The 71,775-nt window shown below is 41.6% G+C and overlaps 2 protein-coding genes across 6 annotated transcripts; one reads left to right on the top strand and one right to left on the bottom strand.

Annotated features, from left to right (window-relative positions):
• The first annotated feature begins 27,404 nt into the window (after window positions 1–27,404).
• Eif2b2 (eukaryotic translation initiation factor 2B subunit beta) lies at window positions 27,405–46,316 on the top strand. Of its 2 annotated transcripts, none has more exons than XM_076849848.2 (8): window positions 27,405–27,611; window positions 27,712–27,832; window positions 27,982–28,130; window positions 29,001–29,164; window positions 29,745–29,840; window positions 30,426–30,563; window positions 31,552–31,618; window positions 45,852–46,316. In XM_076849848.2, exons 1-8 carry the CDS (start codon window positions 27,449–27,451, stop codon window positions 45,890–45,892), a joined length of 939 nt encoding a protein of 312 aa, XP_076705963.1. In that variant the 5' UTR covers window positions 27,405–27,448; the 3' UTR covers window positions 45,893–46,316. The 2 variants fall into 2 exon arrangements, with proteins under 2 accessions (XP_076705963.1, XP_076705962.1); XM_076849847.2 differs by lacking the exon at window positions 45,852–46,316 and adding an exon at window positions 32,779–33,052.
• Window positions 38,950–71,281, bottom strand: Mlh3 (mutL homolog 3). 4 transcript variants are annotated; one of them, XM_076849843.2, is made up of 13 exons: window positions 71,235–71,281; window positions 66,692–70,038; window positions 64,223–64,321; window positions 63,457–63,542; window positions 62,519–62,623; window positions 60,809–60,881; window positions 54,461–54,532; window positions 52,758–52,869; window positions 51,093–51,252; window positions 46,046–46,069; window positions 45,695–45,773; window positions 43,271–43,422; window positions 38,950–41,706 (listed from the first exon to the last, which is right to left on the bottom strand). In XM_076849843.2, exons 2-13 carry the CDS (start codon window positions 69,975–69,977, stop codon window positions 41,587–41,589), a joined length of 4,368 nt encoding a protein of 1,455 aa, XP_076705958.2. In that variant the 5' UTR covers window positions 69,978–70,038; window positions 71,235–71,281; the 3' UTR covers window positions 38,950–41,586. The 4 variants fall into 4 exon arrangements, with proteins under 4 accessions (XP_076705958.2, XP_076705959.2, XP_076705961.2 ...); XM_076849844.2 differs by lacking the exon at window positions 46,046–46,069; XM_076849846.2 differs by lacking the exon at window positions 62,519–62,623.
• Between the last annotated feature and the right edge of the window lie 494 nt (window positions 71,282–71,775).

Raw genomic sequence — 71,775 nt, 5'->3', positions numbered from 1 at the left:
GCACCCCGTGGCCAGGGCAGCAGGCAGGCCGGCCAGGTGTGCTGTGGGGAGCTGGCAGCAAAGACAATTCAGGGAAGTGACCCTGCCCGGTCTCTGAGCTCCCGCCCCAGCGAGCATTGTAAGCCATCCACTGGCCATAGTCGCAAAAGCTGCTGACGATGGTAGCAGGAAGTGGGGTGCTTACTCAGCCCCCCGAATGCACGTGGCTGTGTTTGCTGCTTCCCTCTGCATGGCCTTCCTCCCAGGCACGGCCTGCCCAGCCAGCAGCTGGGGAAACAACGTGGGGAGGAAACAGGAGGGACCACCCCCTGCATCCCCTGCAAGGCTGCACCTGCACCCGCCGGCCTTGCCACCTGTTGCCTGACTGGGCACGAGGCCGGCCCTGATGCCTCGGCTACAGAACAAGGAGTAGGGCTGGGCATGGGGTGGGCAAACAGGCTTGGAGCAGGACCCTGCTCTGACATCTCCCAAGTGTCCCACCTTGTGAGCTTCATTCCACACAATCCCATGGCCAATGGTGCTCCATATATTATTATATCCCTGTGACAAGCAAGGACATCAAAGCTCAGAAAATAAGAGGGATAATGGCCAACCTAGAGTTGGCAACCTAGAGATACCCGGACCTCTGGTTGAATACCTCACACATGCTGATTGATCTAAGTCTCGCGAGAAGTACAATAGTAGCTCCATTTTCCACAAGAAGAAATGAGGCCCAGAGAAGTGAAGGCACTTGCTCTAGATCCCACAGCCTGTGAGGGGCAATCTCAGGGCACAAAAGACCCTTCTGTGCTCTTCCAAAGCTCGTACCCTTATCTCTCTCCTTCTCTATCAGGTGACCCTTCCTGAGCATCAGGAGAAAGGACCTACTGTCCTCATTAGATTTTCTCAGTTCTGGCCCCCATGGGAGTACCCAAGTTGCCCCTCGTCTGTGCTGCTCAGCAGGAGCCCCTGACCCTGGGCCTCTGTCTTACATCCTCTACTGCCCCCTTCCCTCTGACCAGGTATCCTTGGGGACAGTCTCTCAGATGGACATCTCCATCCAGCTCTCGGCCACTCTGACTCTGGGTTTCACCTGCCCTTGTTTCTGGGAGGTAAAAGGGGCCAAAGAGGACATTTGCACGGAATGTGGCAGGCATCCTGCCACATTGGTGCCTCTCATTGTGGCACCCAGTTGCCATGGACAACTAAAAAGTGTCTTTCAACTGGGAGCTGAGTGGGTAGAGGATAAAATTGAGATGGAGGGAGGAGACTGCCCAGGGCTGGGGGCAGTGGGGTTGGTGTCTGGAGGATGATAGGGGCCTGCTCCCCAGAACTAGGGAGGATGGAGCAGTCCCGGTACCCACCACCTCAGCTTCGTCCCTCCTTCCATTGCCTAGTGGTAGCCTTGGGTTGGCCTTTGGGTTGCAGCAGCTGCTGTTGCTGATACAGCTGCTGGCTGAAGAGGGTGGGAGGGCAGGAGGACGGAAGGAGCTGCTCTCAGAATGAGGGTCTCTATAGCTCAAGTCTGCAAGACAGGGCTCCTGGTTCCCAACCAGATTCCTTCCCTTCTGAACAAGTGGGGCTCCGGCCAGGCCTGCAGGCCTCTGGCAATCAGGGTGGGGTCCAATCCCCAGCTGTCATAGTAACCAGCATCTCTTTAGGACTGCCCAGAAAGGCCTGCAGCCCATGACCCAGAGACCCAGGGGCCCAGAAACGTGTGGCAATGGGCAAGCCCACGGATGTGCCAGGAGGAACCCTATGGGGCAGGCCCCAGAAAGGGGCCCGTCTCTGGCCCGGCCGCCTCCTTCCAGTCCTTGCCTCTTCCCGGCAGTGTCTCCTGGGTCTGGAGACACTAACTAAGTTGGGCTTCAGCCAAGCTGGCTGGCTTCCAGGTGGATTTGGGACAGACAGCTGGGATGTGGTGTTTCCCGCTCTGAAGAGCTGGGGGCTGGAGCCCTGGGTTACTCCACCTCAACAGGCTCACGGGGCCAGGGTGGCTGGAATGTTCTTAATGGAGGGTTCTCAGGGATGGGGCGGGTCAAAGGATCAGGGCCAGGTGAACATACTTCCACCTGTTCTCTACCCCAGTGAGGGAACAAATGTCTGGGGCCACCAGGACCTGAGTGGGTCCCTCTGGCAGACCACCAGCAGCACTTGGAAGCCCCCTGTGACTTCCTGGATGGGTCCTGTTCTCCTTGGGGTCAGGCCAGCAGGACCGAGGATATCATCAGGCACCATTCATGGCTTCTTTTTTGCATCTCCCAGGGGACTTTGTCATAGCTACTTGGACTCCTCCATTCTGACGCAGACGCTGTCTGTGTTCAGCTCCCCAGGACAACCTGTGCTTGGCTCTGTGGGGTACACGGATGAGTAACACACCCCACCCTCACCCCCACTCCGCAGCTGCCAGGTTCAGCTGGGGTCACTCTTCCTGTCCTTCCTTGTCGGGACACCTATGCTCTATCTTCTTAAGCCTATAGTAAACGTGAAGCTCTCCTGATCCTCTTTGTTCCCTCTCTGGGCTCCCTTAGCCCAAAATGTTTGGCAGACACTGAAGCTTCCCAAAGGACACTCTCCTACTCCTAAATCTCCAATGGCTCCTGCTGCAAAAAGACCCTTTTGTACCCTTTGGCTTCCACACTCTGGCTGTGCCAGAGAACCCTCGATTTCCTATGAGGACAGTCCTGCCTCCTGTAGTGACCACCAGGCTTGCCTATTGAAACTCTCCCCTTTGCAAGGACTGGGGTCTCCTGGGCCCCGGGAGGCTGATGGTTTCCAAAAGGCATGGAAGAGACCTCCCTTGGGGGCAGGGGATCTTCTTTCATGCCCCCCAACTAGGATCTCTATAGTCAGTGGCTTTGGATGAGCTCCTTCTGTATACTCCATACGTGAGAATGGAGCAGAAGCTAACAGCCTTCCATGAATGTCCCCAGGAGTGTCCATGGAGTGGATGGATCACAGTGTATGGATGAAAATGTATTTTTGTGTGTGTGTGTGTGTGTGGATACTGGGGATTGAATTTGGGCACCCAACCACTGAGCCAATCCCTAACCCTTTTTTTGTAATTTTTTCTAGACACAGGGTCTGACTGAGTTGCTTAGCACCTGTTTTTGTCGAGGCTGGCTTTGAACTTGCCATCCTCCTGCCTCAGCCTCCTGAGCCACTGGGATTACAAGTATGTGCCACCGCATCTGGCCCAACATGTATACGTTCACATGAAGACATGAGTGAGCACGTGCCTGGGGATGGGACCTCTGCCTATGTTTGGAGGTACCTGTGCCTATGCTCATGTCCCTGTGAACATGTACGTGCAGCTGAGCCTGTGCACACGTGCCAAGGAGTGTGCATGGGTACCCGTGCCTTGAGGGGGCACGCTTGAGTGTGAAGATGGATCTCTATGTGCATGGTGGGGTATGCACATGGGTATGCTTCATTCTGCCCAGCTCAGGGGCACCAGAGAAAGCCAAGGCCAGTCAATCTGCCTCCCACACCCCCATCCGACCTCCAGGGGAGTGAGGGGAAGCTGCACACCACATCCTGACCTTTGACAGAGAAAAATGAAGCATTCCTGAGAGGTTGCTAGGCTGTAGCATTGAGCAGCTGTGAGTGGCAGGGGTCTGGCCCCAGGAAGGCCTGGCCCTTGGCCTCTAGGCCTTAGTACCCCTTGTCCCCTGCTGGATGGGAAACCAGGACTAGGAGGGAGCAGGATGAGTCTAGAAAGAGACGACATCACTGCCCTCATCTCCAGGCAAGAGGATGCCTTCCTGGGTCCATGAAGAGCTGCAGATGTTGTGCCAGTCATTGGAGACAGTGACGGGTCAAAGTACCCAGGAAATGCCAAATCTATGGTGTCTGCTTGGGAGAGAGAACTTTGGAAGAACAAAGCAACAGTTTAATGCCAGGGGGTGGGGATCCATTTGTGCAGGAAACTCTGGTTTAAGGTTTAGCAAGGAAAGCTGGTGGTGGCGGCACATGTCCGTAATCCCAGTGACTCAGGAGGCTGAGGCAGGAGGATGCAAAGTTTGAGACCAGCCTCAGCAACTTAGAGAGACCCTGTCACAAATTAAAGAATATAAAGGACTGGGGATGTAGCTCAGTGATAGAACAGCCAAGGATTAGTCCCCAGTACTACAAAATGAATGAATGAATAAAGTATAGCAAGCAAGGTTGAAGTTAGACCTAAGGAAGACATCCTTCATTGACGAAGTCCACTAGTTCTGGGTCTGCAAAGATCCAAATGACAGGGTTTATATCCACCCAGAGGGCAGGCAGAGGTGGTTGGAGGTCAGAGATGAGCCTTGATGACCTTAAGAAGTGCCCCTCGTGGCATGACTGGCTCTGTCCCTGGGCCTTGCAGCTCTGAGAGGGCCTGGAGCACCTGGGGAGGTCTCTGGCTCCTTCCTGTGCTCCTCCCTTCCAACTTCTTAGCCTCCATTTCCTCTCACCTCTAAGTGACTGGCCCAGCCACCTCCTCCAAGGGGCTTCCTCCCTCCCTCCCTGCTGCTCCAGAGTTGGAGAAAAAAAGCCACAAATTCTCCCAGGAGACCGCCCCCAAAGGCTCAGCCCAGCCCCGCCTGGTCCCTGGAGTGCAGCCTGGGCCTCCCACCCACCAGAGGTGCTCAGAGCCCGGGGCAGGCAGGACATCTCAGTGGACAATCATTCCTCAACTAGGGTGGTCCTCAGGGGACAGGGCCACCTGATGGGGCAGGATCAGAGGGACCTTGGGGACTATACAACCTCGTGCTGGGGCTCCCCTTCCTTCAGGCCTTTGGAGTCTCTCTGCCTTGGCTTTTCTGGTGGCCTGGGGAGAGGACATGCGGAGGTGTTGGGGAAGATGAGGGCACCTCGTGCTCCCTTTCGCCTCCTCCTGGATCCCCTGTGCCTTCCCTGGGAGGTCTGACCCAGCCAGCCCAGGGACGAGGGGAGGAGGTCATTAATCACCGTTATTTATTATTTCTTATGTAACAGGGTGTTATGAAACACGCGATCTTGTACCAGGCACAACTGGGAATGTGGGAAAGATGGTCCCTACCAGTAAAAGCCTCCCATGGGATGAACAGGTAGGCCCGGGACCCATCAGGTGACCAGCCAGAAAAGCGAGGTTCAGATCAGGCTGGGCTCTGATGCTGCTGTGTGTGACCGGAAAAAAGAAAAAAAAAAAAAAAAAAAGAGGACAGTGGGCTGTGGGCTGTGGCTCAGCCTCTCTGGTGGGAAGGAGCTGGGTTTGGGGCCCTCTGCTGCCCCACTCCAGGCCCAGACCAGCTCTGGCTCCAGGGTGGCCTGGGTCACAGCTGGAGTTGTCACAATATTGACCCAGGAGGAGATAACATCCAAAGGGCTTGGAGTCCCAGTCGGACAAGGAGGGGGATGTCGCCGGAAAAGATCCCTGGCCCCCAAGGGGATCAAACTAAATGGGGCTTTAATAGGTCTCTTCCAGCTCAGATTTCATGGATAATTGGAAGCAGGTCCGGGCTGAGCAGAGTGGGAGGCCCTACTGGGAACTGAGGCACACTAGGGATGGTGCCTCCTTGCCCTCCACACGTCCACCCATGGCCCACGGCCACAGCCACAAGTTTCACCTTTACTCTGCTCCGGGAGAGTTGCTGGTGGAATCCCTTCAGGGAAAGAAGGTGGACAGGTGGAGAGAAGTCCTGAGCCAGAGTCAGGCTGCTGGGAAAAGGAGGCGCGTCCTCCCGCCAGGAGAGAACAGGGTGATCCCCCACAGTCTGCCCATCCGCTTACCCTCCAGCCAACAGATGTGTATTAACAATTAGGGTGGCGATAACCCTGTAAAATAAAGTTCTTATTTTATTTTATTTTTTTATTGCAGAAGAGGTATGTAAGCTGCGCGTAGTTGTGCATGCCTGTACTCCCAGCGGCTAGGAAGGCTGAGGCATGAAGATTGAAAGTTCGAAGCCAGCCCCGGCAACTTAGCAAGTGTCTAAGCAACTCCGGAAGACTCTATCTCTAACTGAAATATAAAAAGGGGGTGGGGATATGGCTCAGTGGTTAAGCATCCCTGGGTTCAATCCTCAGAACTCCCCCAAACAACAACAAACCCCACCCCAACCCCTAAAAAAAACCGAAAGAGGTATGCACTTGTTGAAACAAAATTCAATTACATCAAGGTATATGAAGCAAAAAGTGAAAATCCTCCCCCTCCACATCCATTACTCTGTCCCTGTGTCAGTCACCGCCCCATTACTCCAGCGATGACCTCTGTCTCCAATTTATTGGACATCCTTCCACAGTATCTGCTGTTTCACTCTACAATGCATCATTAACATCAGTAAGTACACTGCGAATATTCCTCATCCCCATTTTAAAGATGAGAAAACTGAGGTTCTGAAGGTTTCGGTGGTTATCCCAGGCTGCATGGGCAGGCCTTGTTCTCACCCTGCCACAGCCTCCAGTGCCTTCCTTAGGGAAGGTGGATGCAATGGGGCAGAGGAGCTGGAACCCCCAGAGGGAGGGCTGGGATGGGAGGTAGGGGCAGGGGGCTGGAAGAAAAGGTTGAGCAGTGGGCCAGGGAGGGGTGCAAGGTCTGCTTGTGAGGCTGGGTGCTCCTCTCCAGGGTCGCTCAGGAGCTGGCTGTGCCAAGCACAGGGCCTGGGGCCCTGCAGGCCTAGGCAGGGCAGGAATGGGCAGTTGGCAGTGGAGGGGTTTTCAAGCCAAAGCTGGCAAGAGGACAGGAAGGGCTGCCTTTCAGCCCTGCAGTGCCTGGGACAATCACATTCCTCCCTTGGCTGCCCACTCCCCTGCCCTGCACACGAATACCACCTGATGATAATAAAAACATTCTCATTAGATAAAACAGTGAATCTCCTACTGGAGGATCGGTTCCCTGTTGGGGTCTGCTGCCGCCCCGCTAATGCTCCTGTCCTACACCCCCTGCCCTCTCTGGCCGCCTGGCCTCAGCATATCCAGCAGTGGAGGGGGACACCCTCATCCCAGTCAAGGCCCAGAGCAGCCAGAAACCAGCTCCTATAAACCAAAGACTTGGGGTGTCCCCTCAGGAAAAGAATTGAGGGGACAGGAAAGTGGGAGGCCCACTCAGCCTGTGCCTCAGCCTGAAATGTAAACAAGGCGGACTCTCTAAAGGTCGTGACCCAGGGGCCAAATCTTCACACCAAATCTCTGGCCTTCCTCCTCCCTGCCCAGGACCTCCAAGGGAGGAAGCCCACGAAGCTGAGAGAACCGAGACGATACGCAGGGCAGAAAACACCCAGTGTTCCCACCCACCTGGGCCCACGCATGCACATGTGCACTCAGCACACACACTCTAGTACGGAAGGGAGAAGCCAGAGAAGTACCGCTGCCCAGTAGATGGCGGAAAGGTTGCCTCCCTTAGAGGTGGGCCCGTGGACTGGGTCGTCTTTGGAGCAGTCTCTATTCCTGAGGTTGCCTAACAAAACGCTCCCCCAGGTACCACCCAGAGCTTGGAGGGCATCACAGAGATTCTCCCACAAGGTCTTTAGGCCAACTGGGGGAAAAGACACTGGTTCACTCAGTTGGTCAATGTCCTGCCAAACCCTCTCTGAGCCAGGTGCACTAGGAGTAGAGTCCACTTCCAAGGCTTCACTAGTCCTGGGCACCCCTGGGGACATTGGAAAGAGGCTTCCCTTGGAGAGGGCTCATCCTCCACATAGGCCTTGCAGGACGGTCACTGAGAGATCTGCAGAGTGGTTTTGGGCCCAGTTTGGGCCCCACGGAGGGTGGAGACCTGAACTCCCACCCCAGCTAGTACCCAGCTCATGCGGAGCCTGGGAAGGCTGATGTCTGGTCACAACCCACCCCTGCCCCACAGATCTGGCCCTGGCTGGGGCCCCAGGAAGGAAATCACTAAGGAGGATTGAGTGTCAATTCGCAAACTAATCACATCAGCGCACACAGCGGTGGCAGGGCTGTTCCGTGGCCCCCTCCCCTGCCCTGAGGACCCCGGCGGCCGCCGGCTGTCGAGCCGGCCCCTGCCTGGCTGCGAGGCCAATTACTGCAGCCTTAATCACCATGCTGGCCGCCGTGGCGCGGCGTTAACAACTGTCTGCCCATCAGTCTCCTTCCTGGGGCGTCGTGGAGGGGATGACCCCTCGCGGCTCTCCTCGAAGGAGCATGAAACTGGATCCCAGCAACAGCCCGGTGGCCGCGGTCCAGGGTAACGCCTGGCTCCCTCTTGCTGCCTGCTGATCTCCTGTGTTGGCTGCCTGGCTCCTCCTGCCATGAGGCTGAGCCCAAAAGGACAGGCTGGGGACCGTGCATCCCCTGAGCAGTAATGACATTCTTCCTTCCAGCAGGGGCTGCCAACGACTGAGCTTGGAAGGCGGGTGCTCGCTGCCAGCCAGAGCGAATGAGGTGCTGGCCACTGAGGTCGGCCTGGCATTTCCTGTGTTGGCTTTGGCTGGTGAGGCCAGGCCAGCGGGGTGCCCTCTTGACCTGAGCCCAGCCAAATAGGCACGTCCCAGACTTTCGAGCCCACTGACTTCTGGCCCTTACCCCATAGGGAATCCTGTTCCGGAAAAAAAGGTCACCCGTCCCAGCCTTGGTGCGTACTGAGCAGCCCACCCCTGCCTTGTAGGGTGCTCTGATGGCCTGAGGCCTGGCCAACCCCCATCTGGACAGTCTTGGAGCCTGTTCCTCAGCCTCAGGAATGGAACCCACGGGATTTGCTGATCTCTGATCCACCCCGGGGCTTTCTCGATGTGGTGAGGCACCTCTGTATATAGAATAATTTCCCCATCCAAGACCTGTCCTTTGACTGGACCCCAAGGAACCTTCAGCACCTGAGTTCCAGCTCCAATCCCTGACCTCAGAAGGACTGGCCTCACCTGCAGTCTTCAACATTACTGGCTCGGCTTCCTTAGCCCGTGTTTTCTTTGGCTCTGGGTCTCTGGGACACCAGATTGTCTAAAATAAGACGACTTCATGGTACTTATTTTCCCAAAGAGCAGAGTTTGTAATACAATCGGGCCCTTTGTGTTCGGTGTGCTCCCAGCCCCCCACCCCTGGGTTGCCACCATCCCTGCCCCAGCCAGATCCCTTTGGGGCATAAAGTACTCCTCATTCACCATAGTTGGAGGTCTCTGGCCCAGGATTGGGCAAAACTGGGAAGAAAGTCAGCCAAGTCCCACCCCCATAGACCATCAGTAGTTCACAGCTCTCCCTTCCCGCCTCCTAGACTTGGGATGCCTGCAGAGCTCCTGGGAGAAGCAGCAAGATGCAGGAACAAGCTCTAGAGTCAGAGAGACCAGCTGTGCTGCACCCCAGCTCTGTGCCCTGACCAAGGTACCAAGTAACCAGAACTCAGTAGTCTTGTCAGCAAAATAGGTACTACAGAGGCCCCGAAGGGGTGCTGTGTAAGTAGCCAATGTGTGTAACGTAGGTTAAGCCCTCAACAAATGAGCTGAGGAGGTAGCTCAGTGCTTGAGCACTTGCCTAGCCGAGGACAAAATCCCCAGCACCGGGGTGGGGTGAGACAATGAAGGGTGCTTAACCACTGAGCCCCAGCCCCAGCCCTTTTTATATTTTATTTAGAGACAGGGTTCCACTGAGTTGATTAGGGCCTCACTAAATTGCTGAGGCTGGATTTGAACTCGAATTCCTCCTGCCTCAGACTCCTGAGCCACTAGGATTACAGGTGTGTGCCACCACATCTGGCAAAAATAAATAAATAAATAAATAAATGCACTATTTCTACAGCTACCCCTGTGCATGGGGTTGGCTAAGCAGTGGCTAAGGTGTCTGCAGAGTGGTCCTGGGCCAAGCCTAGGGCACATCTAGGGTGGAGATATGCACTTTCACCTCACTGGTTGCTTCCTTGCCTCCAGGCTGACTGTACTGAGATCTCCCAGAGTAGCTTCCAGGCCCCATCTGGCTCTCTTCTGAGTCACTCTGCCCTAAAGACATCAAAACTTGTCTCCTGACCAGACTGGCCTGCCTCCTGGGACAGAGCAGCCTCAGGAAACACTGCTCTGTCCCAGGAGGCTGGTTTCCCTGAAGCTCTGCTTGTGGTGGTCTCCACCTTTCTCCAGGGAATGGTAAGGTGCAGCGGTTTCCCGGCTCCTGGTTGCCAGGCACCCAGATGATGAAATTTGCTGAGTATGGGGTGAAGGAAGGAAAAGGCTCTGGGTTCTATGAGAGGAGCATGATTAGTCTGGAAAGTTTGGGTGAAGAAATGTTGGTGAAGAGACTGAGGAACGTGAATCACTTTGATTGGCAATTCTGCGTCTGGTACTTTCTCTTGGGAAATAATTTGAAATGGCCACAGGAAGATCCATAAAAAAGTCTAAAAAGATATGCTTCTCAGTGCCATTTATAACAACAATAACAAACAGAAAAAGAAAATATATTGTTATCCAATAGTAAGAGCTTGGTCAAGTGTGTTACCTGATTTCCATCTACACAAGGAATTAAAGAACAAACACTTGCTGGGTGTGGTGGTGCACACCTGTAATCCTGAGGCTCGAGAGACTGAGGCAGGAGGATCCCAAGTCATAAGCCAGCCTCAGCAATTTAGTGAGACCCTAAGCAACTAAGTGAGACCCTGTTTCTAAATAAAAGTATAAAAAAGGGCTGGGTATTTGGCTCAGTGGTTGAATGCCCCTGGGTTCAATTCTTGGTACCAAAAAAGAGAAAACATTAAAAATTTTGTCTAGTGAGGCTGGGGCTGGGGCTTGGGCTCGGTGGTAGCACACTTGCCTGGCATGTATGAGGCACTGGGTTCAATTCTTAGCACCGCATATAAATAAATAGATATAAAGGTTTACCAACAACTAAAAAATATTCTTAAAAAATTATGTCTAGGGAAAAATTATAATGACATGGTAACACCTGAGTAAAGTATAAAGGATCTCTAACTATTGTCAAAGTACAATCTTTATCACATTAAAAAAACAGATTATGAGCTGGGCACAGTGGTATACTCTTGTAATTCCAGCTACCAGGAGGATGAGGCAAGAGAATCACAAATTTGAGGCCTACCTCAACACTTTAGTGATACCCTGCCTTAAAAATAAAAAGGTCTGGGGATGTAGCTTAGTGACAAAGCACCCCTGTGTTTAATTTCCAGTACCAAAAAAATATTATGAATGCATAAACAATAATGTGACACACAATGGAATATTATCCAGTCTTAAAAAGGCAGGAAATTCTGACACATATTACAACACAGATGAATTTTAACGATATGCTAAGTGAAATAAGCCAGACAGAAAATAAGGACAAATATATACACATACATGAGGTCCCTAGAACAGCCAACATTGTAGAGACAGAAAGTAACATGGTAGTTTCCAGATCCTGGGGAGTTACTGTTTAATGGGTTTTGAATATCAGCTGGGGATGATAGAAAGTTCTGGAGATAGCTGTACAGCAATGCGGATACACTGAGCGGTATTCTTCAACATGGATAAAACAGCAACTTTTATGTGATGTATATTTTTCCATAATTAAAAAAAAATAGGTTATGCGGAAGTATGTCAAAAAGTTCTAATGAGGGCTGGGGATGTAGCTCAGTGGTAGAACACTTGCTTAGCGTGCGGACGGCCGTGGGTTCCATCCCCAATATTAAAAAAAAAAAAAAAATAAGTTCATAATGAGTATTTTTGCACAAAGGGTTATGAGTGACCTTTGCTTTGTTCTTTTTATTCCAACATTGCCCCTTTAGTAAATGAGATTTTTTTATTTTGTTTGTTGTTTATTTTAAGGAAGCTAGCTCCAGCATCTCCCAGATGTGTGTGGGGAGGGGGTGGGAGGCTCCAGCTGCAGTTAGAACAGGGAGAACCACAGCCTGCTGGGGGAGGAGGTGGCTCACAGAGGGCCTGGGACTTCCAGGCTCCCCTAATCTCTCTCTGCCCTGCCTGCTGGCCTCCTCTGGCTTCCCTATCATCTCGGGCCTTGCCCATGGTCCTCTCTCCCTAGGATCATCTCAGCACTAGCCTGAAGGGGCTGCCCCTGCCCTAGTGGGAATGCAGGCTCGGGGCTTTCTCAGACGGTCAGTACCCAAGACGCCTTCCCGCTGCTGCTCCGCCCCAGCCCAGCTGCAAAAACAACAGCCCATACCCAAAGCCCTGTTATTGCAGCCGAGAGTGGAGCCTCGGTGTGCAGCGGAAGGAGTTGGGTGGGCCCTGCCAGCCCTAAACAGACCTAGAGGCAGGGGTGCCTCGGGGAGGTAGAGGCTACCCTTCTGCTCCCCCTGGGGAGGCCTGGCTCTGAGGTGTGTGGGGAAGGGACTTAGGGAAGCCTGTGGGACTTGAGGAGGGAGGGCCAAGTGGCCTCTCTGGCTCCCTGGGGACTAGGGAGGGTGGGGGCAGAGGAGGGAGGAAGTCAAGCCACTTGGGAACCCGCTGAGCCAAGCCATGGGTAGGAGGCGGCACCATCGGGGCTCCCTGGCTGGCCAGGGCCAAGGCTTTCCCACGGGGTACAACCGGCCACTGAGCTCTACAGAGCCATTTCCCCCACAGGCAGGGCCTGTGGGTCTGAGAGGTTTCCATACTGCCTCTCCTTCAGGGAGTCAGGATGCAGAGCCCTGCAGGGTCCTCCCCTCTGCGCTCCCCCAGATTCCCCAGACCTATGCTGGGCATCCTAAAGAAGCCAACCATGCCACTCTGCCTCCTCAGCATCCACTCTTCTCATTTACTGGGTCCTTTAGTCATGTGACAGGGACAGGGACACACAGCTTATATCACACATGAAAGGCCTCAGACCCTGGTAGAAGCCTGGTTCCTAAAGTTAATTCCTCGCACTGTAACAGGGTGTGGATGCTATGGAACTTGGAAGCACTGTGGAAGTCTCCAGAGACAGACAAACCTGGGTTAGAAGTGATGCTCTGCCCCCGTTAGCTATATGGCTGGGCACACCACTTAGCCTCTCTGAGCCTTGGCTTCAAATACACAAAATCTCTGGCCAATGCAGGTGTTTCATAAGCAAAGGTACTTTTCTGGGATTCTTATTACACAAGCCCAGAGAAGCAAAATTAGCTAAGATTGAAAAGAACTTTTTAATCTCAATTTGTAGTTCAGGAGCACATTTGAGAAGTCCCCCACCCAGGTCAAGAACGTGTTAATCAAATGACACTCACATTGGACACAGTGATACATACCTGCCATCCCAGCTACACAGGAGACTGAGCCAGGAGGATCATAGGTTTGGGCCAGCCTCAGCAACTTAGTGAGGCCCTAAGCAATTTAGCAAGACCTGGCCTCAAAATAAAAAGGGCTGGGGATGCAGCTCAGTGGTAGAGTGCCCCTGGATTCAATTTCCAGTGTGTGCATTGGGGGGTGTGGGCAGGGAAACTGTGGTCCAAGGTTAGACAATGATTGTCTGTGGTATGTTTCTGGCCACAGGTGTCAAATCAGGGTGGAAACTATTCCTGGGACAGAGAGAAGCTGGATGGGAGAGGTGAGCCTCAGGGCTCTGGGAGCTTCCCCCAACCACCATCTGCAAGTTAGTCACCAAGGATCCTTTGAGCACCAAGAGTGGCAGGAAACTGTTGGGACCAAGGACACAGGTGCCTGGGAAATGCCATCGTGCAGAGTTGGTGGTCCGCACTTTTCCCAGGAGGTTACAGTGACAAACAAGTCCTTGGGAGAGAGAGGAGTTCCTGAAATGAGGGTTGGCATTATTTTTCTGGTCTTTGAAATTACAACCAGGTCCTCATTAAATGCACTAGAATCAACTTTTGTGGAGATTTTTGGGGAAGGAAAAAACCTCTCCTTAAGCAATGCATATCTAGACCTGCTGGCCTCCTCTGGCTTCCCACTGTAAAGATCAATATTAATATTGATCAAGGTCACCATTACTATCAACTCCAGCAGCAGACAAGATCACTCAGTTTGTGAGGGGAAGTCTTGAAGTTATCTGTGTGACTTCTACCCAAGCTATGGTTTCAACACTCAATGTCACAGCTGTCATAGCTGAGAAAACAGCTGGTTGGTTAACCTTGGTCTCCACATGTTTTTGCCCAGAACCACAGACTGTATTTGGTTTGTGTCTGCCTGTGTGCATGGTACAGCCTCACAGACCTATCAGTTGTTGAATAACTGATCTGGTCCCAACCAGTCCACCTCACAGTGCTACTGTTGATACCTAAAGAGATAGGGAATTTAGTCAAAAGGCAAAATCCTCTCAAGCGTAAGGGGCTATACTTTGTACAGGAGTTATTTTCTATATTCAGTGTAGTGTTTGGTATAAAGGTGATCAATATTTATTCTATACTGAACATGTTGATTTATGAAGACCAACTGTTAATACGCAATAGGGAATACCAATAGTGAAAACCACTTTTTTTTTTTTTTCCCTAATCACATGCCCTGGTACTCCTACCAGTGCCTGTCATTAGAATTTCCCTCCAAATTCCTAGCAATTGACGGTGACCAAGTGGCAGGGAATCTCAAGAATAGAGCCAGATTCCATAAAAATGTAAACCCAACATTTAGATCAAGTTGAGCTTCTAGTTTAGTAGAAGCAATCAAATAATGACTCCTACCTCAGCCGAGAACAAGGCTTGTCTTCTAGGAGTATAAATGTGAAGCTTAGCCAAGATTGAAGCAGCTCACAAAGTTAACACTCAAGGGGCATTTGTTAGAAGTCCCAGAGGCCTCTACTTTCAGGCACGGTTGGACCCAAAAGCCTACATCAACACCTTGCTTTCTCTCTCACACTAAGGACTTGGCTCTGCTTGCTTCTTTGGAGTGGTTACTTGACTCTCCTAAGCCAGGCAAGTTCTCTCCATGAGCCAGGAAAAGCAGCACCTGACTATCCAGAACCAACCTCTTTATAGGAGATAAAGTAAAGGAGAGAAACTTCTTTCCTCCCAGAGTCCTCATAGCAAATTGCAGGGAAGTCCCAAATGGCTTTGCACTGTCAATCACTGTAGAAGTTGGATGGTGGACCAGACCTGGGTGGTGTGCTGTGCCTGTTTGTGGCGAGGGGCCACTTGGGGCACCAGGAGGCACTGAGATTGACAGTTCCACCCAAATTGTATGGGACAAGGAGGGGTAGTTCCCAGCGGAAAGGGGGTGTGGGGCAGACAAAAACAACAGGTGTCCATGACAATAGCACTTGTTCTCAGGTTGCGTGGAGACATGACTTATCCACCAAAACAATCTGAGAAGGATAAAAACAGTAGTGCGCTCACATGCCCAAGTGTTGAGTCAAAGCTCTTCAGGAAAAGGAAGTGATCCTATGGTCTGAAGGAGATTCTTTAGAACAGGAGAAAGAGACAAATATTTTGATCAGCCTCCCTCCCTCCTGTTGAAAATTATCTTCATAATCATTTACCTCCAAATTAAGTTCAGGAAACCTACTTGACAAGACAGTGATCCAGAATGTTTGAAATTAGGACCATTGGGGAAAATCTGGAAGGATCCCTGGTTGAGAGAATGAGCCTGATGGATTGCTTCTTTTTCTTTTTTCTTACAAATAACTTTTATTTCTGATTATAAATGGGATACATTTATTGCAGATGTTTTGAAAAATGCAGAACAGTACACAAATAAAAAATGAAAATCACTCGAATTTGTTAGGGTTGGGGGTGTTTGCAAGTGACAGAAACCCCTAAATAGCTATGGCTTTAACAAGGCTGAAGTTTACTTTGCTCTCTCAGCTACATGAAGTCCAAAAGGCAAACAGTCCAGGCTGGTATGGGAACTCTACTCCTCAGAGACCTCTGGGTGCCCACGCTCCTGCCAGCTTACTGCTCTGCCATCCCCACAGCACGGCCTGCGTCAACTCAGCTGGCAGAGCAGGAATGCAGCAAGGAAGAGAACGGGCAAGAAAGGCGGAGGTCTCCACCTCCCAGCTCTCTCCCAGGGAAGATTCTCAGAAGGAGCAGCACCTTTCCACAGGATCCTACTGGAAAAACCTAGTTACATGGCCAGATCTACCTGCTAAGGATACTGGGAAATGCAGTCCTTATTCTAAGTGGCTATTTGCCCAACTAAAATTCTGTGACTATGGAAAAGAGGGAGAGTGGTTTTGGGGGAGACCTGGGGGCCTTTGATAAATCAATAATCATACTACACAGAGATAGTCATTGTTAATAACTTAGTATAGGTCGTGATATAAAATAACGCACAGGCCCAGATATGTACATATAGGAACATACACTCTTATATGTAAGTACATGTAAATATATGTGTGTGCCTGCATGTGTGTACATATGCATGCATGTATATATGTTTGTGTATATGAAGTTACGGTCCCACCATATATACTACTTTTGCATCCTGATTTTTTTTTTTTTTTTTTTTTTTGGTACCACAGATTGAACCCAGTGGTACCTAACCACTGAACCATATCCCCAGCCCTTTAAAATTTTTTTTTTTAGTTGTAGAAGGACACAATACCTTTATTTTATTTATTTGTGTGTATGTGTTTTACAATGTGGTGCTGAAGATTAAACCCCAGCCCTCCCGGTCTCTTTTATTTAGAGACAGGGTCTCCCTGTCTCTAAATAAAAGTTAGTTAGGGCTTTGCCAACTTGCTGAAGCTAGCTTTGAACTCACAATCCCCCTGCTTCAGCCTCCCCAGCTGCTTGGGTTACAAATGTTCACCACGGCCCCCAGCTGCATCCTGCTTTTTAAAAAGATTGCAGACTTTAAATGGTTTCTCTAAAAAATCTATTTTAGGGGGCTGGGGTTGTGGCTCAGTGGTAGTGCACTTACCTGGCATGTGTGAGGCACTGGGTTAAATTCTCAGCACCACACATAAATAAATGAATAAAATAAAGGTCCATCAACAAATAAAAAAATACATTTAAAAAATCTATTTTAGCATTAAATCATTTAACAGTTATAGGTAAAGTTATTAAAAATTGACTACCCCAAATGTAATACTTTATAATTTTCTTTTAAGTTTGTGTTTTTATTTTATAAACTTTGTTTTTAAAAGTTTCTGTAGGCTCTGGGGCTGTAGCTCAGTGGGAGAATGCCTGCCTAGCATGTATGAGGCCCTGATTTTAATCTCCAGCACTGCAATGAAAAATAGGTTTTGTTTAATCATTTGTTATGAAATAATTGTAGGTTCACATGACGCTACGATTCTCTCTCTTAAAGCTTCCCCCTGCCACCAATGGTAACATCTTATACAACAATGGTACAACATCAAAACTAAGAAACTGACATCGGTACAATTGATAGAGCTTATTCAGATTTCACCAGTTATATGTGTTGTGTGTGTGTGTAACTCTATGCAATCATGGGTAGCCTTGCATAACCACCACCACAAACAAGAAATTCAACCACACTATCACAAGACCCCTTTGTGTTATTCCTTTACAGCCACACCCATCTCCTTAACCCCCATCCCCAACTCCTGGCAACCACTAATCTCTATAATTATGTTATTTCATAAATGTTACATAAGTGGAGAATTATGCAACATGTATACTTTTTTCTATTTTTTTACAAAATTTGTTTTAACTAGTATACATGACAGTAGAATGCATTTTTGATACATCATGGTATAATGGAATACAATTTCTCATTCTTCTGGTTGTATATGATGTAGAATCCCATCGGTCATATAGTTATATATGTACCTAGGGTAATAATGTCTAATTCATTCTACTATTTTTCCTACCCACATACCCCCTCCCCTCCTTTCTACCTAAAGTAACTCTATTCCCTAGTCTCCCCTACTTGTTGTGAATTAGCATCCACAAATCAGAGAAAACATTTGGCCTTTGTTTTTTGGAGATTGGCTTATTTTGCTTAGCATGATATTCTCTAGCTCCATTTATTTACCACAGATGCCATAATTTCATTCTTCTTTAAGGCTGAGTAATATTCCATCATATATATGTAAGATATTTATGTATATATATCTTACTTTTTTATCCATTCACCTGTTGAAGGGCACTTAAGTTGGTTCCATAGTTTAGTTATTATGAATTGAGCTGCTATAAACATTGATGTGGCTGCATCACTGTAATATGCTGATTTTAAGTCCTTTGAGTATAAACTGAGATGTGGGATAGCTGGGTCAAATGGTGGTTCCATTCCAAGTTTCCTGAGGTATCTCCATACCACTTTCCATAATGGTTGCACCTATCTACATTCCCACCAGCAATGTATGAGTATACCTTTTCCCCAACATCCTTGCCAACATTTATTGTTTGTATTCTTGTTAATGCCATTCTGACTGGGGTGAGATGAAATCTTAGTTTTGATTTGCATTTCTCTAATTGCTAAAGACATTGAACATTTTTTCATATATTTGTTGAATCGATTGTATTTCTTCTTCTCTCAAGTGTCTGTTCAGTTCCTTAGCCCATTTATTGATTGGGTTCCTTGTTGTTTTAGTGTTGAGTTTTTTGAGTTCTTTATATATCATGGAGATTAATGCTCTATCTCAGGGGCATGTGGTAAAGATTTTCTCCCATTCTGTAGGTTCTCTCTTCACATTCTTGATTGTTTCTTTGCTGAAAAGAAGCTTTTTAGTTTGAATCCATCCCATTTATTGATTCTTGATTTCACTTGTGCTTTAGAAGTCTTGTTAAGGAAGTCAGATCCCAAGCCAACATGGTAAAGATTTGGGCCTATTTTTTCTTCTATTAGGTGCAGAGTCTCTGATCTAGTGCCTAAGACTTTGATCCACTTTGAGTTTCATGCAGAGTGAGAGACAGGGTTTAAATTTTATTTTGTTACATGTGGATTTCCAATTTCCCCAGCACCATTTATTGAGTAGGCTATTTTTTCTCTAGCAAATATTTTTGGTGCCTTTGTCTACTAAGAGGTAACTGTATTTATGTGGGTTTGTCTCTGCAAGCATGTATACTTTTGAAATTAGTTTTTTAATCCAGCATAATTTCCTTGAGGTTCACCTAAGTTGTTGTATATATTAATAGTCTATTCCTTTTTATTGCTGAGTAGTGTTCCATGGTATGGATGTTTGTTTAAATATTTACCAATTGGAGGACATTTGGGTAGTTTCCAGTCTTTATTATTATGAATACAGCTGCTGCGAATGTTCATGTGCAAGTTCCATATGGACATTCCTTCTGTGGGATAAATGACAAAGGTGCCAATGTTGGGTCATATTATAAGTTTGTTTTGGGTTTTGAAATAAATGGCCAAACTATTTTCAAGAGTGGTTATATACTGTCTTTTAAATTTAAAAATCTGATATCAACAATTCTTATCATTAAGCATTTCCCATGTTGTTATTTTAAAATATGCTATTCTATTATATGGCCATATTCTAATGTTCTTAACCAATCTTCTTAATTTTTAATAATTTGGTTTACTAACTTTTGTGTTATAAATGACAGTGAGAAATAATATTGTGGATTTTTTTGTGGATTTTTGATTATTTTCTTAAAATAAATTAATTTAAAATAAATTTCCAAGCATGGACATGATAGTTCTAAAGGTATGAATGAACATTTAAACTCTTTCACTATGTTTTCCCAAATTATCATACTGAAAGGTACTTCAAACACCCCCACAGCAACCTGTGAGAGTTGGGACAAAGTTTCTAAAAGTATTAATATTGCAACACAAATGGCAGCCACAGGATTGGTATCCTTAATATATAAATAGATTTCACAAATCAACTAGAGAGAGAGGGGGAGAGATAGAGACATAGAGAGATAGAGATAGAGATAGAGATAGAGATAGAGATAGAGATAGAGATATATAGAGAGTGGAGCATTAACAGGATTGTTATAGACCAATCAGGATTTACTCATGAGCTAGAGTCACTTTCTCTTTAGATAAACTACAATAAAATTAGTTATATTAATAAGAAAGAAGAGGGCTGGAGTTGTGGCTCAGTGGTACAATGTTCACCTAGCATGCATGAGGCACTCTGTTCGATTCTCAGCACCACATAAAAATAAAATAAAGATATTGTGTCCATCTAACATTAAAAAATAAGTAAACATTAAAAAAAAAAGAAAGAAGAAAGAATGGATATTGGACAGGCAACCAGGATTTCTATCACACATCACATTAGAAAAATAGGGAAACCATTATGACCAGCAGTTCATGAGAAGAAAGGCAAATGATTAATTAAAGGAGTGGTATATTTTTTTCTCTATCAAATTAACAATATGAAAAAGAGTAATAATTCACAATAACAACAAACACATAAGATGGCTAATAATAAATCTTACACAAGATATATAAGACCTATATGGGGAAAGTATAAAATTTTACTGAAGACGTAAATAAATGCAGATATATTCCATGTTCATGAATAGGAAGACTCAATATCTTGAAGATATTGATTCTCCTTAAATTGATTCATAGATTTAATGCAATCCAATAAAAATCTCAATAGATGAATTTTTTTAAAAAAGACTTGTTTCTAGTGTGTGTGTGTGTGTGTGTGTGTGAGAGAGAGAGAGAGAGAGAGAGAGAGAGAGAGAGAGAGAGAAAGCGCAAAGGTGCAAAACAACTTAAGACAATCTAAAACAAATAGGAAATGAATTTTTTTCTTTTTCTTTCTTCTTTTTTTTTTTTTTTTTTTTTTTTTTGTGGTGCTGGGGATTGAAGTCAAGGTCTTATGCATGTGAGGTAAGCAAAGCACTCTACCAACTGAGCTATATTCCTAGCCCTAGGAAATGAAATTTTTAACAGCAAACTTTCTTAAAAAAAAAAGGCAATATTTAAGATAATGTTAGATTGGGGCTGGGTTGTGGATCAGTGGTAGAGTGCTCGCCTAGCATGTGTGAGGCCCTGGGTTCGGTCCCCAGCACCACATAAATAAAATAAAGATATTGTGTCCAACTACAACTAAAAAAATAGATATTAAAAAAAATATAATGTTAGATTAGTTTAGAAATAGGCAAATTTAGAATGGAATAATATACAGGGCCCCAAAACAGACTCACATATTATAGAAACTTGACTTTCAATGATGGTAACATTAGAAATTATGGGACAGAGAATAAAAGAAGAAAATTGGATTATCACTTTTCATACTACATAAAAATTAATTCCAAATTATATATTCAGACAAAGTTTAAAATATTTAGAAGAATCTGGGGATATAGCTTAGTGGTGGAGCACTTACTAGGATGTGTGAAGCTCTTCTTTTGATCCCCAACACCATATACAAAAAAATTAATAATAGGGCTGGGGTATAGTTCAGTGGTACAGCACTTTCCTAAGCAATCCGGAAGTCCCAGGCTTTATCCCCAGCACCACTAAATAAATAACTAAATAAAATATTTAGAAGAAACTAAACTTTTTTTTTAAACTTCGGATTGGGGTATTTTAAATAAGACTCCAAAGTCATTCATTATTAAAAATAAGACCAATATCTTTCAACACATATTAAAATTAAAAAGTCTGTTCAAAGATGTATCACTGTGAATAAGAAGACAGGCCATAAACTGGCAAAAGATATTTATTTATTTAAAAATATTTTAGGTACCAGGGATTGAACCCAGAGGCACTTAGCCCCTGAGCCACATCCCCAGCCCTTTTTATTCATTTTTTAGTTTTTGTTTTTAGTTGTAGATGGGTACAATACCTTTAATTAATTAATTTATTTATTATGTGGTGCTGGGGATCAAACCCAGTGCCTAAAATATGCTAGGCAAGTGCTCTACCACTAAGCCACAATCCCAGACCTTATTTTTTTAAATTTTTTTTATTAGTTACACATGACAGTACAATAATCTTGCCAATTCATACATTTGAATCAAATGGGATATAATTTCTCATTTTTCTGATTGTACAGGTTGCAGAATCACATTGTTCATACAGTCACCTATATACATACAGCAATAATAATGTCTATTTTATTCTGCTGCCCTTCCTATACCCCCTTTCCCTCCCCTCCCCTCCCATCACATCTCTCTACCAGACCTTATTTTTTATTTTGAGACAGGGTCTAAGTTGCTTAGGGTCTTGCTAGTTTGCTGAGTATGGTTTTGTACTTGCCATCCTCCTGCCTGAGCATGCTGAGCTGCTGGGATTACAGGTTTCTGCCACCATCACTGGCTGGCAAAAGATATTTAGAAAACAACTGAAAAAAAGAATGTCAGTATTCAGGGTATATAAAGAATCCCTATAGGGCTCAGTTGGTAGAGTTCTTGCCTCACATGCACAAGGCCCTGGGTTCAAGCCCCAGCACCACAAAAACAAAACCAAAAAAAAGGAAAAATCCAAATTAAACTTTATTTTCAAAGGCACTTATTTAGGTATACTTATTTAGGTAACAATGTGGAGTTTCAAAGACCAAGATCAGGTAGCATAGGTTAACAGGGGAACGTTTAACCTCGAGTGATGACGTAATGGTGAACGGTGTCATAATGGCAGGAGTATATGTGAAAGGAAGAGATCACATCTTTTTTTTTTTAAGTATTTTTTTATTTATCAATGGATTTTTATTTATATATTGATACGTGTGCTGAGAATCGAACCCAGTGCTTCACACATGCTAGGCAAGTGCTCTGCCATTGAGCCACAACCCCAGCCCAAGAGATCACATCTTGAAACAGGAAGCCAGAGAGGGAGAGGGACCACCAGTCTTGCTCCATTGGTAATAATACTTTCAGGAGAACTACCCAAGGGGTTCCATGAGAACTGCCTTAATTCCTTCCAAGGGCAGTATCCTCAGTGACCTAAGAACCTCCCACTACGCTCCACCTTTAAAGTCCACAATATCTAACCTTCACTATCACCTCGCTAAGGTCTAAGCTTCCAATACATTTTGAGGTACACTTCAAATCATATCCAAACCATCACAGTAGGCAAAGGCACAGAAATTTCACAAAGAACACATGGCTAAAAAAAGTGGCAAAAAAAAAAAAAAAAAAAAAAGAATAACAACAACTGTTAATCTACCACTACTGTAAAGTAATAATCAGGAAAATCCAAATTAAAAGAACAATGAAAACCAGCTAGGGCTATGTGCCTATAGTTCCAGCTACTCAGGAGGCTGAGGTGAGAGAATCACTTGAGTTTGAGTTCAAGTCCAACTCGGGCTACATGGAGAAACTCAGTCTCCAAAAAGCAAAACAACAACAACAACAACAACAACAAAAAAAAAACAAAGAAACATGCAATATCCTTTTATGCCTACCCGACTCTCCAAAATGATAACTGAAAATACGGTGTGCTCATAAAGATCTAAATACTGCTGGAGGAGTACGCATTAATTTAACCACTTTAAATACTAGACTTAATTTTCTTTTTCTTTCTTCCTTCCTTCCTTCTCCTTCTAGTATTGGGTATTAAACACACTGATACTTTGTCACTGAACTACATTCCCAACCCTTTTTCTTTCTTTCTTTTTTTGAGACAGTGTCTCACTAATTTATTAAGGCTGGCCTCAAACTTGCAACCCCCTTGCCTTGGTCCTGAGTCACTGGGATTATAGGTCTTCACCTATTTGTGAAGTTAAAAAACATTCATATAGCCTAGGATCCAGCTGTTCCACTTAAAGCTATGCCAAGCTATATATACAAGAATACTCATAGTTTATACTCACTCATCCTCCACAACCACTGGAAGCAACTCAAATCTGTTGAAGAAAAATGAATAAATTGTGATATAATCACACAATGGAATACTATGTAACAGTGCAAAGAAGAGAACTAAAGACACAGGCAATGACATGGATGATTTTTAGAAATGTTATTTTCAATGAAAAAGGGAAGCTGTACAAAATTCCATTATAAATGCTATATATAAACAAGTAAAACTAAACAATAAGTTGTTTGAGGATCCCAAATGTATATTTTTTTAAATCAAGCAATGAAATATCAGTAAGAATTTAGTTTATCAGTTATCCTCATATATGGGAGAAGGCAGAGAAATGGGGTAGAGGAAATACAACATTGAAGTGTTAATATTTATTGTATTTTTAAAAATATTCCACATAATTTTAAAAATTGCAGTAAAATAAACAAAATTTACCACCTTAAACTTTTTGTTTACAGTTCAGCAGCATGCTGTGCAATGTAAATGCACAAACATCATTTACCCTCTATCTCTAGAACTCCTTCCATCCTTAAAAAACAAAACACAATGGGGCTAGGGTTGTGACTCAGCGGTAGAGCACTCATCTAGCAATTTCAAAGCCCTGAGTTCGATCCTCAGCATCACATAAAAAATAAATAAATAAAAGTATTGTGTCCAACTACAACTAATATATATATATATATATATATATATATATATATATATATATATATATATATATATAACACAAAACAACAACAACAAAAACAAAAAACTCCTTCCATCTTGCAAAACTATTAACTTCTGGGGTCTGGGGTTGTGGCTCAGTGGTAGAGTGCTTGCCTAGCATGTGCGAGGCACTGGGTTCAATTCTCAGTACCACATATAAATAAATGAATAAAATAAAGATCCATCAACATCTTAAAAAAACAAAACAAACAAACAAATAAAATGACAACTGTTAACTTCTAACTTTAACTAGAAATTCAACAAAACTTTCACCTTTTACCCAGCCCCTGGCAATTACTGATCTACTTTCTGTATCTATGAGTGAACATTTTAGTTTGAGGGATTGGTGCACACACACACACACACACACACACAATTTTGTATGTATGAAAATATACTTTTTTTCATTTTTGTTGTTTTGAAATTCTGTTCCCCTCCTGTCATGTGAAGTTAAACACTGGCAGAAGATATTTATTTAAAAATATTTTGGTTACCAGGGATTGAACCCAGGGGCACTTAGCCCCTGAGCCACATCCCTAGCCTTTTTATTCATTTGGAGCCCTGTCTCAAGACAGTTCTCACCTCTTTCTGGCCCTGCATGGCCCCAACCATGCCTGTTTCCCAGTGAAGGTCTAAGTTGTCATGTTCAAACTTTTATCCCCTGAGGACTGGAGAGGGAGTCTAGGAGTACTTTACCACTGAGCTACAGCCTCACCTCTTTTTTAAAAAAATTTTTAAAATTTTGAGACAGGGTCTCACTAAGTTGACGAAGCTAGACTCAAACTTGTAATCCTCCTGCCTCAAGCCTCCTGTGTTGCTGGAATTACAGGCATGCATTACCAGACTTGGCTCATACTTTGATTTTTAAAAAATATTTTAGTTATGCATGGACACAATATCTTTTTATTTTTCTTATTTTGCCTTTTCATTTTCATGTAGTACTGAGTATTGAACCCATTGCCTCACACGTGTGAGGCAAGCCCTCTGCCACTGTGCCACAACCCCAGCCCTTCATATTTTGATTTTTAACGGGTTGATATATGGAAAAGAATGACAAAGCCCCAAATTGGCCAGAATGTAGTAAGCGCTAGCAAGTATGTAAAGTAAAACAATTTTAAAGACACTTTTAAGATTTGCACACAACAAAACTGGTATTCTATGACTTTTTATAGCAATTGTTTTCAATTGGTTTCTAATTATTCGCTGCTACTATATAAATATGATTCATTTTTGTGTGCTGACCTTGTATCCTTGCTAAACTTTTTCTATTGCTGTTGTTGATCCTTTAGCATTTTTCTATGTAGACAATGCTGTTTTTTATTTTTCTTGCCTTATTGCAATGGTCAGAATTTTGAGGTAATATTAAATTGGAGTGGTTAGAACAGATATCTTCTTTACTTTGTTCCTGATCTTAGAAGTATTTTACCATAAAGTATGATTTTAGGTGTATGATTTTGTAAACATTCCTTATCAATTGAAGAAGTTCCCTTGTATTCAGAGTTTTCTAGTTTTTAATCATGAAAGGATCTTGAATTTTATCAAATGTTTCTTTTTGCATCTATTGATATAAATTTGTGCTTTTGCTTTTTAGATTGTTAATATGGTGTTTAAATTGATTGATTTTGAAGTGTTGAACCAGCTTTGCATTTCAGGTTTAAATTCTGCTTCACACATATGTATTATTCTTTTTTAAAAAATATTTATTTAGTTGTAGATGAATACACAGTATCTTTATTTATTTTTATGTGGTGCTGAGGATCAAACCCAGTGCCTCACACTAAGAGGCAAAAACTTTACTACTGAGCTACAGCCCCAGCCCCTGTATTATTCATCTTTAGTGTTGTTGGATTTGATGTGCCAACAAATTTGTTGCAGATTTTGGTCTGTAGTTTTTTTGTACTATCTTTGTCTTTTTTTTTTTTTTTTTTTTTGAGCGCGCTGGGTGGGGGGGCGGGGGTACCGGGATTTAACTCAGGGGCACTCACATCCCTAGAAGCCCTATTTTGTATTTTGTTTTAGAGACAGGGTTTATTGAGTTGCTCAGTGTCTCATCTTTGCTGAAGCTGGCTTTGAACTTGTGATCCTCCTGCCTCAGTCTCCCAAGACGCTGGGATTATGGGCTTACGCCACTGCGCTCAGCTCTGGCTGATTTTGATACTGGTAAAATCTTCCTGGAGGATAATTTGTCAATAGTCAAAGCCTTGAAAATGTGTATGCCTAATTTGTCAAAGCCTTGAAAATGTGTATGCCTAAGGACTTGTCTTTGAGGAATTTATCTCAAGGAAATAATTCGAGCTGGGAGCGGCGGCATATGGGTAATACCAGTGACTCAGGAGGCTGAGGCTGGAGGATACTGCAAAAGTACGAGGACAGCCTCAGCAATTTAGCGAGATCCTGGAGATGTAGCTCTATAGTAAAAGGCCCCTGCATTCAATCCCCAGGACAGGGAGGAAAAAAAAAAAAATAGAGATTCCTATTAAGATTTTGGGTTCAGATAGACCTGATACAAGTGTGAACTACTCCCTTTCTTAACTGCTTAAATATTGTGGGTCTGTTTCCCTTGTAAAATGGGGTAAGATATCCATTTCACCGGACTGAAGAAGAGTCAATTCACACACAAGTGCCCATTACATGATAGGCCTGAAGTAAATGGTAGCTGTTAATACTGGGTAGGTCGGCAAGTCTACCAAATCGGAGGCCATCATCTTTGCTCCCCTATTATGAAATTCTTGTAAACGGGCACTCTCTTCACCCCCTATTCCTCTCTCTTCCATCAGACGTGCCAAGCTTCGGGAATACAAAGGCAAAATAGATAACGGTCCCGTCTTCGCGAGATTGAATCCATTAGGGAGACGGGAGCAATCAGTACCATGTAATAATCAACACTATAATGGGGCGTCTTCCCAAGGTGCAGCAGGCCCTGGACGCCCACTTGCAGCGTTTGATTCAGGACACCAGACAGTCTACGAGCTGCGGGGCCAGGAAGGAGGGCGGAGACTTCTCCCGCGCGGCTTCGGGTCGCTGCGAGCCAGCGCAGAGGCTTGCCGTTACCATAGCAGCAGAGTAGCCTTCCCCAGCCACACCGCCTCTTCAGGAGGGACCGGTCACCCCAGCTCAGTTTCAGAGCCCTCAGAAAAGCCACTTCCGGCCGACGCGCACCGTGGAAAGCGAACAACCAGAGCTCCACGTCTCTGATTGGCCCAAGCAGATGAAAGGGGCGTACCTACTTCTCTCAAACTGAAGTTTTCTTCTTGGAGCGGAAGTTGACCTTTCCTGCCCCGGAAGTGCAACCCTGGGTCTTCCAGGTGTGGATTCAGCCTGTCACCGAGATGCCGGGAGCCGCGGCGAAGGGCTCGGAGTTGTCCGAGAGGATCGAGAGCTTTGTAGAGACCCTAAAGCGGGGTGGTGGGCAGCGCAGCTCGGAGCACATGGCTCGGGAGACCCTGGGGCTGCTGCGCCGGATCATCACGGACCACCGCTGGAGTAACGCAGGTGAGGCAGACCTGCCTCGTTCACGACCCCGATCCCTAGGCTAAGTTACCCAGGCAGCATTGTAGCTGCTCTGTCCCACACCCTCTCTCTCGGGCTGTAGGGGAGCTGATGGAGTTGATCCGCAGAGAGGGCCGGAGGATGACGGCCGCGCAGCCCTCAGAGACCACCGTGGGCAACATGGTGCGGAGAGTGCTCAAGATCATCCGGGAGGAGTATGGCAGGTCAGGCTCACGGCCTGGGCTCTGGGTTGGACGCAGTGACACTTTTTGCATGTGCTCTCTGAACACTTAGAGCAACTACTGTTGCTGAGCAGCACCTGTTGCTTACTTGACTATACCTCCTCCCCATTTGGATCTTGTTGCCCCCGTAGACTGCACGGACGCAGTGACGAGAGCGATCAGCAGGAGTCCCTGCACAAACTCTTGACATCCGGAGGCCTGAGCGAGGATTTCAGCGTCCATTATGCCCAACTTCAGTCCAACATAATTGAGGCGATTAATGAGCTGCTCGTGGAGCTGGGTAAGATGTCTGAACACTGGGTGGACCCAACAGGTCGCAAGGGATGAGAAAACAGAAGCAAGCCCCTGGAAGTCGTTCATCAGCAGAGGTGGGAAGGATGACCCGTCTTCTGGTTCCTTGATTAGGAATGGGTGGAATAGGCAGCAGGACTAAAGTAATCTTCCCTACTTTTCCTGACAGACCAATCCTTTATAGGCTGCAAATCCTCTGTCTCAAAGACTCTATTAGGATAGGGCTTTATTTTTATTTCATAAGAAAATAAACTTCCTAAAACCACACTTGCTACACCCTCCCTTACTAAACTTTCTCTTATATATTTTTTTCTTCATACATATATACCTTGTATCTGTGATCCAGGAGACCTACAGATATTCATTACAGAGTTCCTCGTAGGATAAAAAGACTAGGTTCTACCTGTGGCCCAAACTGCTGCTTCCAAATTCCTTCTCCATTTTTCTCTTGCTTCCCTCTCTCAGGTAGAGGTTGTTGTGGCCACCTTTTGGAGAAAGAGTTCTTTTAGGAAGGAGCTGTTTACCTCACAGTCAGCACTTTCATATTCCCCAGATTGCTGTTTCTCACCTGCGCTTACTGTCTTCAGAGCAATTGTAAGAGCCAGCATTGTGGCAGGGAGGAAGTTGATGAGCAGGAATGCTGCTGGAAAAGGGATGCAGGCTAAGATCTTAGGAAGTAGAAAATCCCAGAGGAGGGGAACTTTTAAGAAATTGTGACATTTCATTTTAAGCCCATTAACCTGTGGTACTAGATTCTGTCAGTTTATGTGAAGGGCAAACATCCCTTGTCATACTGTTGTCATATCTGTGATGTGGCATAGTGGTTTCATATTTTCCTTACAAAAAAATGTTTTTGCAGAGGGCACCACGGAGAACATTGCAGCCCAGGCTCTGGAGCACATCCATTCCAATGAGGTGATTATGACCATTGGCTTCTCCAGAACAGTGGAAGCCTTCCTCAAAGAGGCTGCCCGAAAGAGGAAATTCCATGTCATTGTGGCAGAGTGTGCTCCTTTCTGCCAGGTAGGGGGACTGTTAGAGTTGCTAAGAAAAGTGAAAAATGAGGGAATAAAGGAGGAATGGGTGGAAATAAAACATTAACAGAATTTTCAAGTTGTTCATCTGGTGAATATTTTCAATCTATAGTTTAAGAAAGTTGGGTGACACTATTGGGTCCAAGAAGAGATAAATTGTTCTTTTAGGAATCAAAAGAGGGTAATTTACTTTGGGGATGATGGGTGCTTGGACTGATCTCACTTAATCCTTAAGTAAATAATAGGTTTCAAAAAGATAAATATGTAAGGATGCAGGATGTTGTAAAAGAATGAGCCAGGAGCTGTTGTGGCAGCTGTGCTCCATTATGCAAGCAAGTTGTATTTCCAGTTTTGTGGCTACTCTAGTGCTGCTATGGAGTAATATATATTTATTAGCTTTCCTGTGGCTCATAAGAGTATACCCATCGTAGGCAGAAAAGGGAGTTATCTTTTGGAAACTGGCTGCTGGATATGCCTATAGCAAAGCATTCCGCAAGTCCAGGAACATCTGAGAGCTCTTTTTCATTGTTTCTTTCTCTCACAGCATCAGCCTTTCCCTCCTATTGCAGGGTCATGAAATGGCTGTCAATTTGTCCAAAGCAGGTATTGAGACTACTGTCATGACTGATGCTGCCATTTTTGCTGTTATGTCAAGAGTCAACAAGGTTGGTATCTTTCAAGTTACTGTTGAATTCATGAGGATTATATTTTTAAAATACTGATATTTTTTCCTTCTCTTAATATTTATGGTAAGAGAAGAAAGATTCTAGTTAACCCTTTGAAAGTATATACTTAGGCATTTTAAATCTATTAACTTTCTTTCCTTTTTATCTGCATTGCTGTTCTTCACTTGGAGTAGCATCTAAATTTGGTTAAAGAATTGAAAAAATAGAAGTAGAATCAAGCTAGGAGTGTCAGCTGTTAGGGATTGGCTACAGGGTTTCTGCCCTAGGCTCAAAAGAACTTGGCAATAGTAGATGGTAAATACAGAAGACTCCTGGCTTCTCGAGAGGTATGGCAGATAGATTCCAGAAAAGACAGGGCAGAGAGCAGAAGGCATTGCGGTTTCCTGCTCCATGCTCCATTCATTCTTTCTTTGGGAAAGCCAGAACTTTATAGTACTAAGCTTAGGCTCACTTTCCACCTGCTGGTCTGTGATTTCTCAGGGTGCCAAGATGGAGGCCTGAGCATTCACCCTGTGGTGGCCAATGGCCCCCAAGATGGCTTACATTTTTCTTCTTGTCCCAAAGGTGATCATTGGCACAAAGACCATCCTGGCTAATGGTGCGCTGCGAGCTGTGGCAGGAACCCATACTTTGGCACTGGCAGCAAAGCACCATTTCACACCACTCATTGTCTGTGCACCCATGTTCAAGCTTTCCCCACAGGTATGTCTCTAGCTTGTAGGCAATAGAAAGAAGGAAGCCTGAGTGTAGGCTTGAACTTGGCTTTCAACCTACTCATTCTACTCAATGGATTAGACCCAGTAGAGGATAGAAAGAGCCACAGAAGTCTTGATCCAGGAAGCACAATTGATAGTTATATCCTGCCAGTTTTAGAAGTCAAAATTGTAATGTCAGGACAATATGGACTAAGGAAAGGCCTTGTGCATACAATTAACACCCCACCCCCCACCCCATTGCCCCAGTCATTTCTGAAAATGCCTAGCAGGTTAAAGTAGGGTCATAGAATTGGTCCTATTCCTCATTGTCATAAAGGCCTGTCTTTATGGCCTGAATACAAGCAGTTGCTAAGTAAAGAGCCATTTTGTCAGTGATAAAAGCTATTTGCTTTGAAAACAACCTATTTATATGTCTCTGTATTTTTTAATTGAGATAAAATTCACATAGCATACAATTAGCCATTTTAAAATGTACAATTTAGTGGCATTTAGTACATTCACAGCATTGTGCAATTACCATTCTCTAGCTTTACAACATTTTGTCATCCCAGAAAAACACCCTGTACCCATTAAGTCATTGCTCCCTACTCTTCTTTCCCCATCTTTTATTAACCACTAGTCTGCTTTCTGTCTATGGATTTGCCAATTTTGGATATTTTTATATCAAAGGAATCATACAATATGTGATATTTTATTTGACTTCTTTCACTTAGCAGAATGTTTTCAAGATTCATCCGTGTTGTAATGCATGTCAGAATTTCCTTTTTAAGGAAAGATTCCATTGGGTACACCACAATTTATCCATTCATTTGTGGATGGGCATTTGAGATGGTTCCTTTTGGCTTTTTAAATAATGCTACTTTAAGCATCTGTATATAAGTTTTCTGTGTGGGCATATATTTTCATTTCTCTTAGGTACTTATTAAGAGTGGAATTGCTAGGTCTCTTTTTTAAATTTTTTTTTTCCTTCCTAGTTCCCCAATGAAGAAGATTCATTTCACAAGTTTGTGGCTCCTGAAGAAGTCCTGCCTTTCACAGAAGGTACTGAAGAGTGGAGTGTGTGTGTGTGTGTTTTTGGTCTTTTTGTGGTTGGGGTGGTTAGTAGGATTGAGTACTGGAAAGGTGTGTTTTTTTATTATACTTCTTGTGAAGACTTTATATTTAGCAGCTGAGAGTGCTTAGGGACCTGAGCTAGTCCTTTTAATTTGTTCTTAGACTAGTATGTGTTAGCTGAGTTCTTGGGGCTATGGTTGGTTGGAGCACTGGGTTTGGTTTTGCACATGATTTGAAATACAGGCAACAATTGCGTAGGAAACTTTACCTGTGTTCATTTGCCGTAGGGAGTCATTTTGGTGAAGTGACTGCCAAAGGAGCAAGCTCTGGAATGTTCCTACTGGTAAAACTCACCTATAGCCTGGATGCCCTGGTATATCAGGGTCTTTTTCTCTGCTCAATGAACCTGCTGCCTCCTAAGCAGTTAAGCTGGCCCAAAACACTCTAAGCACAAAGCACAATATGTGGTATCCTAATTTTTGGAAGTTGAATAATTTCATCCCTTTATTTAAATACCCACTCTTTAAAAAATATGTATTGAGCACCGTCATGAGGCACGGCAGATATAACAATAATAAGGCTCTGTTTCCACAGAGCTTTTACTCTGTGTGAACAACAGACAAGAAATGTCAGGTCCTGGGATACTTTAGGAAGAAAACAAAAGGATGTCTTAGAAAGTGGCTAAGGTACTAATGAGATTGGGCAAGGATCTTCATGAGATCACGTTGCCACCAGGTACTGAATGAATAGAACCTGCCATGTGAAGATCAGGGCAAGGGTTTTCTAGGCACTGGTACAGGAGCCTGAGATTGGTAATATACTTCCCCATCTGGAAAAAGATGGCCATATGGCTGGAAATTTGTGAGCATCAGGGAGAGTACAAATCATAATGTGGTGGGGTGGAGAGAACAGATTTTGAAGGTTGCAATCTCAAGTTTGAATTTTAATTCAAACTCTCCAATTTGAATTGGGCAGTTTTAAGCGCGGAGAATTATGGTCTGGAATCCTGTCTTCCAGTTTTTACTTTGCCACAACTTCCCTTCCTGGGTATTTACATGCCTGCATTATTGAGCCTAGGCTCCATATGCAACTTAATTCTTAGAGTAGGAGCCTCAGCTTTATCTTTAGCAGTTGTGATTGCCTTTCAGGGGACATTCTGGAGAAGGTCAGCGTTCACTGCCCTGTGTTTGACTACGTTCCCCCTGAGCTCATTACCCTGTTTATCTCCAACATCGGTGGGAACGCACCATCGTACATCTATCGCCTGATGAGTGAGCTCTACCATCCTGATGACCATGTCTTATGACCACCACTTACTCTAAGCAAACTGCTTAGTCACAGCGGAGAGGAGACTCGGTGCTGCTGCTACAATGCATCCTCCTAGCAGTGGGGGAGTGGACAGAGTAAACCTTAAAAACTTGATCCTGTTTCTGCCTTTTTAGTCATCCCAGAACAAGCCACACATCCAGGACTGGCTCTTGCCTTTTAGGTCTTAAAAGAGCAGCAGGGCTTTGCCTATTGATTTTGGAGCCTCTTAGTGCCTGGCTGTGTCTGTTTCAGGGACTTCAACTTTCTGGTTCAGTGGTGTGTTAAACATAACACTGACTACCTTGCTGGGATACAAATTTTTGCTCAGAAATGGCTCCCACACCTTTTCCTAGGCTATGCCAATAAAAGCTACTGGAAGGCTCCCAAGATTGTTGTCCTGAACTCCGACTGAACTGAAATAGCAGCAGCAGAACCATTTTCATGTTATCTTAGAGGGCTGTAGTTAGAGGGGAAAGTCTGAACATAGAAGTACAAATGAAAGTATTTACAGTTTTCATAATTCACTGGAATTGGCCCCCAATAACTCCTCAGTAATCTAATCAGTGGTTCCAAGATTGCTGATTATCAGAATCACCAGGGAGCTTAAAAAAATACACCATTTTGCTCCCTATCAGACCTACTGCATGTGATCTTTGGGGAACCTTGGGAGTTACTGTAAAGCTTCCCAGAAAAGGACCCTCTTAATGTCCTGTTACTAGGACCGTAAATTAGAACATTTTAAAAGGCAGCCTCCACTTCTAGAATTGTGTGTACAAACACTCAAAGATAAGAATGTGCCCCCGGCCAGCGCAGGCAGCCAACTAAGGGTCGCTTGAGTGAATTTCCTAAGGTACCAAATAAAACACAGACACACAATTTACCTTTAATTCAAGCCCTGGGACAGGTCCTCTGCCCTTGGCCTCAAGCCCCCCAAATGGGAGAGCAAGGAATGTTACAAGAGGCTGGCGAGAGGGAGCTAGCATGTTTGGGAGTGGGCTTTTATTAGGGAACTCTCATTTATTTCCATCCAAAAAAAGGTCAAGGGGGGCAGGTTACAAGGACAGGTAAGGTAATTTGACCCCTGGGGGTATAAGAAGGCAGGACTACGCATGAAGGCACATTTTGAAACATTTAACGACTTCCAAGATCTGGGTTGCTATCTAGGGCCACTTTGGTGTGTCCTGATCATGGGAAGTGACCGATAGGGCCTCAACCAATCAGGGAAGGAAAATGCTGGTCACATGGCGTGGCACCTCCTACAAGAATGTTCAGTGTCACATTTGTAATGTCATGGCTAAATGTTCAACAACAGAAGAAATGTTAAATAAGTATGACATTTTCACTGTGTGACATTATGTATACAAGCAATAGAGGTTTCAAAAGGGTGGCTCGAGAGCACTGAAAGCATTTTGGGTGGTTCACCTAGCACTTAATTTTAATTAGTTACCAATACTGAACAATCTGGAGATTGCCCATTTAAGAAATTCAGATTTCGTGTTTTTCTTGAAAACTTAGATTTTGCAACTCCTAACCCACATTCCTAAGTGGCAGGATTAGCATCTGATTCCACTGGATTGAAAACTTCCTGTTGAACCCACTTAGCTTGTGTATGCTCTTGGTCTAGGCCCTGTAGGCAGTTGAGTTGTTACCCTTTAAAGATGGGCTAGAGGGGCTGAGATATAGCTCAGTTGGTAGAGTGCTTCTCACAAGCACAAGGCCCTGGGTTCAATCCCCAGCACTAAAAAAAGATTTAAAAAAGTGTGTGGGGGGAAGATTTGTATGGAAGTTTGTTTTAATATTCTGTAAGTTAAAAACAAGCTGGGGTGGAAGGAACCAAGCTGTAGGACAAAATGCATAATATGACCCTTCTTCCATTAAAACAAAAGAAAATTATATGATTTATAGTTTTAAACTAAGACATCACTCTGAGTGATCCAGATGATCTGCCATCTTTAGGAACTAGTCATTCTGAAATAGGACTACCTCTTGTGGCAGTGATTGGGTGGAGGGAGAGAGCCTAGGAACCCGCCCCTAAGAAATCTGGAAAGGTGGTTTGATAACCACACTTGGGTCAACACTGGTTGGAAGTAGGTTATGAGGGAAAGGCTTCTGCTCTGGTAGACAGGCTCTGCCTTGGGTTACCAAAGCTGTGTGACTCAGAAGTGCTTGACTCACTCAAGCCTCTGTCAATTATTCTTTCAAGCATCTAAGACCCCACGCTTTCTCAGTGAAGTGGCTTATGGCTACTAATTATGAGCAATTGTCTCCTCTAAAGGCACCAATTCTAACGGCAATTCACTTGGGTACAATTGTGTGGTTTGGAGGAAGAGCAGCAATGAGTCAAGGAATTTAAATCTGTTCCTGGCTCCAAAAATGCTTTATGATACTTGTTCTTTGTGCATCTTAGTCTCAGTGTCTAAAATTAGCACTAACATCCTTCCCCAGGCATGACTGAGATGGATGAAGGTTAGAAGCCGTCTCCTCGGGCCAACTCTTCAGTGCCTAGAACAGAACTAAGGAATGCATATTCTTCCGGATCTTTATGCTCTCAATTACATAAATTTCCACAACGCTTTGTTTCCTTATTTCCCTTTCTTCCTTTTTCTATTTGAAGAGGTGAAAATGTTGGAAAGAGAAAAATTAATCTGAACTTTCCACATCAACTCTACCTAGAGCTTGGGCCTGGCCCTCCTCCCAACCCTGCAGAACCCAGGGAAAAAACCCTTGAAGAGAATGAACACAAATAGGGTTCCATGGATGCAAAAGTCTTCCTGAATATGCTAAATAAACCAAGTTAGATAACTAAATGCAGTTTGTAAAGACGCTCTTTCCCACGGTTTCTATCTTCCAAGTTGGGCGGAGGGCAGGAAAGGCACAGTTCTTGGAACTCGAATAAGGAATAGAAATTCCTAAATTTAGCCTCAGAAGAGAAGTCTTTGAAAAATACTCTACCAAGAAAAACTTAAGTGTAAAGTGATACCTCAAAGAAAGATTGCCGGGACCCATAGGATTGTACATTTCAGAAATGTGCTTCAAAACCCTTTCTCAGAGCAATCCATTGTGACAGTCTTTGGTTTAATGAAAGCCACTAGTCACATGGGTCATCACTGTTAAGTGGCTCTGCAACACTATAAATGTAGAACTCAGTACATCGGAACTGCTTAGTACATATAGTACAAGACCATTATTGTAAAGGTCACATACTGTCTACCTGGTCTTTGCAAAAACTCCCTCTATAGACCTACACCTCCCTGACCAAAAAAAAAAAAAAAAAAAGAATATGATATTTGGAAGTGTTTTTTATCTGGCCTACTTCTCTCTTTTTTTTGTGTGTGTGTGTGTGGTACTGAGGATTTGAACACAGGGCCTTCCACACGGTAGGCAAGTACTCTATCATTGAGCTACATCCCCAGCCCTTATTCTTTCATTTGCCAAATTGCTGTTCCAGGATATTGTGCAATGGCTAAGCATTTAGTAAAGAGTCTGAGTGTTCAGTCTCTGCACATCACTCACACAATGGAAGGTAGCCTTTGAACTTTGCTGCACTTGAAATGGCAACCGTATGATGTTGTTATTAAATACTGTGCTAAAGAGAAGGATCCTTTAGGTGGTGACACGTCCCCCTCCCCACCACCCCAGGCATGTTACATTTAGAATTAAGACCTGCCTACAGAAGAAAGAAGCTACTCAGTGGTGAAAACACAAAAACTTGATTCCTACAATTCCTAATTTATATATATTATTCTGCACTAAAAGAAAGCTACTGCAATGTTGATTAACAACAATCTTCCGAACATCAGAGCTAACTCCAAATTGCTTTTGGGGGGCAGGAGTTGGAGGGGCATCACTGGCCATTCCTTGTCTTTGTAGTAAACAGTATGTTGCAAGGCCAAGGTCAGGCAAGGCTGGCCAAGTCTCCTTCAGATTGCTGCTCAAGTCACACTAGCTCACTGGCTCAGTTTGTTCACAGGTAAGACACTTAGATCCCACATCAATGATTAGGTCACCTGAACTTCAGGAGAGGTCTCTGGATGAGACTGAGTACACTGTAACAAATGGGCATGGGATCAAGAAGGTTAGAAAGGGGCTGGGGATGTGGCTCAGGCGGTAGCGCGCTTGCCTGGGCATGCGTGTGGCCTGGGTTCAATCCTCAGTACAACATACAAAGATGTTGTGTCTGCCGAAAACTAAAAAATAGATATTAAAAATTCTCTCTCTCTTTAAAAAAACAAAAAGAAAAAAAAAAGGTTAGAAAAACCCTAAATCATAACCTCTTTTTCTCCATTTAATATTTTTTAGACATTGATGGACCTTTATTTTGTTCATTTATTTGTATGTGGTGCTGAGAATCGGACCCAGTGCCTCACACATGCTAGGCAAGCACTCTTACCACTGAGCTACAATTGCAGCTCCTTGTAACCTCTTCTTTAAATGCCCTATGACTTCTGAAGCAATACACTTTGAAGTGACTTACTACTTGTTTGCTAAATGATGAACCAATGAATAAAAAGAGGGGTAGAAGGAAAGAAGGGTAAGGTGCAGATTATGTGCATTTGATTTTCTCAGACTTCCTTCTTTTCTTCTCTAGCTCCACCTCTTTGCTATCTCACTATTGATGAGCAAATCTGCCAAAAAGGGTGAAAATAGGCATGAAATATGGTGGCAAACATGCCCATGAGTTCTCTCTGTGAGCCTGCATTGGTTAAGTGTTTGATGAGATGGGTGGCACTTCAGGTGGAAAGCAGGCAGTGAGAATATGTTTCTTTGTGCCAGAAACTGCTCTTCCTCTATTCAGTGAGTTGAGCATGGCCAGCACTGGAAGTTTTGCTGCACTGTTCTGGGTTCTCTAGGGGCTGCCCAACCACATCTGCTCTTCTTGGTTTGGCTTCCTCAACTGGCATATATCTCTAGAACTTGAACTTGGGCTCCCTCTGGCTCTGCCCTTTTTGTTTGCCTTGGTTTTGTCAAGTGATGCCCACTTGCTACAGCCTCTCCATTCTTGCTGCTCCTTGAGCTCCAGACCTGAGCTCAGTTCTATCCTTGCCTGAGTCCTTCCCATTCTCCACATTCTAGCCTCCTTTAAAGGGTTCTGATCCTAGCTCCTGCAGCCAGTTACAGTCTTCTGTCCCAATAACAAAGAGCTAGCTGTGATACCTAAATCTGGAGGAAGTCACCATATTCCATTCTGAGTTTCCTTCTCTGTCTCTGACTAAAGCTAAGACTCTTGAAGGCAGAGACAGCTATATGCACCTTTATTTCTCAATAAATTTTGATGAACATTACCGAAAAAGGAACTTTCAATAATGGCCACATTTCACACCTCTTCTCTCAAGTTTTACTCTGAAGTTACTAATGCCTCTACCAACCAGAATATAATCTATGGTCAAACCACTAAGTTGACAAATTAATGAATTTTTAAATTTTTAATTGTAGATGGACGCAATACCTTTATTTTATTTACCTATTTTTATGTGGTGTTAAGGATTGAATCCAGTGCCTCACATGTGCTAGGCAAGCGCTCTACCAATGAGCTACAACCCCAGACCTAATGAATTCTTTTTTTTCTTTTTTAACAAATTATTTTATTTATTTACTTGTGGTGCTGAGGATCGAACCCAGGGCCTTGCAGGTGCGAGGAGAGCGCTCTAATGCTGAACCATAACCCCAGCCCCTAATTTAATTTATTTTTAATAAATTAAAAATGCATTGCATGGGGACACCATGGGGTAATAATGGGTAGGAGTTTGTAATTTGAAGTCACACAGGCCTGGGTCTGCACTTTGGCTTTTTTACTTAGCTAAGTCCTTAGCAAACTGGTCAATGTCTTTGAGCCTCCGAATTTTGCTATAAAAATGGGAGAATAGTCTTCAAGAGGACTATGGTAAGCATTAGAAATAGTGTATGCAGGGCTGGGGGTGTAGCTCAGTAGTAGCACACACAGTGTGCCTGGGGCCCTGGGTTCAACTCCCAGCACTACATACACAAAAAAAATAAAAGAAAAAAGTAGTGTATACAAAGCACTAAGTATGCAAGTCCCAGTAAATGCTAACTATTGTTCTTATTGTTACTAAGGTCAGAAAACTGGGATGCCTCTTTTGGCTTTCTCATTTACTAACTGTGTGATCTTAGACAAATCCCCCTCCGTAAAATGGAAAGAATAATACCACCTTATCTCAAAGGTTATCAATAAATTCAAATGAGATTAAGTATATGAAAAGTTATTTTATAAACCTTAAGTACCATAGTTACTATCATGTGTTAGAAAATTTAATGCATCTCTGTTCCTTTGGCATTTGAGTTAAAACAAAATAGAAAAAAATAAAACCCAACAGGCAATAAAAATAATTTATTGGAATGGTGGTGCCCTAAAATCCCAGGCAGGATGATCCCAAGTTCAAGGTCAGCTGGAGTAACTTACTGAGACCCTGTTTTAACAAATAAAAAGGGCTGAGGATGTGAATTGGTAGTAGAGTGTTTGCTTACAGGTGTGAGGTCCTGGGTTCTAATCCTAATATAAAATAATATTTTTAGTTAATAGGCTGTTTTTATGCCGATGCATGCTACTGAGCTTATAAATTAAAATAGGCTATCTCTTATATTGCTCGAGTCAGGCTAGCCAGGAAGACTAGTTACATAATTTATAGAGAACTTTTTCTAATCCTCTGCTACTATTAAGAAACATACAGCAAAACCTTCTGAACGCCTCCCTCATAATCTTAATAAGAGGTAATTGCTGGGCACGGTGGGGCACGTCTATAATCCCAGTGGCTTGGCGGGCTGAGACAGGATTCCAGGTTCAAAGCCAGCCTCAGCAAAAGTGAGTGCTAAACAACTCAGTGAGACCCTGTCTCTAAATAAAATACAAAATAGGGCTGGGAATGTGGCTCAGTGGGTGAGTTTAATCCCCGGTACCCACCCCCCCAACAAAATAATAAGAGGTAACAGTTTTTCAATCTCACAAATTGCTCTGACCTAAAAAGATTTTTCAAATTCTTGGGACAGGTGGCCTTCACACCGTTCTGGTAAGTGAGGTTGAAGCTCAAGGCCATGTCTCCCCCCTCTGGACCTACAGCCTTGCAAGTCCTCCGAAATACCCTCCTTTCTAAGGTCATAGTTCCAATTTTATGAAACCCCCTCTTATACAGTACAATGAAGGCCATTTGTAGATAGTGGTGTCCATTCTTCAGGGTTTCCAATTATATAACTCTATAAGGAAACCCTTGAAAATGAATAAAAGCTTCCTTGCACCTGCCTTGAGGCCCAAGCCAATGAAGGCAATACTTTCATTACCAGGATTCACCCTAGTGTTGTTGGCAAAATAAACTTTCTTCCATGAACACACATTTGTTTACTGCATTAAAAAATGAGAAAAATTATTTCACTGATATAAAGGCTAATTTGAGCAGGCTGCTCAGGAAATACTGAAGGGAAAATCCTTGTTGCAACATCTTACTAATTGTACAGTGTCCCAGATGCAATAAACTCTAACCAGCTGGTTTTTTGCTTTTTTTACTAGTTGAGTCCTATTAACCACAAATCAAGTCACCTGAAAGGGTAGAGGAAATACAAATTTAAGAGTGGAATAACAAGCATTTGTAGAAAGATTAGTCTTAGTCCCAAGTAAAATCATAAGGCCATTGGATAGGCATAATAATAAAACCAAGACACAATTTAAAAGGGACCAAAAGATCCCTTGTCTCCTGAGGGAAAAAAGTGTGGACTATGTCATGTAAGATTGAAATAATAAATGCTGCATTTGATATAACAATTGCTTTCACATAAAGAAACACTTTATGAAGCACAGAAAAATTATATTTTAAAAAACAAGCTCATAGCATTTTTATAATGTTACTGGTTTAGAATATGAACATTCTCTGAGTTTTCAAAATGCAATTAAAAAAAACTAACAAAAAACCAGGAACAGAACTTCAAACTTTTCTCTATTCTTTTTCCATGTTTCTCTTTATTTTTTAATCCATAAAATAATTTTATTAAAAGCTCCTTTTTTTTTTTTTTTGCCTGTTTTGCCATACTAGGGATTGAAACCAGGGCCTTACACATGCTAAGCAAGCACCTTCCCCTGAGCTACATCCCCAGCCCTTGACTATAGTTCTGATGGATGACTTCAGGAAGGGATTTACTGAGAGTAGAGAAACTGTAAATCTCTGATTTAGAATATTAAAAAGCAGCGAAGGGAAGTGAAGACTGAAGGAAAGGAGGGACTAACGGAGAAACCAGGGGGCAGTGGAGGAAGGCTGAGTAGGACTAGCTGTAGGAGTTTAGCATCAGCTCAATTTCATAAATGCATATTTGGAGACTGAAAATAAATTACACAAAAAGAAAAACCACATCTTTCAAACACAAGCTAACTCACCAGTCAAATAATTAATCACTAAATTTCATCACTTAAGTAAGTTACAAACAGTACTGTGCCTGGATGCAAATCAATGAACTGTTTTTAGGCTTGATTCCACCTGACTCTTCAGCCAGAGGGCCCACCTGCATCACAGGACTGATGTGAGGGTCCTCTCCAGGCACCAGGGGGACTCAGCCATGGTTGCACCGCTAACTACGGCTCATGCTCTCTGCTCAGAGGCAGTTAGCATCCTTTAAGCCCTTGGGTTCCTCATGGATCCAAAGGTCCATTCTCAAGGGGGCTCACAAGAAGACACAGACTGCAGGCTTTGCCTTGCATCACAGCCTTTTGCTTTTCCAAAGAGACGCCACGCCTCAGCCCTTTTCCGAAGATTAGCAAGATTGGGTTTAACCTGTGGAACAAAGAATAATTCCAATTAGCAATATGAAAAGTCTAGTAGCATGAAAGTATTTGAAAATTACAGTTCTTCAAATCTGTTTAGAATTCTAGTTTCCGGACAAAGATTATAGAGTTCCATAGGATATTGGGACTGCAAACTTTAAATCTAGATTCTTATCTTTTCACCAATGGGGACAAAACTTTTTTTCATTTTTCTTTATTATATGAAACAAAGAGTAAAATGGAGTAAAATCAACTGGCTGAGTCAGGAAAAAAGAAGAGCCTTTATAACCTTTAGCAGGAAAAATAAAAGATTTTGGAAAGCAGCAACATGGACGTAACTATTTGCTCATGTTCTATTTTTCATTTAAGATTATAATAAGAGGCTGGGGATATAGAGCTCAGTTGGTAGAATGCTTGCCTTGCATGTACAAGGCCCTGGGTTCAATCCTCAGCACCAAAATAAATAAATAAGTGGGGCTGGGGTTGTAGTTCAGCAGTAGAGCACTTGCCTTGCACATGTAAGGCACTTGGTTTGATCCTCAGCACCACATAAAAATAAATAAAAAAAGCAAGGTGTTGTGTCCATCAACAACTAAAAAAATAAAAAAGTAATTTAAAAAAAGATTATAACAAGAATAGAGCTAAGTGCCCTGATGCACAACTGTAATCCCAGGGGCTGAGGCAGGAGAATCATAAGTTTCAGGACAGCTTTGGCAACTTATTGAGACTCTGTCCAAAATAAAAACAATAATTTAAAAAACAGGGCTGGGGATATAGCTCAGTTCCCCTGAATTCAATCCCCAGGGCTGGGGAAGAAGATTATAATAGGGATAGAAAATGTTCTTAATTTGTGTTCTTAATTTGTTCTTAATTCACTCTGTGCCTTGATTGCATTATCCACATCATTTTCCATGGCTGCTAGGTAGCCAGGGTCACAGCAATGTAGAGATCTCCTAAAGCCTTGTTCCCAGCCTGATAATGATCCTCAGCCACAACTCAAGACATCATTGGAGGGGCTAGGGCTGAAGCTGTGGCTCAGTGGTAGAACGCTTGCTTAGCATGTGTGAGGCACTGGGTTTGATTCCCAGCACCACATATAAGTAAATGAATAAAATAAAGGTCTATACATCTAAAAAAAATATTTTAAAAAAAGACATCATTGGAAGTGGCTAGCCACAGTCACAGGTCACCATTTCTAGCACATACTATCAAGAAACTGGATGTTGCAGCTATATTCTACCAATAGTGAACTTTCTGTATTTCTACCAACCTTCTCTACCTCCAAGAACCTCTGCATCTTATCAAACCCACATATTTCAAGATACACAAATCTATATAGAAGTTAAGCTTAAAAATACAAAGCCATCATGTAGATAATCTAACAGTTTAGTCTAAGTTCCATTTTGAATTTGAGCTGGAAGATGAAATGAACAAGGCTTTAAATGAAACCTCCAATGCTTGTTTTTCCAAGCTCTCACATTTTGGAAAGGATGAAAACTGATTGCACTTGGATAGCAGGACCTGGAAAATAAAGACAAACTACTCCTTCCTGCTCCTCCTAATCATTAGTGTACCTGTTTCTCCTGCTCCAAGTGGTCTAGGTCAGCTAGTGGCAGCATAGAAGGTCTCCCGTGAGCACACTGGAACGGCAGCTGGCACCATGACAGAGCTTCAATAAGCCGATAGCTCTCTTCTAGGCTCAGGCTGTCATTAAATTTGATGGCCCCTAAACAAAAAAGAAACCAGAAAGTTACAGTGTACATGGAAACCAATGTTGACCCTGGGTCAGAACCAAATATCTGTAAAAAGTAACATTTCTTAGACTTCTTTAATGTGGCTTTCATACTGCTTGGAATTGGCACTAACTGCCAGGGATGAAACTTTACGGCTTCAGGACTAACTGACCTGTCCATCAGCTTTTCCTTATGGAGTGTTTGTCTAATTCCTAAAGGAGGCATTTCTTACCTTGTTAGGATTTTGTTTTCAGGGTTTTTCTAAAAGAAGTATTTTTGCCTACTTATGAGTTTGTGGAGTTGAAGTTACCTTGTCTGCAAGGGTTATCCAACAGCCATCTCCGATTGTTTTCTTTCAATGCTCAGTTTTATTTGTTCCTTTTTTCTAATTTCTGTAATAATCTTCCTAATATAAACCTTCATATTATTAGAACCCATCATTTGTTCCTATATTAATTCAATGTCAAAAATATTTATTAAGCTGGGTGCGGTGGTACATGCCTGTAATCCCAGTGGCTTGGGAGGCTAGGATAGGAGGATTTTGAGTTCAAAGCGAGCCTCAGCAATGGTGAGGTGCTTAGCAACTCAATGATACCCTGTATCTAAATAAAATACAAAATAGGGCTGGGGATGTGGCTCAGTGGTCCAATGCCCCTGAGTTCAATCCCTGGTGTCCCGCCCCCACCCCCAAATTTATTAAGTATATACCATGTATTAGGAGTCTTTTTGGGCAGTTTATGGTCAATACATGAGACGAACATTAAATTAATAATTACACAATAATTTAAGACTATAAAATATAGAATATGAGTATATAACAGGAAGACCAAATCTAGTTTAGGAAGTCAGGGAAGGCTGCCTTGTCAAAATGATATTTAAACTGAGACCTTGGACTAAGAAAGACAACTGATTGAAGAAGGGGCAGAAGAGGTTCCAGGCAGAGGAAAGGCAAGTGCAAAGGCCCTGAGACTGACACAAGTTTAGCACACAGGAAGAACAAAATCAAAGGAACAGGCTGAAATGTAAAGATCAAGGGGGAGCCCAGTGATGTGAGATGATACTAAATAGGTAGACAGGGGTCAGATTATGAAAACCCTTAGTAAAGAATAAAATTTTTATACTAAGAACAATGGGTAGTCATTATCATATTTCAGTTAGAAGAATGGCATACTTAGAGGGATGCTTTGAAAAGATTCCTCTGGGCATTAATAGCCTGAAGCAGAGCCAGAGTTGGATGTGGAGAACCAAGAGCATTGAAAAGTGGTATATGCCTGTGATCCTAGAGACAAGGGAGGAAGACAAGTTCAAGGACAGACTGGGCAACTTAGCAAAATCCTGTCTCAAAAACGGCTGGGGAAGTAGCTCAGTGGTAGAGTGCCTCTGGGTTCAGTCCCCTGTACATACCACCCCAAATAGGGGCAATAATGAGGGAGTGAAGGGGGGACAGTGAAGTCAGATCAAATGAGACAGATTCAGGATACGTTTTGAAGATAGCAATAATGATATTTGATTATCGAGTAGCTATGAGGAACAAGGATAAGATAAAGGAGCAAAAGACTGGAGGATATTTATAGGAGGTAGATTAATGATGGATCACAGGAGGTGAAGAGAGAAGACTGATGGACAGGGATAAAAAGGTCAGTGGATTGGAGACTTCACTGAGGTCAAATGATAGTCACAGGAGATTCTGTAGCTGTCATGATCCCTAAAGTAAGTATCTCCAATACCATTCCATGTTTCATTATATTTGACTGAAGAACCCTCTAATGTGCCTCTAATGCCTTCTGTATCAAGTCTAAAGGGGTTGCTGTGTCCTAGGCTTCTGCTCTCTCTTACCAACCCAATTTCTTGGTGTTCTTTGCACAGCCTGCTTCTTCTCCCTGTGGTAAACTCCCCCTTCCAGGAAATGAACTGAATCCATCACCCTCTGCTCATTCAAAACTCAGCTCCATTTGCGCCTCCTCTAACAGTCACTCCTCCAGCACATGTGCAAATATGTAACAACAAATCCCACTGTTATGCATAATTGTAATGCATTAATTTAAAAGAAGTCACTCCTCTGCTCACGAAAGTCAGTGTTGGCATCACACTTTGTAAAATTTTTTAGGCTTTGCTTTTGTGTACTCAGTTTTTCTTTCTTTTTAAAATCTAAATCATACATTCTGGGGAGAAGCAGAAACATTCATCTGCTTCTTTTTCAGTCACTGCACTGAGGCCAGTGCTCAGCAACTGAATGACTCCACAGCTGGCTGTTGAGGCTCTTACCATGGCAGGCTTGGGAGGCCAACACCTTCTGTATGGTCAGTGGCAAAGACCCCTGGATGCTTCCTGTGGCCTGGAGCAGCTATGTTTTTGTTGTTGTTGTTGTTGTTTTAAGAGAGAGAGAGAAAGAGAATTTTTAATATTTATTTTTTTTTTTTAGTTTTCGGCGGACACAACATCTTTGTTTGTATGTGGTGCTGAGGATCGAACCCGGGCCGCACGCATGCCAGGCGAACATGTTACTGCTTGAGCCACATCCCCAGCCTGCAGCTATGTTATTACATGAGAAGGAAATGAGACAATGAAGCCTTTTATGTGTGGCACTCTGTGTGAAACCTCGAGAGAAAAGCTTACCTCCACTTGTTCTTGAACAAATTCCTACAAATCAAAAAAGGAAACCAGGCATTAGTCCACTGTTATATTGTACCAGCCCTCCAGTATTTACAGGTTATTCCAATTTTCTCCTTTAAGATATGCCTCCTAAAGAAGAGAGTTCCAGCAATACAGCACTTAGGTACAGATTTATTTTGTTGTAAGACTGTCTATTTGTATGTGTAATCTTGGCCAGAACAAGTGTAATGTTACACACAAGATGAGAATAAATACACAAAAATCATCAACACACTGTGCACTTGTTTAGATATGTTTAGATATTAGATATTACAAGCAGAAATAAATTTACTTCCCACAGTCTTTTTTGGGAACAATTCCCTTCATGTCAACATGCTCTTTTTCTAAAGAAGTTTCTCCTCTCCTGGATATCTGCCCCTGGGGTGACCTTTTCAACAGTTAAGTATCCATAGATACTACAAAAGAACTTTAAAGAAATTCAAACCCAGCATTATTTAATGGTACCAATTTGTTTAACCTCTCGAGGAAAGAAAATTGTTGGGGGATTCAGCACATTTAATGATTTCTTTATAAGAAAACTAGATTTCTTTACTCATGGAAATGACAATGTAAAAATCATCTTCCTAAGATTACAACAGGGTGATTTTCTTTTTAAATCAAACTCAGAACACTCTCTTCTCTCTTTCCTATATATTCTAGTTGGCCAAATTTATAAATGAGCACCGTTACCAAGAGCCACGTGATAAATACTATATATGAACCACATATTTTCCCAAACAAACCTAAATAGAAAGATGAAACACCCATTTACTAACAAAACTTGGTATGGATGGAAATCAAACCTAATTTCTTTACTGTTCTCTTTTGTGTATATATATCTGAGTCTGTAAAACATCAATTTGTAAGTCTGATGAGGGGAAGAAGGGTCTAATTCTCAGCTTATTTCCCATTTCAATGGTTCAAGTAATACGGTATAATTTAAATAATGTTTAAAAGCTCATTCAGCAGACTGGAATACAGAGCATTATAGAAGGATGTATTAAATGTTCTTTCAACTGCTAGGATTCAAAGAGTTACCACCTCAAAACACCAAACTGTTCCAGCTTCTTCCAGAATCAACAAAATCTCTCTTGATCAGTCTGATCAGATTTCAGAAAATCTTGATTATCTGAAACTGTAAGCTTTGTTTCAATTTGAAGTAAACTCTGTAAAAGTAGTCTTTGAAGTCACTCTAAGAAAAGTTTTTATTATAATTTTCCAGTTACATTTTTAGGGGTTGAATTACAATACAAGATTCTAACAGATCCTATCTTTTGGATTTAAGACAATTTGGAAATGAGCTCTGTGGAGAAAAGAGGTCTGCTGAGAGCAAAGCAAAGTTTGCCAGATCAAAAGGCAACTGTGGGAAGGGTAGGATCCAGGTAGTCCACAAACTGCTCTTGTACGTCCTCTCACCTGTAGCCTAATCACACTTGTGTCTCTCCCATCTTAAATAAAACTCCTTCCTCAGCCCTCTGTCCTGCCTTCCACTTCTTGACCTTCCCTAACGGTTAGTTGTCCCACATCTCTCTTCATCTGTCTAGCCAAAGCTGATGGAAGAACAGTCTACCTGCCTCATTCCTTTCCTTTTGTTCACTCCTGTCCCCCATTCTGTCTTCTGCCTCACTTCATCCTCAAGAGGGGATTCTACAAGATGACCACTGTCCTCAAGACAGCTAAACCCAACTTCTCAGGCTTTGTTTTATAGCCAGTTATCGTCTCTTCTTGCTTACAACTTCTCTTCATTTTGGCAATGTTACTTTTTCTGGATTTCTTCCTTCCTTAGACATTTTCATCCATCTCTTTTCAGCAATCACTTTCCAGACCCTTGCCAAACATACACACTGTGATGCTGGTGTTCCTTTTGCTCTCTCCATTTTTTGCTCTTCCAGTTCTCCCTGGACAATCACTTCCTTTCTCTAGACCCTTCTCCAGTCTCTGATATTGCCAAAATATACAAGCTCTTGACTACAGCCCATATTTCTCTTCCAAGTGCTAGCTCTGTAGGTCAGCCCACCCGCTGGGTGTCCCCTGAAGTCACATTCAGTGTGTCCACACCAAGATCATAACCCAACTCCTGGCCAGATGTGCTTCCCTTCTCTATTCCTGTGTCTGTTGATGACACCTCCATACTTCTGTCCTCAGGTTAGAACCCTTGGAATCCCTGGTAATATGTTTTCTCCTTCATCACCAGGTCTTATTGATTCTACCTACCAAATTAGGTCTCTCAAATATCTCCCTCCTTTCCATTGGCTGACTTAATCAAATCCTCATCCTCTCCTATTTGACCAAGTGCAATCGCCCCTCAATGGCTCTCTCTGCCTCAGATCTCCTCCAGATTAACCTATCACAGAATTTAGCCACTAAATCTATTTTCTACTTTTTATTTTAGAGATCAGTGAAGTTACTCAGATTAATAGGCAAATGGACTGATCTGCCTGTACTCCAAATAGAAAGTGCTAGAGAAAAAGGAATAGAAAATCATAAGGAAAAAATAACAAGCAGATTTGAAAAAAGAACCAAACAAAACTTCTGGAAATAAAAAAAAAAAATAGTAGTTGAAGTAAAAAGACTCAGTGTATAAATATATAATTAAAAAGCAATGAAGACAGACTTCAGTTCACTGGAAGACATACAAGGAAATTTCCCAGAATGTACTCGAGATAAAGCAATGGGAAATGTGAAAGAGTCTGAAACATGGAGACTACACAGATAAGATCCAGCAGATTTCTTACAGGAGTGGGGGCAAGGGGTGCGGAGCAGCAATATTGGAAGCAACAATGATGTACACTTTCCACAGTGAAGAAGCAGATGAATCTCAAGAAAGAAATGAAAACAAATCTATACTAATACATCATAATGAAACTGCAGAACACCAAAGACAAATACAAAAATCCAAAAGCAGGGCTTGGGTTGTGGCTCAGTAGTAGAACGCTTGCCTAGCACACATGAGGAACTGGGTTCAATCCTCAGCACCACATAAAAGAAAATCTAAGAAGCAACCAGGGGGAAATCAGATTACCCACAGAGTAGTGATAGTTAGACTGACTGAACTTCAGCGGCAAAAAAAAGAAAGTCAAAAGTAGTGGAATATTTCCAAAATATTAAAGGATAAATGCTGATGTTTTCAGCTAGGCAATCTTGAAAGTATGAAGGCAAAATAAAGAATTTTCAAAGACAGCTTATAATTCATGGATTCTTAACAAAATAACTTTTAAAAGATTTATTTTGGTAAAAAGAAAACCACCCAGAAGGAACAGTAGGATATAGGAGGCAACAGCAAACAAAGACTCTGATAAATATTTTGGTTAATTTTAGTGTTATAGAATTCATGATCATTGAAGTCTTAAAAACAAGGTGGAAATAAAATATTAAACAAAAACATGGAAGATGAGAAGGGAATGATGGAAGATAAAGGGAATGTTTATATACAGTTTAGGAAGAGGACAGAGAAAAAAATTACCTTTAAACTTTGCTAACTATGCATGTAAAAATTCAAGACTAGTCTCTAAAAAATATGAATGGAGTATATAACTTCTAAATCAGTAGAGAAAAAAGGGAAAGCTATAATGGAAAACAAGATGGCTGGGGAAGCAACAAAACAAAATAAATTATATTTGTTGTAAAAAATGAAATAAAGTAAGAAGTAATGGTCCTTCCTAACACCTCCAGGGCCACATTCCAGCTGTGGCTTCTGAACCTCTGCTAAAACATATAAATAGAGTAACCATATTTAAAAATACAATCTCAAATGTATCTTTTTTTTTGGTACTGGGGATTGAAATCAGGGGCACTTGACCACTGAACCACATCCCCAGTCCTATTTTACATTTATTTAGAGACAGGGTCTCACTGAGTTGCTTAACGCCTTGCTTTTTGCTGAGGCTGGCTTTGAACTCACAATCCTCTTGTCTAAACCTCCCATGCTACTAGGATTACAGGTATATGCCACCATGCCCACCTCAAATATATCTTTTTTTTTTTTTCTCTGTAGTACTGGAAAGGTCTCACACACATTATGCAAGTGCTCTATTACTGAGCTACATTCCTGGCCCTTTTTATTTTGAAAGAGTCTTGCTAAATTGCTCAAGCTGGCCTTGAATTTGTGATCCTGGTGCCTCAGCTTCACAAGCAGCAGGCATTAAAGATGTGTGCCACTGTGCCTGGTTCAAATGTATTTAACTCTACTGTTTAAAATTCCTCATCGGCTGACCAGAGGATGAAACACAAGTACCCATATAAAAAGCTAAATTCCTTTATGATTCATCTTGGTAACCTACCTACCTTCATCTACTCCTAACACTCCCCCATATATATCTTAATTGGAGCTATATCTATTAATAGTTCCCCCCATATAGATCTGTTTTAAGTCTCTGACATTGGTTCTCTGTCAAGAATGCTTTTCTCTCCTCTTCTGTATCTGGAAGATTCTACCTTTCTACAAAACCTTTCTTAAGAAAACTGTATTTTGCCAGGTGTGGTAGCAAATACCTATAATTCCAGTGACTCAAGAGCAGGAGGATCACAAGTTTGAGGTCAGCCTCAGCAATTCAGCAAGGCCCTAAGTAACTTAGTGAGTCTCTGTCTCAAATAAAAAACAACAAAGGGCTAGAGATGTGTCTCAATGGTTAAGCACCTCTGGGTTCAATCCATTGTTTAAAAAAAAAAGAAAGAAAGAAAGAAAGAAAGAAAAGGAAGGAAGAAAGAGGGAGGAAAGAAAACAAAACAGACTTTTTGTGGCAATTTCCTTCACCTCCCCTCCCTGGGCACAGTACTCATTTTGTACTTCCATAACACTTTTTGAACAAATCTCTACTAGCCAAATTTCATTGTACTATAATTATCTAAATCTTCCTCCTCACTTTGAGCTAATGCACCTTTGAATTTCTAGCACCTTGCAAACTGCTAGGAAACTCAGTAAATGCATGTTAAAATACTGAAAAATATAGAGATTCTCCACAAAATTTGAGGTTTCACTCAGCAGTCTCCTCACCATTGGAAGCTGTCTCACCTCCACAATACTCTTGGTCACAGTAGATCTTCCTCTTCGAAGTTCATTGGCTTCTCTTTCCACAAAACAGAGTGGTACTTTTCCCACAAGGACCAGAGAATTACTATTGTCTGGAAAGATAAATTCAAGGCCCAGATCTTCCAGATTTTTGTGGTAATACCTAAAGAAATAGCCTCAAATGTAAACGTTTTACTTCACTGACATTTCAGTTCTAGTTCCAAGTACCTGATAGTTTCTTAAAAATTGCCATAAGCTTTAAAAGCTGTATTGTTTTCCCCATACTTATATGTTTGTTTGGGATTTTATTCTCAAATTTCCTATTTGAACTACAGTAGTTCCCTTCTTATCCACATTTCCACTTTCCGAGATTTCAGTTACTTGTGGGCAGCCATGATACAAAAATATTAAATGCAAAATTCCAAAAATAAATAATTAAAAAAATTTTTAGGTGCTGGGGGCTGCACCTAGGGCTTTACACATACTAAGCATGTGCTCTACCACTGACTACACCTTCCCAGCACAAGTTTTAAACTGCATGCCATTCTCAGTAGCATAGGAAGAGCTCATGCTGTCCCACAAAATCATCCTTGTGTCCCACACACCCATGTGCTGTATGCACCATGCACCTGACAGTCATTTAGCAGCCATCTCAGTTATCAGATTAACTGTCTCGGGATTTTGTTACTGGTTCCAAGTGGCCCCTAGTTTACTTAATAATGACCCCAAAACAAAATAGTCGTGATACAAACAAAGGAGGCACTAGAGCATGAAATATGGAAAGATAGATTAACTCTGACATATATGGCCATGCTTTGGGGCACATAGGAAAAACAATATATGCAGGTTCAGTACTATCCATGTTTTCAGGAATCCACTGGGGGTCCTGGAACATATCCTTGACACTAAGATAATCAATACGTCTCAAAATCTTGTTCCTAAGTTTTTATTCTTCACTCGGGAACAGTGCTAACTTCTTATTGAAGGCACAAGATAAGGTCTGAAAATGCTCTGAATCAGCATTAAAGCACGGGGGTAATTAACAGCCAGAAAATGACAAGTCCTGATTAACAGGGGACATAAATAAAGGAATCTGCCTCGAGTATAAATTATGCCCAGGGAGAAAGATGTATTGGCAGCACCAGATTCCCAAACTTGAACTAAATTGATAGACAATCATATTTTTAATTTTTAACACTTGTGCTGTCCAAAAGGGGGGAAATGTCCTATCTTGTGACTCACTATATGATTTGTCCCTTCTTGCATCTCAGTGTTTTACTTTCTTCCTAATATGATTATGGTAATGAAAAATCTAGAATGAACCAAGACAAAGCAGAATGGAAGCAATTACTGCACTTACTTTGCCTTCAGAAACAGCAGAGCACAAACACTGTTCTAAGCCAACTCCTGGAAAAAATTACGAGGGCAACTCTATCCTATACTCAACAGCTGTGACACAGTGGAAAGAACGGCATCTGGAATCAGAACTGCCATGGAGTGCTTGCTCTGCCACTTTATAATCGTTATGACCGTGGACAAGCCATCATGTGAACTTCTCTTGGTCTCAGTTTCCTCTTCTGAACATGGAACAATAGTCATGTTTAATACCTGACAGAATTATTGTGAGAATTTATATTATCAACAACACATCTTCATGGTGATACTAACCATAGGAGTCTCCTTTGTGCCTCTGTCACTGTTATCTCTAGTGGAGGAATTATAGTGGAAGATAGTAATTTTTTTCGACCACAGCCATGTGGTTGTTGCTTCTCATAGGAATCTGTTAGAAGAAAAATAAATGGATTAAGAGTAAGAAGGGAAATCTATGTTTAGATAAAAATGAAGCATGGTAAGGTACAGCCATGACATAAGTGCTCTAGTCCTTAGTAATATGTTTACAATGTTCAGTTCGGGACTTTGGATTTCCATTATTAAAGTCAAACTAGGAAATATACAGTCAGTTTACTCATTTGAGTAGTATTTTCCAAAAGTAAGGAATATAAGATTTAATTTTCACATTCAAACAAACAAACAATTCAATGTTCCTGTAGATGATATATGTGAGGGTGTTTTTGGTTTTGTTCCTAGGAATTGAACTCAGGGGCACTTTACCACAGAGCTACATCCCTAATCCTTTTTTATTTTTTGAGACAGGATCTCTCTAAATTGCTGAAAGCCTCACTAAATTACTGAGGCTGTCCTCAAATTTTTGATCCCCCTGCCTCAGCCTAATGAATCATTGGCATTATAGGTGCTTCACTACACCTGGCAGTAAATGTGATTTAAATAACAGAGGTGCATAATGTAGATTCCTGGGCAAATATATGGGTTTGCCATCCTATAGCTCAAGAAGGCTCTTCTGTGCATCAGAAGGGTTTCCCAGTCTCTGAAGAGAATCCACCAGCTTTCTTCTCAAATGGCAAAAGTTTTTCTAAGATGGTTTTTATTTTATCTTTCCCAATATTTTATTAAAAAAAAAGTGAAAATAGTGGTAATACCATTGCCAGTCTAGCCTATGAAACAGTTCCCTAGATTCTTCACTAATTCTTTGATATTAAGGTTTTTCATTACTTGACCATAGGAGTAAAGATTTTGCTGGTATTTTACCACCTGGTTGAACATGCTGCCTCATGAAGACACACATGTGTAGCAAAAATTAAAAAGCATATGCTGACTTTGGAAAGACACACATTATTTTAGTATTAATTATTAATATTTGGTTGCCTGTGGGGAAGAGAAATGAGCTAGGATGGGGACAAGGGTATAAAGGAAACATTATATTTCTTCTTATGCTTTTATAATTGAATTTGGTTAAACTATTAAATAACAAATTTTATTTTAAAATAAAAACAATATATTTGACCTTCTGAGCTGCTGTTCTCTGCCTGCTGAACTTGATGAAGGTACACCAAGATCATGTGGGAAAAGAGGCACATCTTGGTGCTGAATGCCATAATAAATTAGCCTAGAGACATACAACTCCAGCAGATCAAGAGGCTGAGGCAGGAGGATCACAAGTTCAGGCAAGCCTCTGCAACTTAAAGGACTCTGTCTCAAAATAAAAAATAAAAAGGGCCAGAAATGTAGTTCAGTAGTAAAGTCCCCCTGGGTTCAAACCCCCTCAAAATTAGCCCAGACCTTAGGTACCGCTGGGTGGATAATAACATATAGCAAATATGCCTTTGATCAAGTAAGTATTAATAAACTATTACATTCCAGTTATAAAAAAAAACCAAAGTGAAGGACTTCAGCTTCATTTTTCTAACATACAATGCATGTTTACTCACAACAGTTCCACTGAGAAAAACTTTCAGCTATACTAATTCTGCTGGGGTATCTCAAATCTTTTCTAGTTGCAGAGAGATCCTTACTGGTAATAAGCTGCTCCAAACGGATGCGCTCATGGGCAGCATGCTGGTCCACCAAGATTAGCAGGTTTCCACCTACAAGATCAATAAGGATAACTGGAGGTTCCAATTCTCAGATCAAGATTAAAATAATCATTATGTTGAGGGAGGGGAAGAAAAAGTTTCATTCAACCTATTTAACAATATAAGCATGAGAGTATACTAAGTGACAACAATGGTACCTTTTATTTCCTAAAAAAGAGAAATTGTGGGGAGAACAATAAATTATCCCTGATTTAAAAAAAAAAAAAAAAACTCTTTAGTTCGTCAGTATTTCATTTATAAAACAAAGTTAAAGTTCTACATTTCCTAATGTTTAAATACAAATTTTGCTTTATATATTCAACCTTAATACAAAGAAGAGTCATTAAGACATTATTATAATCAGCAACTCATGAAGCAACTCATGAAGAATGTATTTCTTGTACACTTTAGAATTTTTTTTTTCCTATGAAGGGGCAAAGAGGAGATATTTTAAGCTTTTGGGGTCAAATGATATCTGTCATGGCTACTCTTCAGTTTAAGTAGAAGTTGTCACAGACAAAATGTGAATATTATAGCTGTATTCCTGTAAAACTATGTTTAAGGACACTGAAATAAGAATTCCATATAATTTTACTGTGTCAATAAATATTCTTTTTTTTTTTTTTTTTTTTTTTTGCTTTTCAACCACGTCATAACATAGCCATTCTTATCTCTCTGGCTATTCAGAAACAGGCAATGTCTGGGTTTGCCCACTGGCTGCTTTAGACAGGCTTCTTGAACATGTATGCCTTTGGAGGCATACATGTTACCTGGGATCTTACTGAAATGCAAATTCTGATTTAGGTTAGTGGTGATACACAAGCTTCTGCAATTCAACAAACTTCCAGCTGATCCTGTCTACAGGTCTCACTTTTGAAGAGTAGGTCTTTGGGCTTTCATTTTTTAGCTTGCAATTTGCTATTTTTGGCCAACAGGTGGAGATTTATGTATTTAATCAAAGTGATTAGTGTCTATTTTTCCTATTTCTTCAAGAGATTAAAATAATTTCTATGGCACTATCAAATTCATGGCACAGGAGCTTAAGATTAAAAGAAGAAAAAAAAGAATTTTTTTTTTTACATTTTCCGATAGCATGTTCAACCACAAGAACAACCTCTAAAATGTTGAATTTTAAACTCCTTTGAGGATAGGAGGAACACCAGCCGGTTTTGATGAATACTGAATATCCTGTTTTGAGCAAAACGATGGAATAAATCTTAAACTGTGAAGGAGTAACCTCAAAGTTGGAACTGAACCCAATGTGAATAACCAAGACCCTCTGTAACTCAGCTTCCACCTGACTAGAGAAATAGTTTTTCTTCTCAAAAAAAGTTTTGTTTTAGTTATAGTTGGACACAATTACCTTTATTTTTATTTTTATGTGGTGCTGAGGATCAAACCAAGCACCCCTCACATGCTAGGCGAGTGTTCTACCACTAAGCCACAACCCCAGCCCCTACATAGTGTTCTTGATGTCTCCCATTTCTTGAATGAAACAGAATGTAGAAGATAATTACTCATGATGGAAGCTACATTTTTGATATTCTAACCCAACAGGATGGAAGCTTCAAGAGAACAGAGATTTTTATCTATTACATTCTCAGCCCATAAAACAGCACCTGGCACATTGTAGGCACTCAATAAACATTTATAGAATAAATGAATAAATCATTATTCTTTTTTTAATATTTATTTTGTAGTTATAGGTGGACACAATATCTTTATTATTATTTTTTTTATTTTTATGTGGTGCTGAGGATAGAACCCAGTGCCTCACACATGTAGGCGAGCACTTTACCTCTGAGCCACAGCCCCAGTCCCTGAATCCTTATTCTTTAGGGTGTCATAAGTGAACAACTATATTTTATTGTAAGCAGAAACATGCATCATAAAATGCCAAACCTAGAATTTGTTTCATTATAACTTAAAAGAATAATTGACCACAGGAGTAAAGACTTTCCTGGTATTTCACCACTCGGTGAACACACTGTCAATTTATCCATTAAAAATATGAAAATATCAAAATTAAGTCAAGGAATAGGTTGCATTTGGTGTTTATGAAAAAATACTTGCATTTTGATTTAGAAAAATGTATTTATCTAAGAGCATTCTTGTACTCTGGTTTCTTTTAAGAGCATATAAATATTTACTCTTTTACTAGAGATACTCTGGTAGTATCTAACAATATTAATATAGACTCTTAAGAGAAATTTCAATAGTTCCTTCTGCTTCTTTGAACATCTGAAGATTTTGTGGTTACACCCATTTTGTGTACCATCTATAACGCCCTTGGTACCTGCAACAAAGAAGTCAGTGGTGCATGCCTGTAATCCCAGCTACTTTCAAGGCTGAGGCAGGAGCACTGAAAAGTTCAAGGCCTGCTGCAGCAATTCAGGGAAACCCTGTCTCAAAATAAAATTTGAAAAAGGGGCTAGATGGGGCTGGAGATATGGCTTAGTTGGTACAGTGCTTGTCTGACAGGCACGAGGCCCTGGGTTCAATACCTAGCACCACACATACCCACCAAAAAAAAAAAAAAAAAAAAAAGGTGGCCCTAAAAAGGGGGCTGGAGACATAGCTCAGTGGTAGAGTACTTGCCTAGCATGCGTGAGCAGGCACAATGGCGCATGCTTATAATCCCAGTGTCTCTGGAAGCTGAGGCAGGAAGACTGTAGTTTCAAGGTTAGTCTAATCAACTTAGTGTGACCCAGTCTCAAAATTAAAAAAAAAAAAAGTGAGGGTATAGCTCAGTGGTAGAGTGCCCTTGAGTTAAATCCATAGTACCACTCCAAAAAAAAAGGGAGAAAAATCTATTAATTTTCTAAGTATGGTAAAACTATACTATAATTCATGATAATTTTGATAGAACTTTAGGTTAATCTGCCTTTGATCTATGACCTCTGACATATATAAACAAGGTAAAAGAGAATTTTTTAAATTTATTCTACTCAGTTATACATGCAACATAATGTATTTCAATTCACTGTACACAAATGGAGCACAACTTTTCAACTCTCTATACATGATATAAAGTCGCACCATTTGTGCAATCATACATGTACATAGGGTAATGATATCCATCTCATTCCACAATCTTTCCTGCCCCATACTCTCTCCCGTCGCCACTCTCCCTTTGCTCAATCCAAAGTTCCTCCATTCTTCCCACACCGCCTCCCACCCCATTATGGATCAGCATCCCCCAATCAGAGAAAACATTTGGCCTTTGGTTTTTTGGAATTGGTTTACTTCGCTTAACATGATATTCTCCAATTGTATCCATTTACCTGAAAATGCCATAATTTTATTCTCTTTCCATTGTGTATGTATACCACACTTACACAAAAGAGAATTAAATGCTCTCAAACTTTAGAGGCACTTACTCATAAGTCTACAAATCTAGAGCCAACCCTCCACTGCTACTCGGGGTTATCTGCCACGGGTCTTTTTGGGAACCTTGCACTATTTAGCATTCCTTATACCAGTCTTCTCCTGCCCACAAAGTACATGTTTCAAGACTCCCAGTGGATGCCTGGAATTGCAGATTTTACCAAATCCTGTAGGTACTATGATTTTTTCCATACATATAAGACTCTGAGAAAGTTTAATTTGTAAATTAGGCACAATAAGAGATTAACAATAATAACTAATAATAAAATAGAACAGTTATAACAAATATTATAATAAAATTGCCAGCATCCCTACTCTTGCACTATGGAGCCATTATCAAATAAAATAAAGATTACTTGAACATAAGCACTGTGATACCATCACAGTCAATCTGATAATGGAAACTGCTACCAAGCAACTAATAGGCAGGTAGTATACACATTGTGGATACACTGGAGAAAGAGACAATTCACATCCTGGGTGGGATAGAAGAAGATGCAAAGTAGTATGAAATTTAAAACTTATAAATGGTTTATTTCTGGAATTTTCCACTTAATATATTCTGACCTTGGTTGACTGTGGGTAACTGAAATTGCAGAAAGTGAAACCACAGAAAAGGGGTGACTACTGAAATGGGGCTCAGTGGTAGCACACTTGCCTGGCATGTGTGAGGCACTGGGTTCAATTCTCAGCACCACAAATAAATAAATAAAATAAAGGTCTATCAACAACTAAAACAAATATTTTAAAAGGGGGGGGTGACTACCGTAATTACACTTAATAGTCTTTCATTAAAAAGTCTTGTCTTGCTGGGCGCAGTGGTGCACACCTGTAATTCTAGCAGCTTGGGAGGCTGAGACAGGAGAATCGCGAATTCAAAGCCAGCCTCAGCAACAGTGAGGTGCTAAGCAACTCAGTGAGACCCTGTCTCTAAATAAAATACAAAATATGGCTGGGGATGTGGCTCAGTGGTCAAGTGCCCCTGAGTTCAATCCCTGGTACCAAAAAAAAAAAAAAATTCTTGTCTTACCCATACCCTCACCCTCCTTGGTCTCTCACTTCCAAATCACAAATTGAGTCTCTCCCTCACAGTCTCCATTAGTACCATCAGCATTTTTCCTCTCCACTCAAAAGCTCTCATTTGCTGATCACTGTCACAAAATCAGTCTTCTTACTAAACATCCTCACTTATTAAACATCTCAGCAGTATTTGGCACAAAGTCTTGGCTTTGCAACATAACTTTCTGTTTTCTCACTATTTTACTTGCTGTTCGTTGACAATCTCTTTCGCTGGTTCACACTTTTCTACTTAGCTGTTAAATGCTGGAATCATTCTAGATTCAGGACCTCTCCTCACTCACTACTCTTTTTCTAGGAGATAAAGTTTACATTCAGGATTTCAATGATAAGCTTTATGCTGACTACTCAAATTAATATCGTCAGGTCACAGCACATCTCTAATGTAACACCTGTAATTCAGAAACATTCTTATCATTTCATCTGGAATATTTCAAAGAGAAGTTAGACTAACTCATGATTTTTATACCACATTGTCCCCCTACAAGCCTGCTACATCTCCAACTTGGTTTTGTAATATTGTCCACTTAGCTATGTAGGCCAGAAAACTAGAAATCCATCACCAAGCCCTGTTGATTCCTAAACATTTTCCCAATGCATTCATTTCTCCCTAGCCCACCCTGGTCCCAGCTACCACCATTCCTTAGATATTGCAATGTCTTCCTTGTACTCTTCTTGGAGTTATTGGAACTCAAAATCCACTCTTCACTCTAAAAACCCAGAACAATCTTTTCAAAATGCAATATGATGTGACACAAACTGCCCCCAAATCAACATCAAAAAACAAATAATTAAAAAAAACAATCACCTTTCAAATCATTCCAATCAGTGTCGGGACAAATTAAAGCTAGTAACTGGCATTGACTATCTGGTTCCTAGCTACTTCTCTGAGCCTCATCTCCAGCCGCTCCTGCTAAAGGGGAAGAAATCACAACTTGTGTACATTATTCCCCATCTTCTAAACCTAGTTAACTCATACTCATATTTCAGACCTTATTTCACCGAGAACATTTCTCTGACCTCCCTGACAAAACAGGTTCTTACAGCATCTTCTATTTCTCCTTCATAACAAGAACTACAGTGAAAACTATGTGCTTGTGTAATTGTTACTCCTCATATTTACGTTTCCCAATCATTGTATCCCTAGGGCCTGGGGCAGGCATTTAGTATATGCTGTATAAGTTAAACTTTTGTATGAACTATTATTTTTTCATTAAATCAGGTTATCAAGTGATTCTGAATAACTCCTGATAAACCTAACAGGGTTTATTATATAGCTTTCTATTATTATAGAGGGAGAATATAAAAACGTTATGAAAAAGTTAACAATATAAAATATTTTAGAGTCAAAGATTAAATTTCCCCCTTTGCCCACCCCCATTTTACTCCAGAGGCAGCTACTATTAATAGTTTAATCTGTGTCTTATTTATGATACATGTATAGGTACATAAAACTAAATGTATTTAAAACTGCTATTTCATAATATTCTTTTTTAAAAATTTTTTTTAAAGAGAGAGAGTATTTTTTAATATTTATTTTTTAGTCTTCAGCGGACACAACATCCTTGTTTTTTGTATGGTGCTGAGGATCGAACCCGGGACGCACGCATGCCAGGCAAGCGCACCACTACTTGAGCCACATCCCTAGCCCCTCATAATATTCTTAATTTAGAGGGTTTTTCTTCATCTATCCAAATCATTGAAATTGCACTGTATACTAAAAATTACCTTAAAAGAAGTTATCACCTAATAAAGTAATGTGAAAAAAAAGAAGTTATCAGAAAACTAGCTGGCTTATTAATTGAGGCTAACCTCCATTCTTACCTGCTTTGCCATTCTCTTCACTCTTAGTGCTCATTAAACAGGCAATAAACTTGTTATCCACTTGCTGAAGAACCTGCCAAACATTCAAAGAAATGGTACAATGCTAAATAAAAATTAACAAAGGCTCATCTGCATAGGACACAAAACTGTATTTTAGAGTAGTTTACATTATAACATTCATATCTAAGACTGAGATAAGGTGCTGCCAAACCTGAGGGAATCCTTAAGAAAGGTAAAAAATATGAACAAATTAGGCTGGGGATATAGCTTGATGGTACAGCGTTAGCTTAGCATGTGCACAACCCTGGGTTCCATCCCCAGTACCAGGAGAGAGAGAGAATGGGTAAGTAGAGTGATCATAAGATATGAAAAGAGGGAGACCACAAAGGAAGACAAAAAAAAAAAAAAAAAAAAAGCATGTAAGAGAAACAGAGTAATAACTCTTTAGAGTAGATGAGAAAATTTCCCAACAGAGTGATTCTTAGTAATAAGTAATATGACCAGAGTATTATTAATATAACCACAGATTGCTAACAAATAGAACTAAAATAACTTTAAATTTAAAGTTTATGTGAAAGCAAGAAAAACCATTCTGGAAGAGTTACTCTATTAAAACAGTAAAAAGCCCCTGATAGCTTCAGACCTTGATGGCTCCTCTCTGTCCAGATATCTGAGGCACCCCCCAAAAATCCCTTAGCCTATTCCACTGTCCAGGGTCTGTTTCATAACCAACTGCTCCCTTGCTTCAATACCAGGTCAATGCCACATTGGGAGTTCCCCTACTTCTGTCTGGTTTCCTAGTTTGTTTCCAAACTGGAAATCAAGGAGGTTGAGAGAGCCATAGAGAGCAAAACAGAAAAGCAGATGACATGAGGGGTCCCTTTGGTTAAGTCTTTGTAGCCCCACAAAATAGAGGGTCATTTTTTAAAAAATGCATTATTCCCTAGTTAAGGACAGTAATGATTTACAAATTATTTATTGATATTTGTTGACCTATCAATTAATATAAAAATCAAGCCAGGCCCAGTGTTGCATGACTTGGGAGGCTGAGGCAGAAGGACCCCAAGTTAAAGGCCAGCATCAGCAATTTAGTGAGGCCCAGGGTGGGGGGGACTGATGAGGACTTAGTTCAGTGATAAAGTACCTTTTGGTTCAATCCCCAGTTACCCTTCCTAAAATACAGATACACACACACACACACACACACAAAATCTACATATAATTCTCTATAGAAATGTGTTAATATTCCTTGAAACTGTAAGCCTGAATCTATAATTCATTACCTTCAAACCTGTTTACACTATTAAGGACATTTCTTTCTTTGTAATTATAATTAATCCCTTGCTTTTACTTCTGATGATAAAAGGTACAATAAAACTTAACAAACAGCTGGGTGTGGTAATGCACACCTGTAATCTCCAGACTCCGGGAGGCTAAGGCAACAGGATTGCAAGTTCGAAGCTAGCTTAGTAATTTAACAAGGCCTTAAGCAACTTAGAGAGACCCTGTCTCAAAAATTAAAAAAATTAAAAGAGCTGGGGGATATGGCTCAGTGGCTAAGCACCCTTGGGTAAAAGCCCCAGAACAAAAAACAAATAAAAATTAACAAACAAAATAAGCCCCAAGTGCTTCGGCAAATATGGTCTCAATTATTAAATTATTCCAATTTCACAAAAGCTAGTGTAGTTTGATTACAAAGTCAATTTTTACCTGCATTGAATGAATCATTTCTTTGGTGAAACGATAGGGATATAAGATGTTGTGAATTTTAACTGCTAAGCTCTCAGCCTGGCCACTGCTTACATCAACAGCAACCTAGGGGACATCAAAACCATCATTTAAATTTTAATTTTTTATATCTACAGACATAAATTTGATTTTTTATGTCTGTTTTACCAGATTTCAAAATCCTTTAAAAGCATTCATTTTCAAATAATCTAAAAAAGGTGGGTTGAACTCAGGGAATTTATAGATTAAAAATGTCCCAAGAATTAGTCTTAACTAACAATTTTTATTGGTGCATTATAAGTATACACAATAATGGAATTCATCATCACATTTTAAATCACATGATATAACAATATCATTTGGCCAATTTCATTCCCCAGTTTTCCCTTAACATTTTTTTGTTCATAAACAAAATAACTGACAAAAACCAATATTGTTTCAGAACACTTTGTCTATGCTCCATGATCAAGTCTTTAAAGATAGCTTAACTGAAGAATCAGTAGTCAAATGTTCACCTATTATACACCCTCATTAACACACATAGAACATTCTGTGATAATGCAGTGAGAACAGAACATGTACCCAGGTCCAACAATGAACTGTTGTCCAATAGAAGATTCACTGCTTTATCTAATGATGCTTTTATTATCATCACTCTGAATATTTTACTAAAGCTGTAGGTCAGGGTAAATGCATTCACTTGATGTACACTGATTATACACATTTAATTCAAATTGCCTGAGCTTCCAAAATGATGATTCCTCCTCTCTACGTTAAAAATTAATTTCCAAATAAATCATTTGCAAACATGCCTAGTTTCCATTCATAATTACAAATTAGTATAGCTATTCATGCCCATACCCAGCTTAAATGAAATTCAAATTAAAATAACAGGCAAATAAAAATTGCTACAGACCTACCTCTGGGTAACGGGCAAACACTGGATTGTCCCATTCTGAAAACAAAGACTGAAGGGATTCACTACCAACAGCATCATCCACAGCATCTAAGACAAAGGAGACAGGTGAAGCTGGCATCATGAAGCTCAGGAAAAAAGAATGAATAGTCTGTCCTGTTTGGTTGCAGCCTCAAAACTAAGGATCAGACATATTATTCCAATATTCTACAAATGTTTAGAGTTTTCTACATTATATCTCTAAGTTGTTTGGTATGTTACTTTTAAAACTATAGTTGTGACAGTAACTTCTGACATCATAGATTTTCTCTAAACTGATAGTAAGATTTCAGAATACAAGTCCAGAAGAAACTATGGTTCAAAATAGTAGCCTCACCGCCTTTAGGTAAAAATATACTTTTTATTTTTAGAAACAAACAAACAAACAAACAAAAATGTCTGTAACTTTTTCCAAAAAGTTTTGCTTAGATCAAACTACTATAACTTGGAGTGCAACTCCAATCTTTAAAAATAACAAACATTTCCTCAATCACAAGACACCACAGACTATGCATAATCACCCAGTACTGACCTCAAGTCTGGAAAAGTAATTTCTGATCTAAATGAATGCACTGAATTACTTAGTTCTGCTGTTAAATAGGGCTGCAGGGAGTTCCTGGTTCCAGTAAGACACAGCTGGCACTGATCAGGCTTAATAATGCAACCCTGCTTTGTTTTTTGCATTAGGTAGTAGGTGTATAAGAGGTGTCCCAGAAATGTAGTGCCCCCACCTCTGTTATTCTGCCTTAGCACAGTCCTCTCTTCCCGAGCTCTTGGAAGGAAAGGAAGAACAAGGTCGCTTCTAAAAGGATGACATCTGTACTGAGACCCTAAATATCAAAAAGAAAAACCTAGAAATTTAAACTCAACATACAAATAAACTATTAAAAATTAAATCACATAAATTTCTTTCTCTACAAACTGAATGAAGACATAAACTAGTAAACATAAAGACTAGTAAACACTAGCTTGAGAATCAGAAGTTCTTTAATGAAATTAATCTGCTAATTTAGGCATCCACATTAATGTTTGGTCGAATTATTCATCTATACCAGACAGAGTGAAGACACTAAGGTTACAGTGATTCTCAATGGGAGACAATTTTGCATAGGGTGGGTGGGGGTACTCAGCAATGTCTGAGACATTTTTTCATTGTCACAACTTGAATGAAGGGTGCTTCTGGCATCTAGCATATGAAGGCCAGGAATGTTGCTAATTATCCTACAATGTTGCCAGGTATGGTGGCCACACACCTATAATCCCAGCAATTAAGGAGGCTGAGGGTGGAGGGTCAGAAATTAAAAGACAGCCTCAGCAATTTAGCAAGGCCCTAAGCAACGTAGCAAGACCCTGTCTCAAAATAAAAAATAAAAAGGGCTGGGGATGTAGCTCAGTGATTAAGATCTCTGGGTTCAACACATGGTCCCCCCCAAAAAAAATTACCTTTATAAAGTATCCTCTCTTCTACACAATAAATACAAGTTACCTCTTAATAATTTCTTGTGGGCACGGTGGTACATGCCTATAATCTCAGAGATTCAGGAGGCAAAGGCAGAAGAATCAAAGTTCAAAGCCAGCCTCAGCAATTTAGTGAAACCCTGTCTCTAAATAGAATATAAAAAAGGTCTGGGGATATGGGCTCAATGGTTGAGGGCTCCTGGGTTCAATCCCCAGTTCAACAGAAATTATCTCATGTAACATTTTTATTTTTGGTTCAACCATGTCCTAATGCACCACTGTGCACAAACTATTTCCAGAAAGGTAACATTCCACGTGAGTGGAAGGTGCTGAGGAATCATCTTGTAATGAACTTGTTTCTATACAAAGATATTCTTCATTAGGAAACTATCAGTTAACATGACCTTCAAAAAGTTCATTAAAAGATAAACTATTCCAAAAAGTTAAGTGGATTGAAGTGTTTAAACATCTAGATTTAATTAGCAGGAGCAAGTGTTTATGTTGAGTATGGCAGCTAAGACTTTCCCTTTTATTTTGGCAATAATCATCTGCAGTTGAATGTAACCCAACTATCTCTTGGCACCATATCAGAAGCAGTTGCATTTCAGGAAGATGAGGTGTTGGTGCCTTAAATTTACTTCTGATAAGCATTCTGTGAAAATCAGGTCTAAAATGACCTAAATTGAAAACTACTTAAAATTGCCTTAAGAGCAACTTGATAGTCTTAGGAGCAATACTGAAAGAGAAGCATTTTCTCCTCTTATTGAATACTTTGAAACTACCCAAAGTTATCTTTTTTCACAAGGAAAAAACTGTAAAACAAGGAAAAATAAAGGTCTTATTTATAAAACTTATATAAAGCCAGAGGCCCCTGCTTGATATAATCATCATAAAGAAAAATATCCATTCTTTTGCAGCATTCAAGACTTATAATACGGATGCAGATTTAACACTTAATCCTCCTAGTGCAAAGCCAAGAGTATAGTCAGACAGAAAGCAGGTTTACCATCTCCAACATCTGGCTCTCAACACATTGCCAAAACAATGTCACTTTGTTGACTGAGACCTGAGAACCTAGAGCTCTAGTCCAGGCTCTAATGTAACCTCATAAAGATCTAAAAGTCACATTATTATGCTCCAGAATAACATCTTCTTATACCAAAAACAGATCAAGTGGATTACCATATGCATTATAATAAAGTACACTCGAAAAGTATGGTTATGACAGTATATATTCAGCCTATATTTTGAAAATTTATGGTTAAGTGCTAATTTCTGGGGGAAAAAGTTCATAAATAGTACTGCACTGAGCCATAGGTTTTATTGGAAAATGGAGGATGATTACAAAATCATTCTACCCTTAGCCTGGAAGCCACAGAGAGAAACTTTCATTTCTTTAAAGAAAAGTTTCTAGAGGAGTTATGGGAAGGGGGAAAATGGGATAGGGAAGCACTGTGGATCTTCTAGGCTATTAAATAGTACCATTTTTATTAAAATGGGCTGTTTTGCCCTTCCTCTTACACACACTCATAGATGTGTATACATACACTTACAGCCTAGGTGAATCCTTCATTGTATTTCTGTATTTAGTGTTGGAGAGTTTTCGTATACCATAAAACACATGTTTTATAATCAGTCTTCGAGAGCTTTGTCTGCTGAGATCAACATCTTTGGACAATTCCCTTACTCCTGGCCATTATTCCCATCTTCAAAAGTACTTCAAGCCAGTGAACACTACTTACCATTCCCAAGTATGACATCCACAGCTACAGTTGTCAGGTCTTTAGTACAAGCAGTCTGAATGTCCTTAGCAGGAGCAATGAATGTGCTAAGTCCAGTGACTTTGTTAATATAAACCATTCTTCCCAGGGCTTCATCAAAATGCTGCTGCCAATCCAAAGAACATGTGTTTGACTCTTCGTTTTCAGAACAAGCTCTTCCTTTAGACTTCTCACTCCAGGAACAAATTCCATTTTGGTTGGCTATGGTATCTTCTATCTGATTCATTAAAATTCCACTGGGAGAATCAGAACTTCCTATCTGTTGCTCTGAAGCGCTGATGAGAACATCTGAATCTTGAGCGATAATTTTAGAATCACTACAGGGTAACTCCAAAGGAGTGTTTGGTTTTGCAGTGTTCTCCATTTTGTTGTTGCCTGAATGCAGTTCACTGTCTTCATTGAGGGAATTATCCTCAATAACCTCAATGACAATATCTGACCTTGGGAGGACGCTGCTGTCTGTTTTTTCAGGTTCATTTTTAAACAACTCACAAAAATCTAGGTTTAACCCACTGAACAAGTTACTGTCTTCCCTGCTGGAATCTGAATTTGGAAGTTCAATAAAATGACTCCTAATCTCCATCCTTTGAGCCTCTTTTTCAGAGCTCTTCAGTCTGGATAATTTAGAGGCCAGTGATTCAGGTGACTTCTCAACATCCGAAGGTTTTCTGTTCAAGTGAGATAACTCCATTGGAGTTATAGGACTTTCTTCCAAATAAGGCATCTGTTGTTCCAAACAATCTTCTTTGGAAAGTGGAAACTTCTCTGAGCACAGGATGTGACTTACTGGTTGACAACTACCATTTGAGTTGGTACAATTTATAGTAGTGATTTTACAGACGTCAGAATTTTTTAAGTGGTTCTTGTCTTTCAGTGGAGTGTCAGGTTTGACTTGAGGACTGAGATTGGTAATAACTTCAATATTATTTTCTTCCACTTCTGTATCTACAGGATTTTTAACTTTTCCATAGTGCCTTTTAAACTTCTCTAAAGATCCTAGTTGTGAAGTCAAGCTTAGCTTCTTTCGGCCTACAGGTCTGGAGGAACCAATCAATTTATCTGTTTTCTTAATACCATTTGTAACTCTTCTACACCAAGGGAAAGAAGAGGATATATTGGGCAATAAGCAACCTGTGTGTGATTCTTTATCACCTTCCTGAAAAACAGTAACATTTTTGCATTTTGCTATAGGTTTGTTCTCTAGCCCATAACTTGTATTTTGTCTGCAAAAATTTTTGCTCAGCAGTTGAGCAGATTCTTTACTTAGAGTGCTGGTTAAACCTTTGATGTCTGGAGTATCAAATGAATGACATGTTCTACTTTCAAATGTTTCTTGGGCACTTGCAGGACCAGGCTGTACATAATTTTTAAATGACTGTTCTGCTTCAGTTGATTTAGTTTGCTCATTTTGAAGGACATGAGTTATAAAGCCAGTGGAACACAATTTTACTTGTCCAAACCTAAAAACATTTATTCTTCCACAATCACTGGGCTCTTTTTCTCTCTGAGCACTATGTATGCTCAATAATCCTGTCTCAAAAGGCAGAGACTGGCATCCCATTTCAGTAGCATCTTCAAACCTCTCAAGTTGATTCTGAATTCTTTTGTTTTTCAAGATGTTGGCAGCCATGCCACTAGCAGTAGTACTTTCTTTCTGTACTTCTAAATCTACCCCACTCTCCTCAAAGTGATGTTGTATCTGAAAAGGGCTTGAAAACATTTCTGAACTGATTCCATATGGACTTTCTAAAGAGTTATGTTCCAAGCAAGATTTTTTATGTTTCTCACTTTCTCTTGATTCTGATATTTCAACTGTCTCTTGTTCTAACATCCTTGATTCTAAGCAACAGCTGTCTTTGTTGTATAATGATAACTCTGTCATATTACTATGACTGGGGTCATCTGATTCATAAGTGTACAAAAATGAGCCATTTGTCTTTCTTCTGATAGCTTCTGAATCCCCAGAATTCTGTGTGTTTATATTTTCTATAGTAGCCTTTCTTTTCACAGCTTTTGACTGCAAATTAAACATTTCATAAGAATCCAAAATATTATAACACGCTTCCTGGAAACCGCCCTGATCATGCTTCTCATCTAAAGACACATGTTTCTGAAGAGTAGCACCAAATAAATTAAAATCATTATCTTCACTGAATTCTTTAATGTCCTCACCTGATAATTCCACAAATAATTTTTCTTGCTTTAAAAACATTTTCACTCCTTCCTGAATGCAAACCAAGAGAGTATCCCAATTCTGAAACTCAATCAGAGTTTTTGCTGGCTCCATGCACACGTCATACTCATAGAACTGGCACTGCACGTTGATGATATATATCCCGTGGAGTTCTGGGGTAGACCGCTGCCGAGGACTTGAATTCATCTGCCTACTGGCAGAGCCATTTTTTGGCTTACATATAGTACTTTCTTTTCTTAATAAAAAGTCGATAAGTTTATGCAACTTTGTCCTTAAAACCAGTCTTCTGTTCACAAACAAGAACTGCATATTCTTATTGTAATGTGCTTCAGAGCTGATATAGCCACTAAACTCAAACTCTTTATATTTAAAATGTATTTCTCTTAACTTTTGGGACTTGCCTAAACCATAAATTTGACAAAACCGGGAGCATATGTCTTTGCTTTTAGGGAGTTGAAGAATCATAGAACCAGAAACATCATTTCTCAAAGAGAAAGAAACAGAAGGGTGCATGAGTGAGAGAGCTTCTACCCTCTGTCTGACTTTCTCAAACTCCAGTCTAGGATCCATGCATTTCCTCCTCACGGGTAACTGGTAAAATAGGTTATGAACTGTTATGGTTGTCCCCGCACTTGGTCTAGTCAAATCAGCTTCACAAGCTTTTAGGGCTTTTCCATTCTGAAACAGTTTTACAAAAGTTTTCATTGTCCTGTTTTTCTTGGATGAAATTTCCACAGCACTGGCCATGTCAGCTATGCTTGCCAAGGCCTCCCCTCGGAAACCATAAAACCTTGGGTTCTCCAAGTCCTCTACCGAGTTGCATTTACTAGTGAAATAACGATTTCCCACCTTGTCCACATCATCACTCCCCATACCAAATCCATTGTCTATCACTTGAACTTGGAAGGTTTCCATATTCACCCTGATGGCCACACATTTTGCTTCAGCATCAATACTGTTGAGGACAAGTTCCTCAACACATTGGCCTAAAGAGTTTATGGCCAAACCAGAACGCAATTTGGCTTGTACTTCAACTGACAAGCACTTGATCATGGCAGGTAGAGGTGATGAGAATGCCAGGCACTGGTTTCCTTCTCCAAATGGAAATAATTTCCTATTGGGGGAAAAAAATACTATCAAAGTTTCAGAGTTACACAGCATTATCCATTTCTCTCAAGTATTATATGAAGAAATATCATTTGAGGTAAATGGAATCTCTTATTAAACCAAGTTATGAAACAAAACAAAATTATCCCTCTTATTTCTAGACAGATCACACAACTAATGCTTGATGCAATGGACTTAACATCCAAAGAGGCACTCATAATTTCATTGCTTCTTTCTAAATCCCACATGCCCTTAAGTGAAATCATAATTAACTTGATGTTGACCCGTAAAGACAGTATTCGAAATTCTAACCACTTCACCAAAAACAGATGCCTAAATTAAATTCAGCTAAGAAACATTAGCTAGAAATTATTCATGAAAAAAAAATCCAAGCTAATTTCGTAACATACATTACACAATAACCATGACTTTTAGAAAAACTTATAATGAAGTGCTAAGATATTGTAAGAAGGTAAAGCCACGGGAGGAAATAAAAAAGTCCAACTTTTCTATCAAGAAGAAACAGGCATTAAGAGATTATGATGACTTGTTATTACTGGTTAAACGTAGTTGCCTCAGGGAAGAGGCTGGGAACAGAATGGATGAGACAGAGAAACTCCTTTGCATATAAGCCTTTGATTTTTAAGTTTTCTTGCAGGAAAAACTAAGGTTCTGTGAGCAGTAAAGGACCCTATTCTTCTTCATAAGTGAGGGGGAAGCATGGCTGCACTCCTTTGCAGGTGGCTGGTTTTCCAAACCTCGTAAAACCAGGGCTTATAATTGCAGAACCTCGGATGGTTAATTTAGCATACGGGGTGGGGTGGGGTGAGTGTTTAGTAAGTATTCTGATTAAACCCAAAGCAACGATTTCCTAATTACATCCTAGGACTTCCTGGGCCAAGGTTCCTGGAGAAACAGCACAAGTCGTGCGAGTGCGGAGTTGCGAAGGCCAGGAGACCGCAGGCCGGGTCTCTCCCGCCCTGCCTCGCAGGCCTCAGGCTCCACCCCCTCCCTTTCCCCTGCCTGCGACGTAACTCGCCGGTCACCCGCTAAGGCGCTCGCGCAGTCGGAAGGCCGCAGGGGCCTCGCGGGGCCCTTGCGCACTGGCTTCAAACGGCCGGCCCTCAGCTGCCACCACAGCCCTTCTGGTGGTAGAAGAGCTCGTGGGATCGTCCTTTCGCCACGTGCCTTCCCCCAAATCACCTCGAAACGCGCTTCACCAACTCTCGGATATCAACCGCCACGGACGCCGGCCGCGCGCACCTGGGCTCCAGTGAGTGCGCGCGAGCTCACGAGCATGCGCTTCACGGACTTGCCGCGAGCGCGCTTCGGCCCGCGACACCCAGCACGCATGCGCACAGGTGTTACCTGCCCCAGAGCTCTCGCTCCCGGCCCGCGTTCACACACTCCCAGCCCAAGTTCCCCAGCTCCGTCTTCATCCCCCCCTTTCTTTTCCGAGACAGGTTTTAACTAATTTGCCCAGGTTGGCCTTGAACCAGTCTCTGGGCCCGGGCTCTTTCTGGTAATTTTATTTTATCCTTTCTCTTTTTTTCTCCTTTGCACATACTATTTAATTTAGTGTATTTAGTTTATTTGCTTATCCCCTGCACCCCCTTAGAATGTACACAATGTGACGGTTTGGTTTTTTGTCCGTTATATTTATGCTGTACCCCACGGCCAGGAACAGTGTCTGACCTATGGTAGCATTCAGTGACCAAATCTGGAACCTTCCATCTTAGAATGA

This window comes from Callospermophilus lateralis, chromosome 3 (genome assembly GCF_048772815.1).
Source record: "Callospermophilus lateralis isolate mCalLat2 chromosome 3, mCalLat2.hap1, whole genome shotgun sequence".
NCBI lineage: Eukaryota > Metazoa > Chordata > Mammalia > Rodentia > Sciuridae > Callospermophilus > Callospermophilus lateralis.
This window is presented reverse-complemented; position numbering and strand designations above follow the sequence as displayed.

Bases quoted from the DNA above. Each gene is read 5' to 3' on its own strand.
- Eif2b2 (XM_076849847.2), top strand. From the start codon at position 27,449: ATGCCGGGAGCCGCGGCGAAGGGCTCGGAGTTGTCCGAGAGGATCGAG. The intron at 27,833-27,981 runs GTCAGGCTCACG...TTGCCCCCGTAG, and splicing joins ATCCGGGAGGAGTATGGCAG to ACTGCACGGACGCAGTGACG. The intron at 30,564-31,551 runs GTATGTCTCTAG...TTTCCTTCCTAG, and splicing joins TGTTCAAGCTTTCCCCACAG to TTCCCCAATGAAGAAGATTC.
- Mlh3 (XM_076849843.2), bottom strand. From the start codon at position 69,977: ATGATCAAGTGCTTGTCAGTTGAAGTACAAGCCAAATTGCGTTCTGGT. The intron at 64,322-66,691 runs GTAAGTAGTGTT...TTTGATATTTAG, and splicing joins GGATGTCATACTTGGGAATG to GGTCTCAGTACAGATGTCAT. The intron at 62,624-63,456 runs GTAGGTCTGTAG...GATGTCCCCTAG, and splicing joins TGTTTGCCCGTTACCCAGAG to GTTGCTGTTGATGTAAGCAG.